The sequence below is a fragment of the Triticum aestivum genome, chromosome 7B (genome assembly GCF_018294505.1).
Source record: "Triticum aestivum cultivar Chinese Spring chromosome 7B, IWGSC CS RefSeq v2.1, whole genome shotgun sequence".
Classification (NCBI taxonomy): domain Eukaryota; kingdom Viridiplantae; phylum Streptophyta; class Magnoliopsida; order Poales; family Poaceae; genus Triticum; species Triticum aestivum.
The window spans coordinates 493,108,283-493,179,615 of NC_057813.1; the positions used below are offsets into that span (position 1 = coordinate 493,108,283).

The window sequence follows — 71,333 nt, forward strand, 5'->3', positions numbered from 1 at the left end:
TTTGTTACAAAATTGCAGAAGTTTGACTGCACGCTTTCATACATCTACGAATGGAGATAATAAAAGATAAAAGATATAGCAAGTATTTAAAGGTTTTGCCCAGAATAAGAAAGAAGCATGTATAAGCATTAATTGCTTAAGATTCAAAATGTCTAAATTCGCAGATCACTTATTTGGAAGAGGTGATCATGCTTATCCAGAAGCCTATAAGAATTCAAAACCAATATTTGACAATAAGAAAAAAAAATCTTAGATCTTGTAAATTTGGTTGAGCTTGATCTTGAAGTTTTATGGACTTACGACAAGCTGTATATATTTTTAATAAAAGTTTATAAACTTCTACATGTGCATGATTTCCACGGTGAGGATCAATTCTCACTTGATAAACATCTACTGTACCTGAACACATACAAATAATTCAAGAATATCCTACAGGAACCTAAGGAAAATTGTGGCATAAAAAGCCCAAGTATGGCACGCTCTGCTACATGTATACGAGCATACATACAACATGGGAGAAAACATGATGCATTTAGACGATATTGGGTGGGAGGGTCTTCACCTGGGGGCGCGTTGGTGCGGCCCGTCCCGACGACGCCGGCCTTGGCGGCGAGCGCCGCAGCCGCGGCCAGCCCGCCGACGGCCGCGGCAGCGGCAGCGACCGCGCCTCCTCCGCCGGCCGGGAGCGCCGCAAGCAGGGACTCCATGGGGGTCGCTCGGGCGCGCGCGGCGTGGGGTGGGAGAGGAGGAAAGGAGACTCGGGCAGTGGCGGTGGCCGTGCGTTCGGCGTGCGCGCCTTGAGTTTTAGTAGGACTGTAGGAGTGAGGCGAAGGGGAAAGCGACAAGGGTCGGGGCAGAGGCATATGGGCGCGGAGCGGAAAAGGGATGCCGGCCGTCGCTCTATTTGTGCCGACGTGGGCGGATGGCACGTGGCCAATTCAGCTGCGACGTCTGGATGCAGTGGTGAGGCGGTCAATGTGGCAAGTTTTTTTTTAGGGAGTTATAATGTGGCGAGTTTTATTAGGCTGGTCACAATGGGTAAGAACATAAGCTAGTAACTTACACACTTTTCTAGATTATGTTACTACCTCAGGCTGCTCATACTGGGAGTAACATAGGTAGTAACTTAGATGCCACATAAGCAAAAATGATAAGGTGGCAAGTAGTTAATGAGGAAAGAGGCAAATAGAGTAACCTCACATAGCGCTTTCCAATGCAAAATGAGTCTACAGAATAATAAATAAAGACATCTATGTTACCACATATATGATACTACCCACTATGAAGGTAGTAACATAGACTAGTAACATATGCATGTTACTAGTCTAAGTTACTCTCCACTATGACCAGCCTCATAGTGGGTAGGAACATCTATGTAGTGTCATACAACAATGTATTTATTAGGTTATAGACTCATTGTTTATTGGAGTGTGTGATGTTCTGGTAACTTAGCTAGTTACCACAAGCACCTCTCTCTTCATTGAATACGTGTCACATAAGCAAATTGTATTGGAGTGTGTGATGTTACTCCTAAGTCCTCCTCACTGTGACCAGCCTTAGCATGGCAAAGAGTAACTTTCCAAGATTTTATTTAGGAAAAAATCCATTCTGTTAGCTAAATCAAACCCTCAACTCCCAATCCTGGTCGTTGGCACACTGACTTCATCATTTCCGGTCCAAATCAAACCCTTGAGTCGTTTGGTGCACCCGAAAAGTGACGATCCTGAAACTACATCTCTCACGTCACTCCTTAGGTGGGCCGGCTAGCCTAAAAAATAGTCACATTTCTAACCGATTTGAACAAATGGGCATGATTTTTAAAAACGTTCGTAAATTAAAAAACTGCTTGGAAATTAAAAAAATTATCAAATACGGAAAATCTTCAGGAGCTTAGAACAATGTCTGTGACCTGAAAAATGGTCGCCAATATGAAAAATGTTCAGAAATAAAATATATTCTCAAATACGAAAAATATTCAGGAGTTTGGCAAAATGTTCGCGAACTGTTTTTTTTATTTGAGAAAATACTCGGAAATAAAAAATATTCTGAAATTTTGAAATTTTTTAGGAGTTTGGAAAAATGTTCGGAAACAAAATATATTCTCAAGTACAAAAAATCTTCGGGAGTTTGAACAAATGATCGTAAACAGATTTTTTTGGCAAATTTGAAAAAAAGCACGGAAATAAAATATATTCTCAAATACGAAAAATCTTCAGGAGTTTGGAAAAATGATCGTGAACTGATTTTTTATTGCAAATTTGAAAAAAGCTCGGAAATAAAATATATTCTCAAATACCAAAAAATCTTCTGGAGTTTGGAAAAAATGATCGTGCACTGATTTATTTATATATTTTTGCAAATTTGAAAAACAAACTCAGAAATAAAATATTCTCAAATTTTGAATTCTTTTCAGGAGTTTGGGAAATGTTCGCAAATCTTAACAAAAATTCAGAAATAAAATACATTCTCAAATACGAAAAATCTTCAGGAGTTTGGAAAAAATGTTCATGAACAGATTTATTTTGGAAGCTTGAAAAGATGCTAGGAAATAAAAAATCAAATATTGAATTTTTTTCAGGAGTTTGCAAAAATGTTTGTAAACTCAAAAATATTGGATTTTGAATTTGAAAAATTGTTCATGAATTTGAAAAAAGATCACAACTCAAAAAATGATAAAAAGTTCACAAACTAAAAAATGTTGGTGAATTTAAAAAGTGTTCATGAATTAAAAAATGTACTGGCGGGAACTAGCAATGTCATTTGCATTCTACAATCCAGACAAATATGTTCTACCCTACAGATAACCATGGAAAACAGGAAAAATAAAACGAACCAAATGAGCACTACGAACGCAGTAACCAACAAATCCAACTACAAGAACTAAACAGAACGAAGAACATGCTTCAGATCTGAAAGGAAGGCACTTACCCAATCAGAGCGTCCATCGTTGGCGTTGTGTTCCCTTGTTGGTCACCGCCGCCACAACCATCGTCGCCCTCCATCCGCAGCAGTTGTGTCCTATCCGCGGCACAGCATCACACAGAGTCAGAACAATGGAATCTCCACCACGGCGGCCATTGATCTGGAGCTTTGCTTGTCGGAGATCGAAGGCTCTAGGGTTAGGGTTCCGCTGCGATTTGGGGGAAGAGAGAGCGTGCGGGTCAAGCGAGAGAATGAGAGAGAGAGAGAGAGAGTGCAGTGAACAGGTAAGTTTGGGCCCACATGTAAGGACGGAGGGGCAAATATGTCAAACTGGCAGCCAGTTAGCAGTCAAACAGCCTTGACTGAACGGAAACGACATGGAGGAGTATTTCTATAAGTGAAACTGGTGATCGAGGAGCAAATTTAAGCACCCTTCGAAATTAAAGGGCAAATCTGAGTAGTGAGAATGAGTTAGGGGCATAGATGTAAATGTCTCATACTATTATCATATGTATATTATACATTTAATAACCAAACACCACAAATCATTTTTTATTTCAGTTCTCATATTATTACTATGCATATTCATATTTCATACAAGCAATTCTCACTGATTATATATTTATATTGTACAATTAATAACCAAACACCACAAATCATTTTTTTAAGTTTTTGTTCTCGTATTATGACTATACATATTCATGTTTCATACAACCAATTCACACTGAATATATTTCAAAACATTCTCACAACAATGTGCGGGGTATCATCTAGTTTGCTATATGGTCGATCATATTTGACGCGCGTGTGCGTCAAGGAGCCACGGCTTCGCTGAAGCGAGTCCACTTGAGCCGGCTAATGCACGAATTTCGTGTGCTGTTTTCCTTCGCTGTGGGTTTCTTTTTTTTCGTAGTTTTTTGCTGCTAGTTTTTCATATTTTTTGAGGTTTCCAGTTGTCTTGTTCCTCTTTTTTTTTCTGTTTTGGTTCCTTTTTCTATCAATTTTCTTTTATGTTCCTTTTTTCTTTTATTCTCTTTGTTGTGATTTATATAAAAACTTCACCGCGTATTACAAAAAAATTCATCGTATTAAGAAAAAAATTCTATCATATATTGTGAAATAGCTCACCTTGCATTATAAAAATGATCATCGTGTTTTACAAAAATGTTCATCGTATATTATGAAATTGTTCAACATATTTTTACAACATGTTCAATGCGTATTCAAAAGTTGTTCAACGCATATCAAATTAGAAAAATGTTCATCGTATATTATAAAATGGTTCATCGTATCACACAAGAAAGTTCGGTGTGCAACCGTGCATTATTGAAAATCTTCAACATCTATTGAGAAAATGTTCAATGGATATTACAAATGTTTGGTGTATATTTCTCAAAAAAAATTCAAAAGAATACTATACTTAAATTACCTCGCCTCTAATCTACCACTAGAAGTTACCAGATTGATCGGTTAGTAGCACTCGTACACGAGAGAGAGGTCTCGTGTTCGATTATTATTATTTTACTTGTCTGGAGCTCGTTTACCTCCTAATGGGCCGGCCCATTCGTTCCGCCTTCTGCGATTGCTCAACCATTTGCCGCCCACGGCCGGCAAATAGGAGCTCTCTTCCTATATGATGTGTGTTGCGTCAAAGTGTCGACCAGGCAGCCGAGATATGGGCCAGACCTTTTGTAGAAGAGAATGAAATACAGGATCAGGTTTTGGGAACCTTTTGGAAAGTTTCCGACCAGTTTTGGAAACTATCAAAAAGGTTCTCGAACTGGGTTTCGTTTTTTGAGTTTTCTTTATTGGCATTTACAATTTTTGTCTTTTTCTTTTTTATTTTCTCTACTTTTTCTTTTATTTTTGATAAAATCAAAAACTAAATATATTCACATTTTCTAAAGAATGACTGGTTTTAAAAAATGTTTCCTTTTATAAAATGTTCTTGTTAAAAACTGAAATTTTTTAAAAAATTGTGTTTTCAGAAAATTCTCGCTATTCCAAATTATATTCGTGCTTTAAATAAATGTTTGTAATTTTAGAAATCACATTTGGAAAAGTTGCTCGTGTTTTCCCAAGAAATCTTCAAAAAAATCAAAAATAATAAGGATTTCAAATTTTGTTCATGTTTTCAAAAAACATTGAAATTTCAAATTTTGTTATTGTTTTTGAAAAAAGTGTTCATAAAATTTTATAAATAATTCAGTATTTTTGGAAAATGATTCGTAATTTTAAAAGGGAATTGTCTTTTCATACTGTATTCAAAATTTCCAAAATTGTTCTCATTTTCCAAAATTGTCTCAAAACTTTTGATAAAAATGTCCGCTGCAGTACTTTTTTGCTGCACTACTATATGGTTGCTGCATCGCCGGGTCGCTACAGGACGGTCTGCGCATGAACAGATTTTTCTTTTTGCAAATTTGAAAAAAGCTCGGAAATAAAATATATTTTCAAATACGAAAAATCTTCAGGAGTTTGGAAAAATGATCGTGAACTGATTTTTTTATTGCAAATTTGAAAAAGAAACTCGGTAATAAAATATATTCTCAAATACCAAAAATCTTCTGGAGTTTGGAAAAAATGATCGTGAACTGATTTATTTATTTATTTATGCAAATTAAAGAAAAATATTCTCAAATTTTTAATTCTTTTCAGGAGTTTGGAAAATGTTCACAAATCTTAAAAAATATTCAGAAATAAAATACATTCTCAAATACGAAAAATCTTCAGGAGTTTGGAAAAAATGTTCACGAACAGATTTTTTTTTGGAAACTTGAAAAGATGCTAGGAAATAAAAAATAAAATATTGAATGTTTTTTCAGGAGTTTACAAAAATGTTCGTAAACTCAAAAATGTTCACAAATTTGAAAAGGATTCATGCATTTGAAAAAAGTTCATGAACTCCAAAAATATTTTGAATTTGAAAAGTTGTTCATGAATTTGAAAAAAGATGACGAACTCAAAAAATGGAAAAATGTTCACGAACTAAAAAAATGTTGACGAATTTAAAAAGTGTTCATGAATTTAAAAAATGTACTAGCGGGAACTAGCATTGTCATTTGCATTCTACAATCCAGACAAATATGTTCCACCCTAGAGATAACCATGGAAAACAGAAGAAAAAAAAGAACCAAATGAGCACCACGAATGCAATAACCAACAAATCCAACTACAAGAACTAAACAGAACGAAGAACATGCTTTAGATATGAAAGTAAGGCACTTACCCAATCGAAGCATCCATCACTGGCGTTGTGTTCCCTTGTTGGTCGCCGCCGCCACAACCACGGCCGCCCTACATTCGTAGTGGTTGTGTCCTATTTGTTGGGGAACGTAGTAATTAAAAAAAAATCTTACGATCACGCAAGATCTATCTAGGAGATGCATCACAACGAGACGGAAGAGTGTGTCCATGTACCCTTGTAGACCGAAAGCGGAAGCATTTAGTAACACGGTTGATGTAGTCAAACGTCTTCACGATCCAACCGATCCAATTACTGAACGTACGGCACCTCCGTGTTCAGCACACGTCCAGCGCGATGACGTCCCTCGAGCTCTTGATCTAGTTGAGGACGAGGGAGAGTTCCATCAGCACGACGGCGTGGCGACGGTGTTGATGATGTTACCGGCACAGGGCTTCGCCTAAGCACTACGACGATATGACCGAGGTGTTAAACTATGGAGGGGGGCACCGCACACGGCTAAGAGAATAACTGCTATGCTTTGGGGTGTCCCCCTGCCCCCGTATATAAAAGAGGGAGGAGGAGGAGGCCGGCCAAGGAAGAAGGCGCGCCAAGGGGGGAGTCTTACTAGGACTCCAAACCTAGTAGGATCCCCCCCCCCCCTTTTCCTAATCCAAGAGGGGGAAGGAGGGAAGGAGAGGGAGAGGGGAAGGAAAGAGGGGGCCGCGCCCCCTCTCCCTAGTCCAATTCATGCTAGAATTGAATTAACCGAAAACTTAGTACATGTGTGAATACATAGACAAAACATATAGTCCTAGTATGCCTCTACTTGACTAGCTCGTTAATTAAATATGGTTATGTTTTCTAACCATAGACATGTGTTGTCATTTGATGAACGGGGTCATATCATTAGGAAAATGATGTGAAGAGAATTCCTTATTTGGCCCTTTCTTAAAATTTGCTTCCCTTTTTGGCCCTCAAAAATATATTTTCCCCTTTTTGACACTCAATTTTCATTTTGTTCCCTTCATGACACTTCCTTCAGTTTTGGCACTTCACAATGTTAAGTCTAACGTGAAAATACCGTTTAACCGCTGGTGTATTATGTGATCAAAATTATTTACAAGTCAAAAGCAGTGGTAATGTGATATGTTCTGTCTTTGACTACATGAGCAAATGAAAAAAAATCTACAATTTTACCACCGCGTAACGGATATGAATTAAATCATGCTCGAGTTCATATATCACATCTTGGGATCCCTCGGCGTGGCCTGCGGCCGCCAAAGACAGAGTCCGTGTTCGGCGCTGCTCCCTGATGTCTCTACGTCAAGAACTCGGCTCCCAGAATACACAGGTTAGCAGCTCGTCTTGTCGCGTCACACACCCACACACACTAAAATACAACAGTAGCTAGCATGCGCACGCTGCGCGAGCGGCAGCACACACACCCAGCGCGAGCTGCAACACACACAAGGACACATCACGCACGCACGACACGCGGCAGCACACAGACTAGCACACATCACACACGCACACGGTAGCACACGCATTGCATACCCTAGCGCTAAAAACATGCACGACGACGAGCATGAAGACCCTTCTCCGCCACTGCGCCACCATGGCCGTCGAGGCCGAGAACGCACGACCCTTCTCCGCTGCGCTACCATGATCGTCTATGGCTGCTGCAGGTCCGTGGCCCTCCTCCATCGCCCCTGCATGGCCGCCCGACGCCGATACCATATGGCCCAAGGCCGCTGCCCCGCCATGACCCTCCTCCACCTTTCCTCCATGGCCGCCCGACGCCACGCTGCACAGGCCGATGTCTGCCGTCAATCCGCAGCAACAACATCGGTCTTGCACTCCAATATATCACACCATCACTCTCTCAGCCTCGCGCCGCCGCCGTTTGCCTCGTACAACTACCACACCGTAGTCGAGAGAGAAGATGCGTTGAAGATTCTTTTTACCAATGAGCTAAAACAGGGGTAAAAACGACCTTTCATGTTGCACTTCACGGTGTTGGTGGTCAAAACTGACAAAAGTGTCATGGAGGGAACAAAACAAAATTTAAGTGTTAAAAAAGGAAAAATATTTTTTTGAGGGCCAAAAAGGGAAGCAAATTTTAAGAAAGGGCCAAATAAGGAATTCTCTCAATGATGTGATGGACATGACCCATCCATTAGCTTAGCATTATGATCATGTTAGTTTCATTGCTATTGCTTTCTTCATGACTTATACAAGTTCCTCAGACTATTAGATTATGCAACTCCCGAATACCGGAGGAACACTTTGTGTGCTACCAAACGTCACAACGTAAAAGGGTAATTTTAAAGGTGCTCTACAGGTGTCTCCGAAGGTGTTTGTTTGGTTGGCGTAGATCAAGATTAGGATTTGTCACTCCGTGTTTCGGAGAGGTATTTCTGGGCCCTCTCGGTAATACTCATCACTATAAGCCTTGCAAGCATTGTGACTAATGAGTTAGTTGCGGGATGAAGTATTACGGAACGAGTAAAGAGACTTGCCGGTAACGAGATTGAGCTAGATATGATGATACCGACGATCGAATCTTGGGCAAGTAACATACTCATGACAAAAGGAACAACGTATGTTATGCGGTTTGACCGATAAAGATCTTCGTAGAATATGTAGGAACCAATATGAGCATCCAGGTTCCGCTATTGGTTATCGACCGGAGACGTGTCTCGGTCATGTCTACATAGTTCTCGAACCCGTAGGGTCCGCACGCTTAACGTTCGATGACGATTGGTATTATGAGTTTATGTGATATGATGTACCGAAGATTGTTCGGAGTCCCGGATGCAATCACGGACATGATGAGGAGTCTAAAAATGGTTGAGACATAAAGATTGATATATCGGACGACTATATTCAGACACCGGAAGTGTTCCGGATAAGTTTCGGATAAAACCGGAGTACCGAGGGTTACCGGAACCCCCCCCCCCCCAGGAAGCTATTGGGCCTCATGGGCCTTAGTGGAGAAGAGAGAGGGCAGACAGGAGGTGGCGCACGGCCCCCCTTGCCCTAGTCCGAATTGGACAAGGGGAAGGGGCGGCGGCCCCCCTCTCCTTCCTTCTCTCCACCTCTTCCTTCCCCCTTCTCTTTGTTGGAATAGGAAGGGGGGGTGGCCAAACCTACTTGGAGTAGGATTGCCCCCCTTGGCGCGCCTCCTCCCCCGGCCGGCCTCCTCCTCCCTCCCTCCTTTATATACGGAGGAGGGGGGCACCCCAAAGACACACAAGTTGATTGTTTAGCCGTGTGCGGTGCCCCCTCCACAGATTTCCACCTCGGTCATATCGTCGTAGTGCTTAGGCAAAGCCCTGCGCCGGTAACTTCATCATCACCGTCACCACGCCATCGTGCTGACAAAACTCTTCCTCGAACTCAGCTGAATCTAGAGTTCATGGGACATCACCGAGCTGAACGTGTGCAGATCGCGGAGGTGCCGTACCTTCGGTGCTAGGATCGGTCGGATCGTGAAGACGTACGACTACATCAACCGCGTTGTCATAACGCTTTCGCCTTCGGTCTACAAGGGTACGTGGACACACTCTCCCCTCTCGTTGCTATGCATCACCTAGATAGATCTTGCGTGATCGTAAGAAATTTTTGAAATTACCGCGTTCCCCAACACATACCTAGTTCAATCTCGTTACCGGCAAGTCTCTTTACTCGTTTTGTAATACTTCATCCCGCAACTAACTCATTAGTCACATTGCTTGCAAGGCTTAGAGTGATGAGCATTACCGAGAGGGCCCAGAGATACCTCTCCGATACACGGAGTGACAAATCCTATTCTTGATCTATGCTAACCCAACAAACACCTTCAGAGACACCTGTAGAGCATCTTTATAGTCACCCAGTTATGTTGTGACGTTTGATAGCACACAAGGTGTTCCTTCGGTATTCGGGAGTTGCATAATATCATAGTCAGAGGAACGTGTATAAGTCATGAAGAAAACCATAGCAATAAAACTTAACGATCATTATGCTAAGCTAACGGATGGGTCTTGTCCATCACATCATTCTCCTAATGATGAGATCTCGTTCATCAAATGAGAACACATGTGTATGGTTAGGAAATATAACCATCTTCGATTAACGAGCTAGTCAAGCAGAGGCATACTAGGGACACTTTGTTTTGTCTATGCATTCACACATGTACTAAGTTTTTGGTTAATACAATTCTAGCATGAATAATAAACATTTATCATGATATAAGGAAATATAAATAACAACTTTATTATTGCCTCTAGTGCATATTTCCTTCACTATCCGCGGCACAACAACACATAGAGTCAGAACAATGGAATCTCCACCGCAGCCGCCATTGATCTGGAGCTTTGCTTGCCGGAGATCGAAGGCGCTAGGGTTAGGGTTCCGCTGCGATTTGGGGGGAGAAAGAGCGTGCGTGTCAAGCGAGAGAATGAGAGAGAAAGTGCAGCGAACAGGTAAGTTTGGGCCCACATGTAAGGACAGAGGGGCAAATATATCAAACTGGCAGCCGGTTAGCAGTCAGACAGCCTTGACTGGACGGAAATGGCATGGAGGGGTATTTCTATAAATGAAATTGGTGATAGAGGGGCAAATTTGAGCACGTTCGAAATTAAGAGCAAATATGAGTAGTGAGAATGAGTAGGGGCATAGATGTAAATGTCCCATACTATTATGATATTTATATTATACAATTAATAACCAAACACCACAAATCATTTTTTATTTTAGTTCTCATATTATTACTATGCATATTCATATTTCATACAAGCAATTTTCACTGAATATATATTTATATTATACAATTAATAACCAAACACCACAAATCATTTTTTTAGTTTTTGTTCTCGTATTATGACTATACATATTCATGTTTCATACAACCAATTCTCACTGAATATATTTCAAAACATTCTTGCAACAATGTGTGGGATATCATCTAGTTTGCTATATGACCGATGTATTTGATGCGCGTGTGCGTCAGGGAGCCACGGCTTCACTGAAGCGAGTCCACTTGAGCCGGCTCATGCACGAATTTCGTGTGCTGCTTTCCTTCGCTGCGGGTTTCTTTTTTCGTTTTCTGTTTTCTAGTTTTTTGCCTCTAGTTTTTCATATTTTGTCAGGTTTTCAGTTGTTTTGTTCCTTTTTTTTCTGTTTTGGTTCCTTTATCTATCATTTTTTATGTTTCTTTTTTATTCTGTTTCTTTTTCTTTTTCAGTTTTCTTCTCTTTGTTGTGACTAGTAAGTTTGCACGTGCAATGCACGTCTAAAAACGAATACTTAAAATGCCAACATAAAGACAATAATATATCAAAAAAATAGCTTGAAATCCGTTGCCACATAAAGACAATAATATATTCATGCACGTGCAAGCGTAAGATTATTTTCGTCTTAGGGCCAGTGCTTTCTATTGGACGAATTCATCCATAAGGCTGAGCATCAATTTATGCCAACAATATGTTTACAACATGGATAAATAAATCTTTGTGAAACACAATTAAGAAAAGGCGATGCGAACTACAAATAGTTCATACCCAGAAAGCTACATGTATTTTATACCCATGAAGAACTATTGTGCAATATGAGCATAACAAATTGTGGACAAATTGACAGGTTCATGCCATAGAAATGGAATTCCAACAATGTGCATGTGTCGCTCCAATTTAATCTTATAAAAAGTTAAGTACCAGAACCAATAAAAACTGAAGTGCTAAATTACCTAGAGTGATGCATAGGCGTACCTTATATTAGATCGTCGCAGAATATAAACAACATATGCCGCAGGAACAAAAAGGAGAAGGAAAATGGGTGTGTTTATTGTACTCGGGAAGAGATGATAGGTAAGAAAAATTGTGCAACGTTTTGAAATTAAGTGGGAAGACTTGGGTAGGAGAAGCACTGACCTGCAGTAAGCGGGTGGCAGACGGCTTCACGGCACCAAACTCGTTCACCGTGCGTTGCCCTGCGTACGTCCACGTCCCTACGGCAGCTCCGGTAGTCCTCGCCAGGCCATGACCTGATCCGTCGAGATGATGCGGGCCGGCAGCGAGATCAACATCTGGTCGGCCTGGCTGCACGTGCGATCACTATGTGTCGGGCGAGGCGAGGAGCGAGCAGGGCGTAGGGTCGGCGACGGTTGCCATGAGGACGCAAGAGGAGTCGACGATCCCGTGGTCAGGGCGCGAGCCGAGCCCCTGGAGCATTGAGCAAAGGAGATGCCTGGGGAAGATGATTACTTCCTCCGGCCGTGCAAGTCAACGGCTGTAAAACAGAAATTTCGGTGAGGTACGGGCGAGGCGAGGAGCGAGGACGGCGACTGGAGGGCAAGTGCATCCCTAGTTCCCGACCTAGGTGGCCATTAAGGCTGGTCACAATGGGCGAGAACATAAGCTAGTAACTTACACACTTTCCTAGACTATGTTACTACCATCATAGTGGGTAGGAACATCTATGTAGTGTCATGCAACGATGTATTTGTTAGGTTATAGACTCATTGTTTCTTGAAGTGTGTGATGTTCCGGTAACTTAGCTAGTTACCACAAACATCTCTCTCTTCATTAAATACGTGCCACATAAGCAAAGTTGTATTGGGATGTGTGATGTTACTGAGTTCCTCCCCACTGTGACCAGCCTAACTGTCCAGCGCTAAAATTACGTCCCTGAAACCAGCCAATCGGCTCCCTCCAAGCCGTAGCAAAAAGATCTCGTTTAATGCCATGTTTAATGCAAAATCGTTAGCCTGCATGCACCGCGCACGTCCCATGCCACCGGATCCTCAGCCCAAGAACTATATTAGCCAATGCAACGGATGACAAGAGCTAGCTGCATGCAGACGCTCCGTATTTCATGCAACAAATTAATTGCACGAGGAGAAGGCTCCGGTTTTCAAGAGATTAAATGTCCACGCGACGTACAAATCAGGAATATCCAGTGGAGCCGGTGGGCGTCTTGTGCTGAGAAGTCGCGGACGCGTGATGGGGCAGTTTTTCCTCTCGCGGCAGAGCGTCGTCCGCTCCAGGTAATTGCTATGCGCACATTTAACTCGGGATTAGTATAATCTAGACGGTCAGATCTAATCAAGTGGGTTGATCTGAGGGTGTTATCTCTGCTGTGTACGTTTTGTGGGGTGTTCCTAAGAAAGAAAATGTTTGCTTGTTTAATAGTAGTATAGATTTATATAAAAAGTTCACCGCATATTACAAAAATTTCATCGTATTAAGAAAAATGTCCATCATATATTATGAAATAGTTCACCTTGCATTATAAAAATGATCATCGTGTTTTACAAAAATGTTCATCGTATATTATGAAATTGTTCAACATAATTTTACTACAGGTTCAACACGTATTCAAAAGTTGTTCAACGCATATATTCAAAATTAGAAAAATGTTCATCGTATATTAAAAAAAGGTTCATCGTATCACACAAGAAAGTTCGGCGTGCAACATTGCATTCTTGAATGGCGTGTTGCAGATGTCTTGCTCCTGGTCATCGAGCCGCTGATTGCACAGATCCCTTGAGGTGCTGCCGCTGTTTGGAGAACGGCCACTGGGCGCGTGGGTGTCACAATGCTTGGCGTCCATTCAGCTCACTTGCATGCCTTCCCATGCCGCCACGATCTCGCCTCGACACCGAGCATTACCGAGCTCCAACTCCTTGTGATGGTCCGTTGGTATCCCAGCTCCCCTCCAAGGTGCTTCACCGCAGGTCCTGGGCATCGGTCGTTTCCGCTCACGCTGAGTCGGCAACCCCATCTGATGTGCTGATCCAGTCCACTCTAGCTGCCCAGGCTGAACTCCTGGTGTGCGTTGGGAGCTTTTTTGAGCGAGCGGAGGCTGCTCTGGGAAAGCTCTCTCTTGTGCCGGTTGTGTTGCAATCCGCTCCTGCACCACATTCTCCTAGTGAGGTTGATGTTGGTGGCTCAGTGGAGAACAGAGTTGGGGAGCTCTATGGTTGTTTCTCCCCTAGAGCTATGGACAACTCATCATCGCCGTCTGCCTTGCCCACTGTGATGTCTACCGTTGAGGGCGGGACCATTCCCGTGGTTGTGCCTCCGGTGCTGTAGGTGATGCCCGAGCTTCAAGTGTTATGCGCGAGCTCTGATTCGCCTTTATCAGTGGAGCATATGATGATGGACACGCAAGCAACCACGTGTGAGGGACATGATTCAACCTTGACATGTGAGTCGAGTGAGGTGAACTCGGCTGCGCACTCACATGTGGCTTCTGCACCCATTCCACCCCCGCCGACGGATAATTCCAATGCTCTCTTTGCAAAAGAGCTTTGTGACTTGCTCGCTAGCGTGGAGACTGTTAGCCCTGGAACTGGAAGGGCGATTGCTTGCCTCCTGACCGGAACGACATACAAGGGAAAATACAAGAAGGCGAGTGATTGCCCTCGGTCTGGTATAGTGAAGGAGAAGCCACCAAGGTGCAAAGGCAAAAAGAGTGGCGCCACACCCGCAGCTGCTTAATGGATGATTCCCGGTACCTCGGCTCATCCTCATGGTTTGGGTCGTCATATGTGGTTTCGGCGTGGTCCACTATCTTTTGTTGGGATGTTTTTGTCGGGTTCAAAATTGTGGTGTACACGCGTGAGGAGTTATTGCGTGTTAGGAAGGTTTGGCGGGTTGCACGAGTGCTTGTGGGGTCATGATTGATGAGTAACCTAATTATGATCGGATTGTATCGGTTTTAGCCTGGTTTTCCGTACATTAACCGGGCAATTCTCTTCTTCTTAATTAATCGACGAGGCAATTCTTTTGCCTCCGTTTTGAAAAAAAAATGTTCAACATATATTGAGAAAATGTTCAATGGATATTACAAATGCTTGGTGTATATTTCTCAAAGAAAAAACAAAGGAATACTATACTTAAATTACGGCGCCTCTAATCTACCACTAGAAGTTACCAGTTTGATCGGTTAGTAGCACTTCACTCTGTGCGTTCGGTTTATTCGGTTTACATGGTTCGGTTTATACGTTTTTTCGGTTTGTACGGTATTAATACTTCGGTAAATATGATATAAAATGAAAATACGGTTCGGTTAAGGTATATACCAAATTATTCCGGTATGGTTTCAGTATCTACCATAATAACCAAAGTTGACGCGAATTTGAAAATGACGTAATAAAATTTACAAATTTATGACTCAAAACACATACTATTTTACACAAATACTATATAACTAGATATATAAGTATATATGCATGAATGGATTCATCCCATGATTGTTATGGGCGTGCTTAGCATTTTTTAAAGAGAAAAATGACTATGTTACAAGAAAACTATACATGCTTGGTAGTGAATTTGACTCATGTACAAGAAAAATGATAACTTGTATGATTGTTTGCCTCAAGAAATATAAATTTATTTTTACTTCGGTTTATTCGGTTAACCGTTCAGTTTTTCGGTATATACCATAAAAACCGAAGTTCAAAACGGTATGAAAAGTTCATACCATACCAAAACCAGAAACCATAAAAATAGTAAAATTGGTTTGGTTCGGTTTATTTTCGGTATGGTTTTTCGGTTCGGTTTCAAAATGCACAGAGTGAGTAGCACTCGTACACGAGAGAGAGGTCTTGTGTGTTCGATTATTCTTATTTTACTTGTGTAGAGCTCGTTTACCTCCCAATGGGCGGGCCCATTCTTTCCGCCTTCTGCGATTGCTCAACCATTTGCCGCCCACGGCCGGCAAATAGGAGCTCTCTTCCTATATGATGTGTGTTGCGTCAAAGTGTCGACCAGGCGGCCGAGATATGGGCCAGCCCTTTTGTAGAAGAGAATGAAATACAGGATCAGGTTTTGGGAACCTTTTGGAAGGTTTCCGACCAGTTTTGGAAACTATCAAAAAGGTTCATGAATTGGGTTTCTTTTTTTGAGTTTTCTTTATTGGCATTTACAATTATTGTCTTTTTCTTTTTTTATTTTCTCTACTTTTTCGTTTATTTTTCGAAAAAATCAAAAATAAAAATATTCACGTTTTCTAAAGAATGTCTGGTTTTGAAAAATGTTTCCTTTTATAAAATGTTCTTGTTAAAAACCGATTTTTTAAAAATGTGTTTTCAGAAAATTCTCGCCATTTGAAATCATATTCGTGCTTTAAATAAATGTTTGTAATTTTAGAAATCACATTTGGAAAAGTTGCTCGTTCTTTCCAAAGAAATCTTCAAAAATTTCAAAAGGAATAAGGATTTCAAATTTTGTTTATGTTTTCAAAAAACATTTAAATTTCAAAAATTGTTATTGTTTTTGGAAAAAGTGTTCATAAAAGTTTTAAAATAATTCAGGTTTTTTGAAAATGATTTGTAATTTTAAAAAAGAATTGTCTTTTCATATTGTATTCAATATTTCGAAAATTGTTCTCATTTTCAAAAATTGTCTCAAAACTTTTAACAAAAATGTCCGCTGCAGTACTGTTTTGCTGCACTACTATATGGTTGCTGCATCGCCGGTCGCTACAGGACGTTCTGCTACAGTACACCTCATTACAGCCTACAAGCGATGGCTCGCTTTGTCACGTTCCAAATGGGTTGGCCCAGTCAGACCGCGCTTGGTGCGAATCGCGACTGTTTGCCCCAGCGAGCGTCCTATAGCAGCCCTCCGACATCATGGGCAAGAAATACCCAAGCATCTATTCTAGACAAGGTTTTTGCCTTGAGGTTTAGCCACTTGTATGAAAATAACCCATGGTGAGTTTTGGACATGGCACGTGCCCTTTTTTTGGTACCTGACTGTGTAGAAATGAGTGGTGTGTTCAGTTTTTTGTTTGAAATTTTTTGAACGTGGTTGCCTCATTGCCGTGTAGCTCTAGCGTTTGCATCCTGGTTTTGGAAGTTGTTCCACCGTGTAGTTTTTGGGTCTTTTAATCTGTCTATGTGCCGCTCTAGGGGTAGGCTGTTTGACCTTGTGGCATTTCACTTTTTCTTCTTTTCTATGTGCCGCTCTAGCTGGCAATGCGGCTTCAAATTTTCTTTTCCCTTTGTATGGGACGCTTTGGCATGCAACGTTTTGTGTATATATGCCCCGGAGAGTGTATGGTCGTCCGAGGTGTGCATGCGTGTACGTGGTCATTTCAGCGCTGCATGCGTACCAGCCGTTGGAGACATGCTGCGTGTCTGGGGAAGCGGTGATTTTGGGTATTCGGTCGTTGGTTCATGCGCAAAAAGACAAACCATATGATTGCAAATTTCTGTGTGGCTGGTTGGACGTCCAATGGGAACTGTTGTAGCCGCTGATCGAGAGATTCGGCTGTCTGTCTAGGCGCAAAAGGACAAGGGGAGATGGTTCAAATTATGTGACTACATGGGAGTCTGTTGCTTGCGTATGGGTTTAGCCAACTGCTGTCGGTCGAAGCGGCATGGGCGGTGGGGTGGTTCGCTTATTAATATGGGCGTGTCTTGGTTTTTGTTTATGTGTATTTATCTAGACTTGCCGTTTCTTGGCATGTCGTGTTTGATTTTGTGTCCTTCTACCCGACCCTTTCTCTGCTATAAATAGGTGTTTTTCCTTGTTGCTTTTCATCTACTTGCTCTGGTGTGTTTGTTCTTTCTTGTTTACGGTTTGAGTCCATGGCTCGACTCTCTTCTTGTCGTAGTGGTCCCTGTCGTCCGGGATGGCCTCCTCGAGTGCGTGGAGCTGCTGCTGGTCGTCGTCCTCCTGCATCGTCTGGTGTTTCTGCTCAGTCTGTGGGTGTGCTGGAGAATTCCATCCCTTCTGTGCTGGTGGTGCGATGCCGTACGTGGCCATTCTGGTGGGTGTTCTAGCCCCGGGTGTGTGGTGGTGTTTTCGGTTCTCAAGAGTTTTGTGCTTGCTACGGGGTAGAGATTGGTGTTGGTCTCATTCCTTAGATCGTTGTTGTTTTGATTGGCTAGGGTCTCCGTCTTTGGTGTCCGAGTCTGTTCTTGGTGGTCATTCCATGCGACGGAGGGAGGAGATTCGGCCGACGTTGTCCGCGACGTATGCCTATGTGTGCTCAGTCAGGTTCTCCGGCGAGGGTGAGGCCGATGCCGCCGCGACGGAGTATAGGAGGTGACCGAACTCCTCCTCGCGGGGCGGGGCAAAGGACTGGACTGGACGTGGGGGGAGCGTAGGACAATCTCGACGGTGGATATCTTCCAAAGCTGTCGCCATGCGTCGTGGTAGGACGCGGCGATTAGGCCCTCTGCATTGGCGTACGCCTTCTGCCGCATAAATGTCAGAGGCCTGGAGGACGCGAATGACGCGTGAGGACGTGTCGTGGGTCTTCATGATCTCGTGTGTGCCGTCAGGGGACGACCGCATCGAGCTCGCCGAGGTGAAGCATCATGAGCGGGTTGTGGCGTGAGCATGGTGCGGGGGCTGCGACTACGACAGGCATGCGGTGAGCCGGCGTTCTACTGGTGCATCCACGACGATGTCACTGTCGGCTTCCAATCCCCGGTCAGCCCAATCGAGTGCCCGTCCAAGAGATCCCCATCCCCGTCACCGTCCTGCCACCGCCATCGCCTCCTCCAAGCCCTGGTCGCCGCCTGGCTTCCTTCTTCCGTCCCAGCCTGATCTGATGTCTCTCTGTTACTAGCTGCTATTAATTAGAAGAAAGTGTACAAAGAAAAGTGTCATTGGACATTGATGGTTGGTTACGTGCGGGGTTTATGCAATGCAGGAGGAATTAGGAGTAGACGACAAGCGAAGGCGACGACTTCAGAGTTCAGAGGAGTAGGTTCCGTGGAAACTTCCCTTCTGTTTTTTGTCCCGTGTTTTGCTGGGTGGGATGTGTTGTGGTAATGATCTATTATGATAGGTGGTGCGTGTGTCTGGCCAGGCAATTCGGTCCTGACGAGTCCACAGATCGGGGCAACATCCCTCTGAAATCCTATTTCGTTTTCTCTTTGTCAATTAGTGTGTGTGGGAGAGACAGTGAGCTAGGATGATGGTTCATATTAATGGTTTTTGGTATACGGAAGTGGTGCATGAAGATGAATTTCAACATTAAGCTACAATTTTTTTCTTGGTTAACAACTACATTTCTAATATCAATGTAGTTTATCTAAACATCTTTAGCAATCAAGATTAGTTGTTGGATGTTCCCTCTAAGATTGGGCTAGAAGGAAGCAGTAATTATATGCCTCTCTCCATGATTCTGTAAATTACTCCATTTCTGGCGGCATTGCAATGTTGGTGGACATGCCTCTCAACAGTTTCTCTTCAAAAGTTTTCCAAGAAACTCTCAAACCTAAATGCTTTCCAGCCTTTTCTATATTTTCTGTAACTAACAGTGCCATTACTTGCATGTTTTATTAATAGCTAGATGCACTTGGTATTAACCATGTTTTATTAGTAGGTAGATGCAACTTGGTATAAGGTAAGTGACAGTGTGGAATGATTTCATATCATGGCAAACTAGCAGTGTTAATAGTTAGGGTAGTGAATTTATTTGATCAACTAGGGTTTCAACATTTTTTGTATGAACAATAATGCTTCATCCAAACCTGTGGACAAAAATGACTTTTGAAGGCATGGGAGCAAGGTATATAATCTGGATAATTTGTTTAAAAATCCGTGTAAGCGTGCACATTTTTAAGCAGAATCATAGCATGGAACCACCACTACTTAGAGAGCATATGCGAATTCACCATTTTTTTTACAAAATTTCTACAATTTGTCAGAGACATGGTCATACGGGAAAGTGTACTACACCTAGCATCATGATGGAGTGAGAAGCCCGCCGAGCTTGCGGGGGAGAGGGGATGTAGGAATATTTTTCCTCCAGACAGATTGTAACATTTGTTTTGAATACAAGAATTGTCAAGGGGTCCTATTCTACTAAAACACTCCAACACTTCTAGCGAGCATCTAGCCCAACAACATAGCCAAGGCAATATTTTAAGCTTTTGCTTCCTTCAACCAATATAAAGGAAATACGAACCAATCTAGCAAGAAAGAAGTACACGTTCAACAGTAGATACATACAAGAAATTGTATGCAATAACAAAACGAAACAAGGACTTGCATGTTTCTTTTCAGGTATATTGTGTCATCTTCTTTTACTACTTAGGCATTATTGCAACATTGAATACAAATTTGTGCACATATATTAGTTCTTTTGTATCCTGGAGCTCTTATTGTTGTTCGACGCATATTTAATTTCATAATATCAATTACCTTTCAGCAATTATTATGAGAAAAAAGGAGAAATAATCATATATATGATAAAGAGGTCTGACTTTTGAACAAACCAAAACATCACTCACCTATCTAGGTCTCTTGCTCTAATTGAGTTTCGCTGTAAACAATATATACAAACAACATATATAAACACAATAAATCGATGGGGCGCGGCGTGCCGCCGCGCGGGCATTGCTAGTAGGAATTAAAATGCACCATTCCTATATCAAATCGTCCCCAATGTTAACTTTGGTCCATGGACTCGAAAACGCGACAAACGGCTCCCCAAACTTGCTCGGCGCGCTCATTTACAAAACAAGCTAGATGCAACTGAGATGTTGGCGCGTCCATGTGCATTTTGTACTAAACTGAGCACTCTAGGCAAGTTCAGAGAGCTGTCAATTGCGCTTTCGAGTTCATGGACCAAAGTGAGCATTGGAGATAAGTTTTTTCTTTAAAAAGGGAGGAAGACCCCCGGCCTTTGTATCTAGACGATGCATGATCATTTTATTAATTATTCACACAAGACCTTATAAAGTCATACAACAGTAAGACTAAGGCCACCGTCTAGGCAACATATGTCGCTACTTCTATCCAGTTGATGAAGAGATGCTGATAGTGTGGGCCTAATACCAAATAGACCTCGCAGCCAAACCTAATATATAAGACCTGAGGTCCCAACCAGGACGCCTGCCGGATATGGGGCGCCTACCGGTCCGGCGCACTCCTCAACCAGGATGCCTGCCAGGTATGAGGCCGCTGCAGCTACCTGCCACCAAACCATCTTCAGAGCTGTATTGCTGCATCTACCTTGTCTGGTCTAGTTGCCGTCGACGCCACCATGATGCCAGATAGCGTCACCCTCCTGCGTGAGTCCATATCCGCACATCGGGCGCCGAGTCTCCAATGCGCCACGCCGCCGTGATCCGCCGTCCTTAGTGGGCAAGATGAAGCACAACTCCTCCTCTTGTCCCCTCCAGTCAGCACTTGCTCCAAAACGATGCCCCAGGGAGGAGAATGACACCGAAAGCGCCGTCATCGTCCAATCCGGTAGACCCAGATCTAGGGTTTCCCCTGGAACCTCCCGATCAGGTTGACGTGACCTGCAACGATGATGCCTCGAAAAAGGAATTGTTGGGGAACGCGGTAATTTCAAAAAAAAAACCTACGATCACGCAAGATCTATCTAGGTGATGCATAGCAACAAGAAGGGAGAGTGTGTCCACGTACCCTCGTAGACCAAAAGCGGAAGCATTTAAGTAACGCGATTGATGTAGTCGAATGTCTTTACGATCCAACCGATCAAGTACCGAACGCACGGCACCTCCGCGATCTGCACATGTTCAGCTCGGTGACGTCCCTCGAACTCTAAATCCAGCTGAGGCCGAAGGAGAGTTCCGTCAGCACGACAGCGTGGTGACGGTGATGATGAAGTTACCGACGCATGGCATCGCCTAAGCACTACGATGATATAACCGAGATGGAAAACTGTGGAGGGGGGCATCGCACACAGCTAAAGATCAACTTGTGTCTTCTTGGGGTGCTCCCCTCCCCCGTATATAAAAGAGGGAGGAAGGAGGCGGCCGACCTAGGGGGCGTGCCAAGCATAGGGAGTCCTACTAGAACTCCCAAGTCCTAGTAGGATTCCCTTTCCTATTCGGAGTAGGAGAGAAGGAAAGAGAGGGAGAGGGAGAAGGAAAGGGGGGCTGCGCCCCCACCCCTTGTCCAATTCGGCTTGGGCAGGGGGGAGGCGCGCGCCACCTCTTGGCCCTTCTCCCCTCTCTCCACTAAAGCCCAATAAGGCCCATTACTTCTTTCGGAAAATTCCCGTAACTCCCCGGTACTCTAAAAAATACCCGAATCACTCGGAACCTGTCCGATGTCCGAATATAGCCTTCCAATATATCGATCTTTACGTCTCGACCATTTTGAGACTCCTCGTCATGTCCGTGGTCTCATACGGGACTCCGAACAACCTTCGATACATCAAATCACATAAACTCATAATACCAATCGTCATCGAACGTTAAGCGTGCGGACCCTACGGGTTCGAGAATTATGTAGAAATGACCAAGACACATCTCCGGTCAATAACCAATAGCGGAACCTGGATGCTCATTTGGTTCCTACATATTCTATGAAGATCTTTATCGGTCAAACCGCATAACAACAAACGTTGTTTCCTTTGTCATCGGTATGTTACTTGCCCGAGATTCGATCGTCGGTATCATCATACCTAGTTCAATCTTGTTACTGGCAAGTCTCTTTACTCGTTCCGTAATGCTTCATCTCGCAACTAACTCATTAGTCACAGCGCTTGCAAGGCTTATAGTGATGAGTATTACCGAGAGGGCCCAGAGATACCTCTCCTAAACACAGAGTGACAAATCCTAATCTCGATCTATGCCAACCCAATAAATACCTTCGGAGACACCTGTAGAGCACCTTTATAATCACCCTTTTACGTTGTGACGTTTGGTAGCACACAAAGTGTTCCTTCGGTATTCGGGAGTTGCATAATCTCATAGTCTGAGGAACTTGTATAAGTCATGAAGAAAGCAGTAGCAATGAAACTAACACGATCATAATGCTAAGCTAACGGATGGGTCATGTCCATCACATCATTCTCCTAATGATGTGATCCCGTTCATCAAATGAAAACACATGTCTATGATTAGGAAACATAACCATCTTTGATTAACGAGCTAGTCAAGTAGAGGCATACTAGGGACAATATGTTTTGTCTATGTATTCACACATGTACTAAGTTTCTGGTTAATGCAATTCTAGCATGAATAATAAACATTTATCATGAAATAAGGAAATAAATAATAATTTTATTATTGTCTCTAGGGCATATTTCCTTCAGGAATGACGTCGGAGATGCCACCATGACCGCGGTCAGGCGCGGTTTTCACCGGAAGCCATGTCGTCCCGATCTCGCGGCTGGCTGAAACCGAACGGAACCTCGCCACAAAGACGTACGCCACCGTCGGTACTCCGGCGGAGATTCGTCATCTCCTCACCAGTCCCTCCACGCGCCGCTGGTCGGCGCGAGGCCACCCCGCGACAGATCCGATCGGGGCGTTGGATCCGCAGCCACCGCCGTTACCATCTCCACACAGACTAGCCAACCCCCCCGGATGGGCACTGCCACCACCACTGTCCATCTTAGGGCCGCCGCTCCGCCGGCTATGGATCTTCGGTCACCGCCGCATGGCATAGGGTCGCCGCCCTAGCCGCTGCCTTCGGACTCCCACAAGAGGTGCCGCCCCTCCGCCTCAGATGGGATCCCGCAGCATCCACCCGCCCAGGTGCCTTCGGCGCCAGGCCCGCCGCCACCGTGGCCCATGCCGATGGCAGCGTGGCAGGAGGAGGCGCAGGGGGTGGCCTGCGGCGCTAGGGTTCATGGGGCCCTGGCGTCACCCAGGGGGAGGCGTCGCGAGGGGTTATGGATGGACGCGGCGGTTTTGAGTTCTCCATTGGAGATAAGTTGATCTGTTGATGTATCAATGGTGCATTTAACTACAGTTTCCGGCAAGCCCATTCATGTCCAACATGGGATTTGTCTCAAAAAAGGGCCTTTGTCATGTTGGTTGGTCCACGAGGATAATTGGCCGAGTTCTTAGAGTAAATTGCATAAAACCACCACTTTGAAGGTTAGGTTTGCTACAATACATCTTTTTGGCAGAAAACATCATGTCTTTAGTAATCTTTTTGCAAAAATTAATGATCGGCGGATTAGAGTCGTCTGAGCGTGTTTATGACAGATGGGTCCCTGTTTTTGCTTATGTGGCATAACTTTTCATGCCAAATGGTTTTTTATCTATATTTACAAACTAGTCCCAACAATTTTTATGGACACCCCTTAATCAAAAAATGAAAACGCAATTAGGCCCCCGTGTGCACAAAACCAGCAGCACAGCGAGAGCAGAACGGGACGCTCGTCGCCGGCGAGAGGGTGGCCATCGGGGTATGGGAACAGAACAGGACGGACGTCCATGAGGGTTAGAGCATCGTTTGGAGCGCAACCACCTCAAGCTCCTCGGCCGGCCAACTGCAGCTCGTCGAGGACGCGGCCTCCACACGAGCTCTTCTTCGCAGGCGGCATGGCAACGCCGGTGCCTCTTCTTCGCGGGCAGGGATGGCCGTCGCGGGCGGCGTGGCCGTCGCAGGCCGGCAGAGATGGTCGCCGCGGCCTGGTGCCGCCCCATGACCGACGGGGATGTGGACGTTGTTGCCCCACGCGCTCACCACGCCGATCTGGCCGAGGCATTCCTGCTGGATCCGGTGCCGGGCGGGGGCGTTGGAGGCCGATTTGACCGGATACGGTCCCGAGCGACGACGGCGCACGGCGGCCAGCGTCCTGCGGAGGGAGCGGCGGCGACGGTCATGGAGGGAGTGGCGGCGGCCCACGTCCTGCATAGGGAGCGGCGGTGGCCATGGAGGGAGCGGCGGCGGCCTACGTCCTGCGGAGGGAGGGGCGGCGGCGGCCCGTGGAGGGAGCGGCGGCGGGCATGCTAGTCGGGTGTGGAGGAAGTATTGGGACTACCCCGTGGGGAGGGTCTGGGCTGCATGGAGGAAGAAAATTGAGGGACTTTTTTGCTTTAAACCCAAACCGTTACGCCACGTAAGCAAAAACAGGGACCCATCTGTCATAAACGCGCTCAAACGACTCTAATCCGTCGATCAGTGGTTTTTGCAAAAAGATTACTAAAGACATTGATGTTTTCTATCAAAAAAATGTTTTGTAGTGGTTTTCATAAATCTAACCTTTAAAATGGTGGTTTTATGCAATTTACTCGAGTTCTTAAGGCCCAACATCATCGTCCTCTCGCAGTGTATTCTTTCTTTCTTTCTTTACCTTCCTTTCAAAACATCAAATCTAGATTGTCTCAAAAATCCGACACTCTTTCGGAAAATATAATAGTAAAACCCAATACTCTTGTTTGCGTCGGAAGAAGGAAATATCACACATGGCCCTTTCTTTTAGGGCAGACACAGACGGCATTTTCAGAAGAAGAAAAAAAATCTAGCAAGGAATTGCCAAAGCGGTCTGAACGCATGCCGTAATAACAGTAAGACTACTGTTCACCTAAAGGTCCATGAAACAGACCACAGGGCTTCTTTGTTTCTTCGAAGCAACACTTTCCCGGAATGGCACACGACGTCTTCTCCTGGTCATCATGGTTCAACCCGCTTGATCTGTGTCGCTAGCGAGAAAGTAAAAGTTTTCCTGCTAAATTCTTCTGAAGTTCTTGCGAATAATCCACGTTCAGACTTCAGACTTCATATCCATTCGCACCGTATCTTAATTATTTTATATGTATAGATGTTTTTCGTCAACTCGTCGAGCAATTTATGCCATACTAGTCCAATCCGTGCTGTAAAATACGAGTAGCTGAAGTGGGAAAGTCTACGTAGTTATTAATCAGAGATGGAACGTCTCTGCCTTCTTTTTTACAGCGTGGAACATTCTACTTCTTTTTACAGCACAGAACGTTCCTACATGGTTCATAGGATAGACATATTATCGTTGGGAGAAAATAGACCGTGTAAAAACGATTATATTATGATTTTTTTGGATTTTCCGTGATTTTTGTTTTGACTTTTGAAAAGTTTTCACAAAGGAAGAGAGAAATATGTTGGAAAATTGGGGTAGTCCGCTGATATGGATGTCTCCATTTTTGCAACAAAAAGAAAAGATATGGATGTCTCCAGGTCTTATTTGTATAGTTGGAGCCTCGTACTAGCAACCGGTGAAAGAAGAAACAAAGCCTCGGTAAGAACCAACCATCTGTTGAGGCCATGAATCTCACATTATTTATCTTGGCCTCCACATCTTCGACTGGGCAATGAGTCTAAACATATCTTTCTTTGGAGAATTTCGGAAATGGGCCTTAAAACACAAAAGACTTAGAGCAACTTCAACGCGCCAATCCAAACGGACGGCGCTTTTGTTCGCTTTTTGTCCGTTTGAGTCGGCCGCCCACTCGGCGTCCGCCCACTTTTTTATTTGGGCCAGTAGTGCGTTCAACACGCCGACTCATATTTACCGATGTGGCCGGCTGGCCGCCCTTTTTCAACAAATATGCCATCATTTTGCATTATTTCACAAGCAAACATACAAAAAATAGCATAGTTTCACAACCAAATAAAGCATAGTTTCAAAACCAAATCAATTAAGCATAGTTTTACAAGCCGAATAAAAATTAAATTGTCTCAGATACATGTGAAAATAAGATACATCTATTGGTTGCCAACATGGGCCCACATATACTCAACCAAATCATTTTGCAGCTGCATATGAATTTCTCAATCACGCATTTCATAATGAAATTGGATGAACTGTTCAAACATTGCTGCTCCTCCATGCTCAGGCACACCATTCTCACCCTGAAACTGAAACCCTTGATTATAGATATGTTCTGGGTGCTCATCTTCTACGATCATATTATGCATGATCACACAAGCTGTCATCACCTCCCACAGCTTCTTGGTGCTCCAAGTCCTAGCAGGATACCGAACGATGCCCCATCGAGATTGCAAAACACCAAAGGCACGCTCGACGTTCTTCCTAGCACTCTCTTGCTCTTGGGGAAATCTTTTCCTCTTCTCTCTGACAGGGTTGGGGATTGTCTTAACAATAGTGGTCCACTGAGGATAGATACCGTCACCTAGGTAGTATCCTTTGTCATAGCTGTGGTCGTTGATGGTAACATTCACCGGCAGGTTGTTGCCTTCGGCAAGCCATGCAAACACCGGTGAGCGTTGAAGCACATTGATATCATTGTGTGATCTGGCCATGTCAAAAAAAGAGTGCCAGATCCAGAGATCGTGTGAGGCCACGGCCTCAAGTATGACAGTGCAAGCCCTAACATGGCCCTTATACTGCCCTTGCTAAGCAGAAGGGCAGTTCTTCCAATACCGGTGCATGCAGTCTATGCTGACAAGCATCCCTGGCCCTGGGAAGCCCCTGCTGGCATTCATCGCCAACAAGCGGGTTGTATCTTAAGGAGTCGGCTCTCTCAAGTACTCAGGGCCAAACACAGCAATGATGACGTGGGAGGTGACGGCATTGGGGGGAGGTGTGTCGGCACCGGGTACTGGCAGAGGCACCGGAAATGGGCGGCGACGCGGTGGAGGCGAGCGAGGGTTTGCTGTCGATATGGGGTGAGAGAGGATGGCAAATGTGCCACCAACTAGCGGGGGGAGTAGGTGAGCGCGCGCGCGTCCATTTTGTGTCCATGCCGACGCAAATGAGGCTCGAAATTGGGCCGAGAATGGGTCGCAGGCAGACAAAAAACGGACGTGCGTTCGTTAGGGTCGCCACGTTGGACCGATTTTTCTGTCCGCGCCGACCCAAACGGACGTGCGCAGACAAAATTGATCGGTGCGTTGAAGTTGCTCTTATTGTGTCAAGTAGCAAAATAGTGTCAAACTTATGATGAAGTATTGTTTCAATGTGAGTGGACCATGACTTGAACTCCCACGTAGAATAAACCTTTCACAACTATTGAAGATAAGCTGCATTGAATTTGTAACTTGGTGTTCATATATTTCAATTAAGCATCTTGGCGAGCATGCAGCTCCTGACGCTAGCATCCGTGCTGGATGAGCGGTTCCTCATCGGCTGGGCGGCATCTACTTCTACACGGTGGACGCCGGGTCAACGACCCCGGAAACGTAATAGGTGCTTTAGGTGGAAGTGTCTGTGGTTAGATCCGCGCGACAGGTCGGCCCCCTAATGGCCATGGTGATAGTCTTAGGTGGGAATTCATCCCAACCATCTGCCAGCACCTCTCAAGCCTGACATGTGGGCATTCTTTAGAATTATGGGATCATATTAAAGAGGTTTGTGAGAATCTTGAGCTCAGTGATCAAAAGGATACTATTAGATGGACCTTTTACTCTGCTAAATTATATTATAGATACCTGTTTGAGGATGGGGTTAAATTTCCTCAAAATATTCTTTGAAAAGTCAAAATGCCTCCTAGGATTAAAGTCTTTATGTGGTTGGTGCTTGGAAAAGGTGTCTTAACTGAAGATAACCTGATGAGGAGAGGCTGGACTGATAGTAAACATTGTCCTTTTTTATGCAAGGTTAAATCTATTGATCATATTTTCATGCAAAGCTTTATCTCTAGAGTGCTTTGGAACATTTAGAAACATGCTTTCAATTGTTGGATTTGTCGGATACTATACAGGCTTTGTTTGATGTTTGGATTACTAAATTTAATAAACCCGAGAAACATCTTATGATGGTTGGGGTGTCTGCGGTCTTTTGGACCATTTGAAAATGTAGGAACAATATAACTTTTTAAATAACAACAAGATTCCTGACCCTTGTGTGCCTGTCAATATGCAGTATCATACAACATCAACTCTTCAGTGGTTATTTATGTGCCAATAGGAATCCTATGCAAATCCCTCACCCCCGCTGTAAATCTAATTTCATCCTTGGAGTTAAGTTTTTCCATATCAATTTCATCCTATCTCATAGGCTCCAAGACAGTGTCTTAAGGAGTCAGGTATTTCCATACCAATTTCATCCTATCTCACAGGCTCCAAGACAGTGTCTTAAGGAGTCAGGTATTTCCATATCAATTTTATCCTATCTCACAGGCTCCAAAACAGTGTCATAAGAAGTCAGGTACCATGTCATTACAAGCCAGATTGTATGAAGGTTGCCCTTAGACTTACTGTGGAATTCCAAAAATCCACCTCAATCACAACAGCAGTGCCCTTCAAAAAAGCTTGAAATTCTTCAAGTACACCAATTTTGCTTTGTCGAGAAATCTCATAAAAAAGCATTATTTCCATGAAACTTGGCTCTTCATGCCGAATTCCAATCAAACATTGCATTAAACCCTCGGGATAATGTTGTCTCACAGCTGGACGGAGCTCACACTAATAATGGTCATAGGGTTGGCATGTTCAGAGGAAAAAAAACTCCTTTGGTGTTCTGAACCAACAGACATCTAGTCATTTAGCCCATATCTATGTACTTAGCCACTAGCTTGGGTTGCTTGAGTACAGTGTGATCCTCAATTCTGTGAGAATCTTTCTTACAAACCATATAATGCACATTGTCTTTGCAATCTTTAATTCCATGTCCATTTTTTGCACTTGCCACAAGTTAACTCTCTAGGACTGCTTTGTGTAAAACTGACTTTGTAAATAACATGATGCGAAGGCTGGCGATTTAAACCCCTTTTGTAAACAAATATTCCACTCAAAAATATAGTGATACTAGGCCATGAAAGATCCTCACATAGAGTGAGAATGACCTTGCTATAGCATCCTCTTATGGGTTGTTTTAGGCAACTACCTTCCAACAAAACACAAAGAGGGAGAAAGAAAAGCACGAGTATGATATGAATACATGTGCAAATTAGATGGTTGAAAATCTTTTTTTTTTGTAAAGTTTAGTGTTTGGTCCATGGGGACAGAGAAACACATGAATCCTGATAAACAATAATTTTAAAACTAAGTCCCCACAATAGATAGAAAAACACATGAATCCTAAGAAACATTGTAGATTGAAATTAAACAACATGAAGAGGAAAAACTAAAATGGTATATGTCTCTAAGGACATTGGGTATGCACTTTTGATATAGGAATTCTGACAAGAGGTCTATGTAGATTGTATATATGTTTTTTCTAAATGTTTCTTTATCTTCTGTTTTTCTCCAATTCTTTGAACCAGATGAATGAATAATGTCACAAAAAAATTCCTACATTTTCCTTCACTTTACTGATGAACAAATAGGCTCTTAGGCCCGCAAACAAAAGGCCATTAAGAGTTAGTGGCAATCTGCTGCATGGTGAGAGTATTTTGTACTCCCTCCGTTCCTAAATATAAGTCTTTCTAGATATTTCAACTAGTGACTACATACAGAATAAAATGAGTGAATCTACACTCTAAAATATGTCTATATACATCTGTATGTGGTAGTCCATTTGAAATCTCTAAAAAGACCTACATTTAGGAACGGAGGGAGTACATCCTTTGTCCATAGTTACATGGCGCACACACATTCTAATGCTCAACTTAGATCATGAAATTATCGAATAAAATATATCGTATGCAACAAAAATTATATCATTGGATTCATTTTTACCAATTTTTTCATTGGTATAATTTTATGGCAAATTGCCATTTTGTTTAGTTGTCTTGCAGATTACTCTATATTATTTGTTTTATTGATAGTGAAAATTAAATCACGAAATATGATGACCATATGCAAACAGGGACGAAGGGAGTATTTGGACCCAACACAAAAAGAAGGGGGAACTGGTATTTTGACGTGAATGCGATTAAGTCCTAGTATTACCCCGATAAAGAAAGGTAGAACTTCCAAATTAGGCAAGCCGTGCTTACTATACAACCTTAGGATAAATCCTCCCATCCCCATGCCTTTGGAAGTTTGACCGAGTCCACGTGGCTTTTGTACTTTTCAAACGACCCGACCCCTCTCACCAACTCCCGGTTGCCACATCGACTCGCTTCTCTCCAGCCTCCACATACATACGCGCGCGCGCCCGCCCGCCATCATGGCGGCGGTAGTACGCGCCGGTCAGAGACAGAGTGCAACGGCCATGGACCTTGGAGCCGGCCGCCTCCTAAGATGAGAGGGACGCCCCCCGCACGGTGGTTTCGGTGTCTATGGACTCCGTCTTCGCGCTCGCTGCGGTGCCCCGGGCTATCGTCCTGGAGCGCGCGGCTGCGCGCGTCCCCGGCTGCCTCTATCTCTGCCTCTGGGCGCCGGTGACCGCCCAGCTCCCATCAAGGTTCGTACGTCCTCTCGTGTCGCGCTGCGGCGCCGTTGTCTCCTCGAGTCTTTCCGTCCTCTGCTCTTTACGGCGTAGTTTGTTGTGGTGCTCGCCAGCCATTTATTCTGCTTGGACGCGTGGATCGACGGCGGCGGCGGTGCTCGCGCACGGGCGAGCTTCGAGGCGTACCGGGGAGCGCTCTGCGCCGTCGTAAGCGGGTACGCATTGCAATGTACTCCCTCCGTTCGGAATTACTTGTCTCCGAAATGGATGTATCTAGAACTAGAATACATCTAGATACATCCATTTTCGCGGCAAATAATTCCGAACGGAGGGAGTACAGCTCAGTGCTCAGGTTCTTTGAGACCCATCATTCTCTCTGACGACGGCTGGTCGAACATGCAGGTGCGTGCCCGGGTGGGCGTACAGGGAGGGCCGCGCCTACATGGAGCTACCGGAGCCGGACCTGACGGCGTCGGCTTCGCTGCAGGTGCAGCAGCAGTTCTACCATGTCAGTCAGCGTCTACGAAACTTCTCTTCGTCTTGCAAACTGTCGATTGCGACAGTTCGGTCTGTGTTTGAACTTTGAAGCTGGTGGCTGACCTTTGCTCGTTTGCTCTTTGTTTGTTCCTGCAGGAAACCGGCGCGAAGGTACGTACATGAACGGCGACGCCTCGTTATTTTTACGCATTGCGTCAATGGCGCGTATTCATGGGCTGAGCCGATGATCGCGGCAGATGGCGGTGTTCATGGGATGCGAGAGCGGCGAGGTCGAGATCGGGCTGTCGACTGCATCGGTGGCAGCGGCGGCCGTGGCGGATCACGTGCACCAGTCGTTCCTGGAGGACCTCCTCCAGCTGCCGCCGGCAGGGCTGTCGTCTTCGTCCTCTCCCGTGCCGTCACTCTCGATCGGGAGCCCGGAGTACTCCTCTCTCATTCGCGCAATGGCGACGCCGGTAGCAGCGCCGGGCGAGCCATCCACGCAGCCACCGATGATGCAGGCGTCGCCGCTGCCCGGCTTGCTCGCTCCGATCGCCGAAGCCAACGACTATGCCTTAATGGTGCAGGCAATGCTCGCGGTCGTCCCCTCCTCCGGTATGTCGACCACCTCCACGCCGCCGCTTCCACCGTGTCCACCCTGGCTGGCCAGCCACCGCTCGCAGCGGTCGTCGCCGCGGCGGACGACGGCGTTCAAGCCGTATCGCGCGGCGCTCCCGCCAAGGGCGCGGCCGCGGCCAGGCGCGCCGGGGCAGAGGATGATCAAGACGTGCATCTCCCTCCTGGCAAGCGTGCACATGGCAATGCGCAACCGGCCGGAGCACGCCACGCGGCACCGCGAGGACAGCAGCGCGCCGTCCACCACCAGCCAGCTGCACCACGTGATCTCGGAGCGGCGCCGGCGCGAGCGGCTCAACGACAGCTTCCAGACCCTCAGAGCTCTGCTCCCTCCCGGCTCCAAGGTACGTACGAGTCCAAACAAAAGATCATCTCGCCATGGGTGCAAGATTCACAAATCACAACATCTCATTGCGATCCTTCATTCGTTCTGCAGAAAGACAAGGCCAACGTCCTCGCGAGCACGACGGAGTACATGGCGAAGCTGGTATCCCAGGTGACCCAGCTCCGAGAGAAGAACCTGCAGCTCGAGGCGCAGCTCGGCCTGAACCAAAGTGCAAGCGATGATAACGCCTCGGGGAAGACAGTCGAGGTCGAGGTGACCACCGGGGCGTCGACGTCGACATCGACGGCGCCGAGTCAGCAGCCGCGGGAGGTGGGCGTGCGGGTGACGGTGCGGGCGGAGTGCGACATGTCGGAGGTGCTGGCCTCGCTGCTCGCTCGGCTCAAGGGCACAGGGAGTTTCGCGGTGGTGTCCGTGGAGGCGAGACAGCAGAGCAGCGCGCTTGCACGGGCCAGCCTGACGTTGCGGATGACGGTAAGAGCTTGTACTGCTTCGTTTTCCTCGATCCCATTTGATGAACTCGGCAAAAAAATTAGATGAACTCGGCAAAACCATATGGTCGCATGTTTGCACTAGTGGGTTCAACTAACACTTTAGTTACTCCGATTTCAAATCCAGAGGTTAATCATACTCTGGCAACTTTACTTAAGGGCAGGTTGGTTTTTTTGGGGTTGATAGTGAAAAACTCGACCCATAAATCACACTTATCAAATAGGACGTCTTGGGTTTTGCATAGCCTATAGTGAGCAACTTTGGCTTCTTTTTAAAAAAACTCAAGACAAATATAGTGATATACAGTTTTTAGCTAACAAACTATTTTTGGAATGGAGCTATAACATAAACCATGTATTCTTAAAGATGGGGTATAACAAACCATGTGAAGTGACACACTTCTCGACGGGTGGTTTATGTTGTACTCCACCAAATTTAATCTAGCATTACAGGATTATATTGTTAAGTTCCTATTCAAAAGAAGTCTAGGATGGTATAATTATTTGAAACATACTCCCTTTGGTTTAAAAGGACCCAACTCAAAAATCTCTCCAACTAAGACAGACGATGAGTGGTGGATTGAATTTCATAGTTAGCAAAAAACATTCAATTTGCACGCTTGTTTTGAAAAAAATCGCATTTACTTGCACATTAATTTACATTAACTGCAATGCAAGTGTGCGTGCTAGAATTTTACATGCACCTGTGAGTTTCCTTTTAATCCTTGATCAATTTAATGTGCCACCAAATCTAAAGGAGAGCAAAAATATGGCTAACAAATCTGAAAAGCCGAAAAAATGAATTATGCCGGGGGTACACCACATTTTATTATTCAAATCCTTGGTCAAAGTCAAATTTCAGAAGACACACGGAGGGAGTATTATTCTCTATTTTCCGGTTTATAAGGCCCACATGTATTCCTAGATTGATTGTTTGACCCATGTGATACAAATTGTATATTACAAAAGCTATTTCATACTCCCTCCGTTCCTAAATATAAGTCTTTGTAGAGATTTCACTATAAACCACATACGAATGTATATAAATGCATTTTAAGTGTAGATTCATCCATTTTACTCCGTATGTAGTCCATCTAGTGGAATCTCTACAAAGACTTATATTTAGGAACGGAGGGAGTACAAAACATAACATTTGAATTTTCTAATGGCATTTAACTATTATGATATGTAACTTGTATTATGCTACTGAAATTATGGATCTAGAAAATGTGTGGCGAAAGAACTCTTCTAGTCTCGAGCTCAAATGAGCTCAGGTGAACAGTAAAATCCAAAATTGTTGAAAACATATCAAAAATATCTAAAAATAATAACGACAAACATTGTCAAAAGTTTTCAACGCTTGCAAAGTTTCATCCTAAAATGCCATTTGTAGAAGCCATGGAAATAAAAAAGAAAACATCATTCCAAAATGCTGTTGAAAATGATATTTTTGGAGCAATGGTTTTGTTTTTTTGGCCACAACTTCTACAAATGTCATATCATGATGAAATTTTTAAAGCGTTGAAAACTTTTGTTAATGTTTGTCACTCTAAAAAAATTCGGATGTCATATCATGATGAAATTTTGAAAGCACTGAAAACTTTGTTAATGTTTGTCACTAAAATTTTTCAGAAATTTTTATTTTTTTCAACGTATTTCGATTTTACTGTTCACCCGAGCTCATATGAGCTTGGGCTAAGAAGCTCCATGTCGGCTTTACAAACCGAAAAGGAGATAGTAATATTTAATTTGGTGTGGAGTTGACTAGCTTTATTGCTCGAGAGGAAGGGAAAATTTAACGTGATTGACCTCAGCGAGACGATGCAAGGAATGGCACTGATAAACCAGTGATTCTCCAATCGGATTCCTCATGTGCTCTAGCCACTCTTTTGGGTGACACTTTATCTAGGTCGGTCTATGCTCATTTAGATGCCGAGATTAAGGCACTTCTGGTTGATAGGGAGTTTGTTCCTGTGAAAATTAGTAGAGATCAAAACAGAGTAGCACATCTTTTGACACATTATAACCGTACCGAGTGTTGTACTGCAGTATGGTTGAGTTCGAGTCCTCCATGTTGTGAGGAGCAACTGACTCAAGATTGTAACCCTGCTTTTGGAAGATTCGAAGAATCTGGACTAGCCGGTGACTACGCTGATGAAAGCTGTACTAGGTCAAGCTAGTTTTCCTGAGAACCGGACATGGGTCAAACTGGCATTAAGTTAATCAGGACGTTTGAATTGGTTTTAGGAGACATAACTCGCTTTTGACCAATTAAGCAAGTATATATAGTTGAATATACTCATACTTGAATGGCACACGTTTCCAAGCTGTTAAGGTCCCATTGCCATGTGGCCACGAATATGACCAAGAAGTTGGATATGTGACCAAGCAAAGCCGTAGAGCCATCGTCCCTCCTTCCTTGAGGCATTCTCTTGTCAACCAGAAGTCGCTTCTCAGTGCTACAAGTAAAATGCCTTTTCAAACTGCGCTGCAGATTGCTAACCACTAACCACTGCCTTTGTTTTAGCCGTATGCGGTGCATGCTTATTTCGGTTAGAAGAAGAAGAAGAAGACGCGTGCTTGATGCAGTCTCATCCGTACAACATCCGTCCTGATTAATTTCTTGACGTTCTTCCCGACACTGACAACGACCAAGTAGGAGTACTTACTATAGACACAACATAGCGATGTAGCAGGCGTTGCAACGACTTGGCATGAGTACTGGATCGTAGTGTAATTTAAACTGGATAATGACGCGGTCAGGGTACTTACTGATGAAGCTTAACAAAATGTCCGCTGCAGGAGGCTGGCGACGTCGTCGACGCGACATGGCTCGAGGAAGCTCTGACGAAGGTTGTCGAGGACGCGGTGATGAAGACGCGCCGCCGGTGCCACCCCCAAGGTCGCCGTAGGTAGGACGTCAGTCAGTATTGACCGTGTCAGGGAGCCCGAGAAGGAGGCAGGAAAATGACTCTGTCTGGTGGCAATGGCGCCCTGTCTGTTTTTTCTTTCTATCGTCTTTTATCCATGTATATTGTTGAGCTTTGGTAGTGTTTGGGTCTAGATTGAAGGCCCCTATTTAGTGTAACGTAGTCTTCAGCTTGATGATAGTTGGTTACTTGTCGTCTATACAAGGCCTAATGTTGCAGTTTTGACATGAGATGGATCGGTTTTCTGAAATTCTCCTTTTTTGCTGGCACCAAAGCTGGGTCAACCTCCTGAACAGTATATGAGCAAGGAAAGGTCTAGGGCTCTAGGCACCGAGGAATTTTATTGGAAAGGAATAGTCTGGCATCAAATTCAAGCACTGGATGATGAAGCTCGGTGGCTCAGTGCCAACGACCAAGATGGTCTCCTGGCAGCTTCAACTATCCGTGTCTTTCCGCCGAGAGCTGTCATCAAAAGAGAAGGAACCAAGTTCCAAGTAGCAGGAATTACAAAACAGATAATAACTGTAAACCATCCAACAAGCCGGCGATGAAAGCCGTCTTGCCAGGAAAGCCGGCGCGACAAAAACATCATACCGTATCTCTTCTTGATAACCTTCAAGATCTATACAGTGCAAACTCTTTAAGCAGTATTTATTGGCTTCCCACGAGAAAATAGGAGTAACTGAAACCCGTACAGTATAGTTTGATGATGGGGATCAACGGGGATCTCCAGGTGTTGTCTCTCTTGTCATCATGGCGCTCTCGGCTTCCCCATTGCGTAATCTTCTGGGAAACAAAGGCCTTATGACAGTATGTACAAGGTGACAAGACTTTTCATGATCCATACATGCTGATATGATAGAACGGCAAACCTCTTCTTACAGACTATACATCCAGTGGATGTGCCCTTCAGGTTGAACACTTGTGGGCGGCAGAGGCTCCTCGTTTATTCTGGCTGGCTACCTAGCTGTATCAAGTCCTTCTGTGAGAGATTGGTAATCGAATCTGCGATCACACGTGCGCTCGACTTCATGTAGCCTCCTGAGAAGGCGGTGGGGCATGAGCAAATCGGTATGTGATTTGCAGGAGAGGAACAAAAAACACAGAATGCAGGAGAAGCCGCTCACCTGATGTCATCATGACAAGTGGAATGTTCTGATCTTTTGCAAATCTGAACACCTTCTCATCTCTGATCACCACACCTTCAGGGCTTATCTAGAATTTGGGGAGAAAGCATGCAGCAGCAGTATAACAGTGGTAACAATAATTAGTGCAGGGAACAGAAGCAAAATAAAGGCAATAATATGCTCTTCATAAGTATTTATTGTTTATTATACTTCTACGCCCAATCATTTTCCAGTTTACTGTTGTGGCATTATGGGCAGAAAAATCTAGCTTAGGTAGAGAATTATTGAACTATACCAAGTCATGTTAATAGGCGTTCATGATTAAGTTCTGTAATCTTTGGGATGATACCACTAGAAAATTATGCAGGTTGCAGCTACATTCTGCACAGGGAGTTACTTATGGATCTGATCTTTGTCAAAATATTGAGTTGATCAGAGAAGTACCTTCAAGTTGCCCAATGGATCACCATCCAGGATGTCTGTCCCAGCATTATAAATAATAAGCTGGGCCTGGAATCTAGTTTGGGCGACCTGCAAACAACATGCCCCAAAAGGAACTCTAAATAGCGTTTGGTAAAAATAATTATATTTAAATTGTGAACAACAAGAATGAATAGTTAAAGGGAAAGTGCCAACTGCTTTGAACTCATCATATATTATTTTCCATTTCAAACCTCCTTTTCAGTTGAACATAGATGCAAATAACTTCATTCAATACTATCGATGCTTTTACATCACATTCTAAAATAGTATATTAAAAGTCACCTCTATGTCCAGTTTAGTATAAGCTTCAGAACATAAATCATGTGATATACTCCCTCCATAACAAACTGTAAGACATTTTGGTATGGAGGTAGTATCATAGAGTACTCTAGTATCATATATGGCACGTAACATAACGTCTTTCACCTATTTGTCCCTAAGAATTGCAGTGCATAGGACAACTTCATTTATAAATGCAATTATTAGCGAGCACCCCATCTATAACAGTGTGAAGGTACCTTCAAAGCCTTGTCAAGCTGATCCAAGTAATCATCTGTTTCTGTCCCACTCTGAAAATGCACAATGGAGTACTCAACTCATATTTGAATTAAATGAAGAAAAATATGATCAACAGCTTGTAAAGTCCAACTTACAACTAACTCGATTTTCTGATCAATATATCGCTTAGCAGCATGATCCTAAAATAAAGTCACATCAGTTCACATAGAACATAAGAAATATTACTAGTACGAAGTAAAACGAAAATGATAATACACAATGACTGAAGTTAAAGCTGGTGACAATAACAACAGACTAATCTTCAAACAGTGGGTGTCATAGATATCATAGCAACACTAAAAATTAATTTAAGTACACAGCTGCGATTACTGTTCTTTTAGTTCTGGTAAATGCCTATTTTGCACCATCTGAACTGGATGGTATCTTCCAGAACATGATGTAGAATATGCATTTATGGGATAGGGAAGAAAACTTATGCTCAACACCAGGACGCAGACAAAAAATTTCTTGATAAATAACCTCTACACCATAAGCAATCCTTAACCACATATTGCATAAGGGTAGTCAGAGCATAACCACCAGCAGCAAAAAATTGACGTTCCGCAGGTGTGACAAGAATTCTAGATTGTGGTTCTTACAAACGGATAAATTCCAGCATTGTACATGTCCAAAATGTAAACCCTTCCTGCAAGTGAAAATTGGCATCACTGTGTCATCGTAGTGAAAACAAAATGCATACAAGAACAAAATATATGACATACCATCATTAGCAAAATCCTTCTCATGACCATTTCCTTGGTGAGCATCCAGATCTATGATCATTACTCTGCAAGTATTTAAAAGGGAATAGGTGCTTATGAAGCTAAAATAGTTAGTAAGCAATGTACACATTTGTTTGCATCCTTGCATTCACTGCTCACACATGTACTAGGTAACCAGCCAAGCAGCATAGGGTGCTTGGTAAGATGCGAACAAGCATAGCAAAATCCCTAGGGAATAAAGCAAGATTGGCATGACAGAGGATGCTTACCAACACAGATATTTGACAGAATATATTTGCAGCCGTCAGGCAAGCACATACATTGTATAAGCCAAACAGATAGTCTGCAGAGATTAAGGAACATAGTTTCTACAGTTACAGTCCAGCCAGTATAGGCTTCTCACCTTGAAATATCCAGACGGACAAACGCAAACTGAATGCAGAGCGAAATATCAGCGTATGCACAAAATCCTCCCCCTTCCTCCGCCGAACAATGGTGAAACCCTCCACCGACATTAATTGCCCATCCTCTCTCAAGCGCAAGTTTAGCTGATAAAATGGACCCACCCACCTATGAAAAAAAGAACTAGCTTACAGAGTTTCCCTGGCAGTGGCACCCAAATTATGCACCTGGTACTTTTCAGTGCAGACGGGAGCACCTAATCACGAGAGATCACCTGTTTCCGGAAGGGGTACAGTAGCCTTTGCTGTACGAGCCAATTAGGCATGAGAGTTAGTGGAGGAACCTGAGATAAAACATCTCGTTTAGCAAACCGCGCCATCGTAATTTGCTACTCCCTCCGTTCACAAATATAATATGTTCTACTCCCTCCGTCCGGAAATACTTGTCATCAAAATGAATAAAAGAGGATGTATCTAGATGTATTTTAGTTCTAGATGTATTTTTTTTTCTGAATCGGATGTATATAGACACGCCTTTAGCGTGTTTGTTCACTCATTTCAGTACGTATGTAGTCTTGTGAACGGAGGGAGTATCAATGAGGCCACCAATTAAACTTCCCCTGAGAAACTAGTACCTCTACAATGGCTGCAACCCTGAAGCTGCTCTTGAGGCTGTTCAAGTATGCCTCCGTGTGAACCTGGCCAAGCAGAGCCATGGAACAAACTTAAAGGGTATCAGACAGTATGAACCAAGTGAAAACAGATTGTTTCCTACCACCAGCAGATCTTCCCTGGAAGCCTCCAATGGCTCCACCACTCGGTTCTTCTCCAGGTGGCCTTCTTTGGTGAGGAACCTGCATATGCGGCCCCATTTGGAGGAATCAAACGGGTGCCTGCACATCACAGGACGCGCGTAAGCCGTGGTCCGATGCACGTCTATGTGGCTAGGCAAACGGTGGAGAAGAGGCGGGAGGCAGAGCAGCTCACATCTTCTCGATGCCGAGGAAGGCGATGTCGTACGCCGTCGAGTAGACCACCGGAGCCTGCCAGGCAATCGCAGCCACGGATTAAGCGGGTGATCGGGGGTGACCGGAGGAGCATCTCATCTCCCCGCCGGATGACTGACCTTGGAGCCCGGCACGTCGAAGTAGAGCTTGCTGGAGATGATACGGTTGCGGCGGAGGGCGTCCGCCGGCGCGGCCCCCGGCACGGAGGCGGCGGCGGACGACGAGGACATCCCGGCCGCCGGCCTGGGCGAGAGGGCTCGGGCGGGGATGGAGAGGGGGGCGGGGATGGTCGCCTCGGTCTCGCGGGCTCGCTCTGGGCTGGGAGTTTGCGTTGTGTTGCCGCTTATTACCTCCCGCGGGGCAGAGGCGCCATGGCGATGGGGCTCGGGAGAATCAGAATCATTCGGTGGCGGGGGCGGTGCTGTACTTTTTGCGAGAGAGTGCTTCTGAAGTTGGACATTTGCATCGCTAGCCCTCCTTCCCTTGCTGCAGGGAATCTCTGGAGTTTGGAGCACACGTATAGAATTTACGCGGAAGAACGGTGGTTGAATGTAAAATATCCACCGCCGTCGAGGGGGGATTCGCTCTCGCTCTCCTCCGCCGCTGCCGCCGCTTCCATGGCGATCTCGAGGCCCCGGAGCCGCGCCGTCCCCTTCATCCCGCTCCTGCTCCTCGTCCTCCTCGTCCCGTTAATCTACTCCGGTACGGCCCTGAGACGCCTTCCACCCCTCGATTCCAGCACACACACACTGCGCGGTCTGCCCTGCTGACGATCCAATCTGGTGTCGCTTCTTGCAGTTTCCAGGCTACGCTTGAGCTGGGCGCAGGAGAGGGAGTTGGGCATGCCTCCTCCTGCTCTGCCGAAGCGCCCCGATCGCCTCGTGCTCGGCCCGGCCGCCGGCCAGGGCCGCCCCGACCGCCTCCAGTGCCAAGGTTTCTCCTCCTCTTAGTTCCGATTTCTCGCATTGTGACTTGTGATTCTCATATGGACTGTAAGCTCTAACTGCATTGTACCAGTTTGAAGCGACTCCAAGGTTTCTCCTCAAAGGAGATTAGGGAACAAGAATACTGTTATCAATGCTTTGTAAAGATTGTACATGCTGTTCTGAATGTAAAATTGACCAGGGTCTAGGATGTTCTCTATGTGCTTTTTTTTACAGCATGTTCTCTATATGCTTAGTAGTGCCAGTTAGGCTGCAGGATACCACATAAGATAATTCGTACTTCTATAGCGTGAACGGGATCCACATCTGCTGTGTATCCACTAACTACATTTTACCATTTTCTTCAGGACTTAAAGCTGTGAATAAGATAAGTCTATCAAGTGAACCTGGAGAACATGTTTCTTTTGTTACAGTGTTCACAACCTACAGTTCTGACCCAGCTGGGGCTGGCAAACGGTCATCTGATGTTGTAACTGTTGGAAAGCATTTTTATAGCAAGGAGGAAAGGTCCATGGCCATTCTTAATACTTTCATCAGCTTCATACAGGTAGATCTTCCTTTTCCTCTTGTTTGTGCTGGCCACTAACTACTAACTATTAATATAATCAAATATTGTATTATCAAAGTTTGGAATGATTCAAATCACTGTCAGCTAAGAGAATACTGAGAGATAGTTCAATGGTAGTAAAGATAGATAAGAAATTACAGTGAAGACTGTAAAATAGAACATTGATACCACTGTTATTCCCCTCCCCCTTTTTCCACATAGTACTTTTGTTAGCCTTCTGGCATATAATTTGAATCCTTAAAAATTAGAAGGAACACATGATCTTCCTTCATTGACGATTGTGAGGATGTTTGTTTAACGTCTGATCTTATTTCTAGAACTCTGTAGGTGTCAATGCCAAGAAGCGATGTGATAATATTGACTGGTCCTAAATCAAAATTGTCAATAAATCAAGGGAAGGCCTCAATACTGCCAATTGAGGGAAATTATTCTCGAGGCAACCTGATGCTTCAGAGGATCAAGTCCTACATTGTAAGTTTGTATGCTTCATGCAAACATCTTCCTGCATATGCTTTTCCTTTAGTACTACTTGTGTGATCTAGAAATATTACTGTGTTCAACCATCTATGTGCGTTATTTTTTCCAGAAAACTGATATGTTTGTGTTTCTGGTCCATATATAGGACTTTCTAGAGCTAAAACTTGAGGAGGTTGACTGTGTGAACTGTGCTCGTCATTTTGTTTTCACTGATTCTGATATGGCAGTGGTTGAGGATATTGGACATATCTTCACGAGCTATCCTAATTGGCACCTTGCTCTTACATTTCGTAATAACAAAGGCCAACCCTTGAACTCTGGATTTATAGCGGTGAGAGGGACCAGAGATGGCATCTCTAAGTAAGTGAACATCTATGTAACAGATCTTAGGATGAAAACTTGGCATTGCCTTAAATAATTCCTTCATTTGCTTTTAGGGCTATCGAATTCTTCAATGAAGTTCTTAAAGCATACAATCTAAAGTATATGAAGGCGTCCCGCATGCTTGGTGATCAATTAGCACTGGCATGGGTTGTGAAGTCTTATCTATCATCAGCCTTTGGAAAATTTTCTAGGCATGAAACATTTACTGGTGAAGTCAATGGAGCATCTGTTCTGTTTTTGCCTTGTGAAGTTTATAATTGGACTCCACCTGAGGGTGCTGGACAATTTCATGGTATGCCCTTGGATGTTAAGGTACATATTTTTTCCTATTCTAATGCATGTCCTCCTCATGATAGAATTTTAGTTTTGTTTAACCACTAGTTGCACAGTCATGCTATTTTGTAATCAGTACACTGCTTTTTATTGTTGCCACTTGCCACTTGTCAAGTGTTACACTTGCTGATATTTTGGAGCATGTTGTTATATGCGGTATCTTTTTCATTAAATATGATAGCATGCCAAATCTGATATAATGTTCTTAGGTTGTTCATTTCAAAGGTTCAAGAAAGCGTTTGATGCTTGAGGCATGGGATTTCTACAATTCAACCTCTCAATTATCTGATATGTTGTGCCTAATCCTGAAGAGTGGCAGAACAAAATATGACTTCTGAACCTTTTGTTCCACGATGAAGTGACATCTGGTAGTCTCTCTCTCCTTACAGACATCACAGGCTGGTTCGGCATTTTGTGCTTTATTTTCCTTAATCTTAGTTCATTTAACACAATTAATATTAGTCTTTGTTGCTGTATGTGTAATGCTTTATGTATGGCTTATAACGTGTTTACTGGTTTCTACAAAGTGTGCTTTGCTCTAAAACAAGCTTGTCTTCTTTTCGCAGTTGATCCTCATTGAGCTCCAGATATGTATCTATTTGTTGGCACAGGCTCCAACTCTGCAGTTGTGAGCGATTGCAAGAATTCAAGCGCCACATAGCGCAAATAGAGTCATCAGGAACTCAGGTTATGCACAAGGAAAACAGGGTGATCCAGATTGTGCTGAGGGTAGCTCGGGAATATGAGATTGGTGCCACGACTCCCGTGGAAGGTGGACCCATTCATACACGATATTAGCTAGGAGTAGCAGGGTGATCATGTAGGAAATCACCAGTTGTTTTGGTGATGGTTCTTGGTAGCTTTGTCACCCTTCATCACTATTCATGCTGTAACAGTTTCTTGGTTGTGGCTGATGAGGTTACTCGGAATTTTTCGCTTTCAATACAGGCTACGTGCTGTAATAGTTTTCCAAAGAATTTTCAACCAACGAAGCTAGTAATACATTGCAAGAAAGAATAATATAATTGATTTAACCAAAGAATGTGATGACACACTGTAGCTTCGATAAGATCATGCTAACTCCCATGGTAGTAAGACCATACGAAGTTACCAACTCCTTTTCGATGTAATAATGGACATCACTACCTATGACAAGACCATGCGAACTCCTATACTGATACTCATCACTGCATTACTAGGTAGCTATGGTAAGATCATGCTATGTCCCGAAACTCGATGAAGGCGACGACGACGGTGGTGTCGTCCTTCTTCCCTCTGAATTTATTCCGTCCGTGTTCCCGGGCGGCGATGCTGAACGGCGTGTCCTGGGTACGCCTTGCCGCGGCGTAAGCTTGGCTGGCGATGATGTCGGCCATGTTTTTGGGCGTGAAGCTGAGCGCCAGGCCCGACTGCACGATCTTCTCCAGCATCACGTCGAACACGTTGTCGAAGAGCCCGTCGGACGCGACCACCACCACGTCGCCTTCCTCCACGGCGATCTCGCCCACCGCCGCGTCGCTGACCTTGTTGCTCTCCTCGGAGTCGGAGCTGAGCTGGAACGGGCAGTTGAAATAGGATTGCTGCGGCTGCGACCGGTGCAGGATCCGGCCGTCGCGGAACACGGCGAAGCCGCTGTCGCCGACGTACGCCCACCTGAGGGCCCTGCCGGCGAGCGACACGATGACGGCCGTGGACGCAGCCGGCGTGCCAGATGCGACCGTCTGCTGGTACGCCTTCTCCAGCAGCGCGTAGGGGCAGATGCCGCCGGGCGGCGGCGGCGCGGCGGCGGAGGACGCCACGACCTCCGACAGGGCGCTCGCCATGAGCCCGCGCGAGAACGCGGCGGCGTCCACGCCCTCCAAGCGGCATCCCCCGACGCCGTCCGCGACGCCGATGACGCCGGCCACGGCGTGGAAGAAGTGCGCGTCCTCGTCGTGCTCCGGCAGGTAGCACGACGCGGCTCTCATCCTCAGCGCCGCGCCCGTGGGGGGGTTACTCCGCCGCGCGCGCGGCTGCAGCTGCCGCGCCAGGTAGGCGGCGTACCTCGCGACGTCCTCGCGGCCGGCGGCGGCGGAGGGCGGCAGGCTCCCGAGGCGGATGCCCACGGCGATCCGGAGGGCCGCGGGGGTCCGACTGCTGATCTCGCTTAGGGTTTGGCGGATCTGCGGCGGCGCCTCCATTGGCCTCGGTCGAAGTCCTCGATCGATCGGGCTCTTTGGACTTGGATTTCTCCGGCGATCGATCGATCGAGTTGGCGATCTTGGCTTATTTAGTACTACTCGCGATCGATGGCGCGAGGGTTATTGGCTGATTACGCGTTCCGGTTCCAGATCGGGCGCGCGAGCTCTGGCGTTTCTTGGCCGGCGCGCCAGCACTTGCTGCTCCTCTTTGTATTCGAATTCGCGCCGGGGCGGGAGTTGTGGACTTTGCTTTGCCTTCGAGCTGTCGCGCGCAGGCAGAAGTAAATCGTATAGGACTCGGTGCCGATACGGTGTAGGAGTATCGTATACCGTATGATTTTTTTAGGGGATCGTATACCGTATGATGAAGTTCCCTGGCTGGCTCGATACGGTATACGGGTCAATGTTCGGCCTTGTCGGTCCAATCACAAAACTTGTTTCGATTAGAGAACGAGGGTCAATGTTCGGCGTTCTTAGGCTGTTACCAGTGTTGCAGCAGAGACAGACACCCCCGTGGATCGTCTTGGGCGACTTCAATATGTATCGCTTTGCGCATAAGAAATCCCATGGCCACATTAACTCGAACCTCATGGAGATGTTCAATGCTTGGATCATAAAGCATGGGCTGGATGATATCCAGATTGACAATAGGATGTTTACCTCGTCAAATAAGAGATCCTCCCCCACTCTAGTTCGGCTAGATCGTGTCCTGGTGAATGCCGCCTGTAACTTGAGCATTTTGCAGACATCTGCTTCTTGTGTGTCTGCCACTACTTCTGACCACACATCCATCCTAGTGCAGTTTCGTGCAGACATGATCAGAAGCAGGTTGTTCAGGAGGGAGAACCACCCGCTTCAGATGGAGGAGGCCAAAGACATTATCCAAGATTGTTGGTCCCGAGGCACTAGAGCATTTCAATCTTCTGCGCCGCTCATCAACTTTAAGATGAGAAGGGTTAGAGCCGCTCTAAGGCACTAGTGTTGGCGTCAGTCTAGCCTTAAAGTGCTTATTGAGAATAATAAACATGTCGTCAGCTTCGTGAATTATGTTGAAGAAAGGAGACTTTTGCCAACGCTGGAAGTAGTTCTTCGCGAGTTCGCTTCGGCCAGGGCTGAGCAGCTGATACTATGGCAAACTGCTTTGTGGCGTCGATGGGCCAAATTGCGTTGGTGTGTTTGGGGATGAAAACAACCAGTTCTTTCATGCGACTGCCAATTATCAGGCATGTTGTAACAAAGTCAAGGTTCTTGTGCAAGATGGTGTGTAGTACTATCAGAATTGTCAAACGCTCAATTTGGCAACTACATACTTCACTGATATTTTGGGCCAGCCTGCTCTCTCCATGCCAACGGTTCAGCTTAGTGCTTTGTACAGTCCTGCTGATCTCTCTGAGCTGGCCAATGGTTTTTCCTGGGCTGAGATTGTCCGTGCTATTGATATGTCACCAAATAATAGAAGTCCCGGTTCGGATGGGTTTACTAATGAGTTCTACAAGGCCTTTAAGCATTTGATAAAAGATGACCTCCTCAAGTTCTTCGAGGACTTCCATGATCGCGTTGCTTTGGATGGTATCAATATTGCTTTCATCACATTGCTCCCTAAGAAAGATACACCTTTGGAGTTGCGGGATTATAGGTCCATCTCATTGGTACATAGTGCACCTAAGTTGGTGTCCAAGGTTTTGGCAAACAGGCTTCAAGGGTGTTGAGGGAGTTCCAGACTAGGGGGTGTCCGGATAGCCGAACTATCATCATCGGCCGGACTCCAAGACTATGAAGATACAAGATTGAAGACTTCGTCCCGTGTCCGGATGAGACTTTCCTTGGCGTGGAAGGCAAGCTTGGCAATACGGATATGTAGATCTCCTACCTTTGTAACCGACTCTGCGTAACCCTAGCCCTCTCCGGTGTCTATATAAACCGGATGGCTTTAGTCCATAGGACGAACAACAATCATACCATAGGCTAGCTTCTAGGGTTTAGCCTCCTTGATCTCGTGGTAGATCTACTCTTGTAACCCACATCATCAATATTAATCAAGCAGGACGTAGAGTTTTACCTCCATCAAGAGGGCCCGAACCTGGGTAAAAACGTCGTGTCCCTCGTTTCCTGTTACCATCCACCTAGACGCACAGTTCGGGACCCACTACCCGAGATCCTCCGGTTTTGACACCGACATTGGTGCTTTCATTGAGAGTTCCTCTGTGTCGTCACCGATAGGCTCGATGGCTTCTTCGATCATCAACGACGATGCAGTCCAGGGTGAGACCTTCCTCCCCAGACAGATCCTCGTATTCGGCGGCTTCGCACTGCGGGCCAATTCGCTTGGCCAGCTGGAGCAGATCGAAGGCTACGCCCCTGGCCGTCAGGTCAGATTTGGAAGTTTGAACTTCACGGCTGACATCCGCGGGGACTTGATCCTCGACGGATTCGAGCCACAGCCGAGCATGCTGTACTGTCACGATGGGCATGATTTAGCTCTGCAGCCGGACAGTACCCTGGAGGCCGCACTCGAACCCGCTCCGATCTTCGACTTGGAGCCGGCTGCGCAGACCAAGGACGGATGGCTAGACACCGCCTCTGGGGCTGCAACCTCTACGGCGATAGAGCCGAACACCGATCTTGTCCCCCATGAAGCCCGTGACTCCGAGGTGCCGGACTCTGGACCTCCCGCACCCCCTCCAGTTGAATCCGACTGGGCGCCAATCATGGAGTTCACCGCGGCGGACATCTTTCAACACAAACCTTTTGGCGACATCTTAAGTTCGCTAAAGTACCTCTCGTTATCAGGAGAGGCCTGGCCGGACTGCGGCCAGGACGGTTGGGATGCGGACGACGAAGAAATTCAGAGCCCACCCACCACCCACTTGGTAGCCACTGTCGACGATCTAACCGACATGCTAGATTACGACTCTGAGGACATCGACGGTATGGACGACGATGCCGGAGACGACCAAGAACCAGCGCCCACCGGGCACTGGAAAGCCACCTCTTCATACGACATATACATGGTGGATATCTCAAAGGATGGGAACGGCGAAGGAATAGCGGAGGATGACCCCTCCAAGAAACAGCCCAAGCGCCGGCGTCAGCGGCGCCGCTCTAAATCCCGCCATAGCAAGAATGAGGATTCCGGCACCGGAGACAATAATACACCGGATAGCGCCGAAGACAACCCACTCCAGCAAGATCCAGCACAGGAGGAGGGGGACACCAGCCCTCATGAGAGGGCGGCCGAAGAAGAGGTAGAGGACTATATGCCTCCCTCCGGAGACGAGGCAAGCCTCGACGACGACGAATTCGTCGTGCCTGAGGATCCCGTCGACCAGGAGCGTTTCAAACGCAGGCTTATGGCCACGGCAAACAGCCTCAAGAAAAAGCAGCAGCAGCTTAGAGCTGATCAAGATCTGCTAGCCGACAGATAGACCGAAGTCCTCGCGGCCGAAGAGCATGAACTCGAACGCCCCTCCAAAAGCTACCCCAAACGTAAGCTGCTCCCCCGATTAGAGGTGGAGGCACATGATCCCGCTTCACCAGGAGACAATACGGCTGATCGACCACCCCGTGGTCGCGACAGAGAGGCCTCAAGGCCCTTCAATAGACCCGTACCCCGGCATCGCTCGAAAAGCACAAGGCCACAGGGGAACACTCCGGACCTGCGCGACATATTGGAGGATAAGGCAAGACAATCAAGATCAATCTATGGATCACGTGGGCGCCCCACGATACGTGACGATCACCATCACCCTAGACACAGTAACTCCGACCGGGCCGAACACAACAGACAAAGCTCTTTTGAGGTCCGTCGCGATATCGCCCAGTACAGAGGCGCTGCACACCCACTGTGCTTCACAGATGAGGTGATGGATCATCAAATCCTAGAAGGGTTTAAACCCGTCAATATTGAATCTTATGATAGCACAACAGACCCCGCGGTTTGGATCGAGGACTATCTCCTCCACATCCACATGGCCCACGGAGACGATCTCCACGCCATCAAATATCTCGCACTCAAACTTAAAGGACCAGCCCGGCACTGGCTTAACAGCTTGCCAGCAGAGTCAATCGGGAGTTGGGAGGACCTGGAAGCCGCATTCCTCGATAACTTCCAAGGCACGTACGTGCGACCACCAGATGCAGATGACCTAAGCCACATAATTCAGCAGCCAGACGAATCGGCCAGACAATTCTGGACATGGTTCTTAACCAAGAAAAACCAAATCGTCGATTGTCCGGATGCCGAGGCCCTCGCGGCCTTCAAGCATAACATCCGTGACGAGTGGCTTGCCCGGCACCTGGGACAGGAAAAGCCGAAATCCATGGCAGCCCTTACATCACTCATGCCCCGCTTCTGTGCGGGCGAGGACAGCTAGCTAGCACGCAGCAACAACCTCAAAAAAAATTCTGGCAGTCCGGATATCAAGGACCGTAGTGGCAGGTCGCGTCGCAACAAAAACAAACGCCGCATTAACGGCGATAATAGTGAGGATACGACAGTCAATGCCGGATTCAGAGGCTCTAAACCCGGTCAACGGAAAAAGCCATTCAAAAGAACAACTCAGGGTCCGTCCAATTTGGGCCGAATTCTCGGCCGCTTGTGCCAGATACATGGCACCCCTGAAAAGCTAGCTAACCACACCAATAGGGACTGTTGGGTGTTCAAGCAGGCAGGCAAGTTAATTGCCAAAAACAGCGACAAAGGGCTACATAGCGACGACGAGGAAGAGACCCGACCGCCGAACAATAGAGGACAGAAGGGTTTCCCCCCACAGGTGCGGACGGTGAACATGATATATGCCACGCACATACCCAAAAGGGAGCGGAAGCGTGCACTCAGGGATGTATACGCGATGGAGCCAGTTGCCCCGAAGTTCAATCCATGGTCCTCTTGCCCGATCACCTTTGACCAAAGGGACCACCCCACCAGCATTCACCATGGTGGGTTCGCCGCATTGGTTCTAGACCCAATCGTCGATGGATTTCATCTCACCAGAGTCCTGATGGACGGCGGTAGCAGCCTAAACCTGCTTTATCAGGACACGATGCGCAAAATGGGCATAGACCCCTCAAGGATTAAACCTACCAAGATGACCTTTAAAGGCGTCATACCAGGTGTAGAAGCCAATTGTACAGGCTCAGTTACACTGGAAGTGGTCTTCGGATCCCCGGATAACTTCCGAAGCGAGGAGTTAATCTTCGACATAGTCCCGTTCCGCAGCGGCTATCATGCCTTGCTCGGACGTACCGCGTTCACAAAATTCAACGCGGTGCCGCACTATGCATACCTCAAGCTCAAGATGCCATGCCCTAGAGGAGTCATCACGGTCAACGGAAACACTGAACGCTCCCTCCGAACGGAGGAACATACAGCGGCTCTCGCGGCAGAAGTAGAAAGCAGCCTTTTAAGGCAATTCTCGAGTCCGGCTGCTAAGCGGCCGGACACAGCTAAGCGTGCCCGGAGTAACCTACAACACGACCACCTGGCACGTTCCGAGCACGCGTAGCAGTGCGGCCCCAACCCCAGCCCCTGTAAAACATTAAGACAGACCCTTCGCGTACTCCATTACGCTCTGAAGATACCATGGGCATGGGGCAAGGGGCTCGACCACGATAAGCCCAGACTGCGGCTCAACCGCACCAGGGGCTCTTAAGTGTGTCATTTCTTTTTCTTTTCCTTTTATTTTTTACCTACAGGACTCCGTTCGTCAGAGGCCCTATCCGGCAGCAGACACGCCGAACCCACGATGTAGCAGCCACGGAAGGAGAAAGGCTACAACGAAAATCCAGGTGGTCTCCATCATGAGCATTAAATTTGTTTTATGCATTATTCCGTAGCCTACCCCTGGAGGGGGACATGTTAAACAGTCCCATCCCTTTCTTACCGCACCACTTGTATCGTCCTGCACTTACAGCAGTTTTTATTGAATAAAGCAATGCAGCGCATTTTTGCTTCTAATTGCATTTCTTTCTTACACATATGTTCATCTATGACATGTTGCATCCGTACGTTTTGGTACGGCCAAATATACCAGGGGCTTATGTTTCCCGCGTTACGGTGTGATAAGTCCGAACACTTTCACAAGTGCGGCACCCCGAACTTATAGCATTATATGCATCGGCTCCGAATTGTTGGGGAACGTTGTAGAAAATTAAAATTTTTCCTACGGTTTCACCAAGATCCATCTATGAGTTCATCTAAGAAACGAGTCATGGGAGAGAGATTGCATCTACATACCACTTTGTAGATCGCGCGGAAGCGTTCAAAAGAACGGGGTTGAAGTATTCATTCTCGTCGTGATCCTATCACCGGAGATCCTAGCGCCGAACGGACGGCACCTCCGCGTTCAACACACGTACGGTCAGCGTGACGTCTCCTCCGTCTTGATCCAGCAAGGGGGAAGGAGAGGTTGATGATGATAGCTCTAGCAGCAGCACAACGGCGTGGTGGTGGTGGAACAGCAGCACTCCGGCAGGGCTTCGCCAAGCGCGTGACGGAGGAGGAAGAGGTGTAGCAGGGGGAGGGAGGCGCCAGAACTTCAGGGTGCGGCTGCCCCCCTCCCCCTCCCTTTATATAGGCCCCCAAGGGGGGGCGCCGGCCCTGGGAGATCCAATCTCCCAAGGGGGCGGCGGCCAAGGGGGTGGAGTACCCCCCCAAGGCAAGTGGGGCGCCCCCCCCACCCTAGGGTTTCAACCCTAGGCGTAGGGGGTGGGCCAAGGGGAGCGCACCAGCCCACTATGGGCTGGTTCCCCTCCCCACTTCGGCCCTTGGGGCCCTCCGGGATGGGTGGCCCCACCCGATGGACCCCCGGGACCCTTCCGGTGGTCCCGGTACAATACCGGGTGACCCCGAAACTTTCCCGATGGCCGAAATACCACTTCCTATATAGTTTTCTTTACCTCCGGACCATTTCGGAACTCCTCATGACGTCCGGAATCTCATCCGGGACTCCGAACAACATTCGGTATGCTGCATACTCATATTCATACAACCCTAGCGTCACCAAATCTTAAGTGTGTAGACCCTACGGGTTCGGGAGACACGTAGACATGACCGAGACGGCTCTCGGGCAATAACCAACAGCGGGATCTGGATACCCATGTTGGTTCCCACATGCTCCTCGATGATCTCATCGGATGAACCACGATGTCGAGGATTCGAATAACCCCGTATACAATTCCCTTTGTCAATCGGTACGTTACATGCCCGAGACTCGATCGTCGGTATCCCAATACCTCGTTCAGTCTCGTTACCGGTAAGTCACTTTACTCGTACCGTAATGCATGATACCGTGACCAAACACTTGGTCACTTTGAGCTCATTATGATGATGCATTACCGAGTGGGCCCAGAGATACCTCTCCGTCATACGGAGTGACAAATCCCAGTCTCGATCTGTGTCAACCCAACAGACACTTTCGGAGATACCTGTAGTGCACCTTTATAGTCACCCAGTTACGTTGTGACGTTTGGTACACCCAAAGCACTCTTACGGTATCCGGGAGTTACACGATCTCATGGTCTAAGGAAGAGATACTTGACATTGAAAAAGCTCTAGCAAAACGAACTACACGATCTTGTGCTATGCTTAGGATTGGGTCTTGTCCATCACATCATTCTCCTAATGATGTGATCCCGTTGTCAATGACATCTAATGTCCATAGTCAGGAAACCATGACTATCTGTTGACCAACGAGCTGGTCAACTAGAGGCTCACTAGGGACATGTTATGGTCTATGTATTCACACGTGTATTACGATTTCCGGATAATACAGTTATAGCATGAATAAAAGACAATTATCATGAATAAGGAAATATAATAATAACCCTTTTATTATTGCCTCTAGGGCATATTTCCAACAGTCTCCCACTTGCACTAGAGTCAATAATATTGTGATGAATCGGACACCCATAGAGTTCTGGTGTTGATCATGTTTTGCTCGCGAGAGAGGTTTAGTCAACGGATCTGTGACATTCAGATCCGTATGTACTTTGCAAATATCTATGTCTCCATCTTGAACATTTTCACGGATGGAGTTGAAGCGACGCTTGATGTGCCTGGTCTTCTTGTGAAACCTGGGCTCCTTGGCAAGGGCAATAGCTCCAGTGTTGTCACAGAAGAGTTTGATCGGCCCCGACGCATTGGGTATGACTCCTGGGTCGGTGATGAACTCCTTCACTCATATTGCTTCATGCGCTGCCTCCGAGGCTGCCATGTACCCCGCTTCACATGTAGATCCCGCCACGACGCTCTGCTTGCAGCTGCACCAGCTTACTGCTCCACCATTCAACATATACACGTATCCGGTTTGTGACTTAGAGTCATCCAGATCTGTGTCGAAGCTAGCATCGACGTAACCCTTTACGACGAGCTCTTCGTCACCTCCATAAATGAGAAACATGTCCTTCGTCCTTTTCAGGTACTTCAGGATATTCTTGACCGCTGTCTAGTGTTCGTTGCCGGGATTACTTTGGTATCTTCCTACCAAACTTACGGCAAGGTTTACATCAGGTCTGGTACACAACATGGCATACATAATAGATCCTATGGTTGAAGCATAGGGGATGACACTCATCTCTTCTTTATCTTTTGCCGTGGTCGGGCATTGAGCCGAGCTCAATCTCACACCTTGCAATACAGGCAAGAACCCCTTCTTTGACTGATCCATTTTGAACTTCTTCAAAATCTTATCAAGGTATGTGCTTTGTGAAAGACCTATGAGGCGTCTCGATCTATCTCTATAGATCTTGATGCCTAATATATAAGCAGCTTCTCCAAGGTCCTTCATTGAAAAACACTTATTCAAGTAGGCCTTAATGCTGTCCAAGAATTCTATATCATTTCCCATCAAAAGTATGTCATCTACATATAATATGAGCAATGCTACAGAGCTCCCACTCACTTTCTTGTAAACACAGGCTTCTCCATAAGTCTGCGAAAACCCAAACGCTTTGATCATCTCATCAAAGCGAATGTTCCAACTCCGAGATGCTTGCACCAGCCCATAAATGGATCGCTGGAGCTTGCATACTTTGTTAGCATTCTTAGGATCGACAAAACCCTCCGGCTGCATCATATACAATTCTTCCTTAAGATGCCCGTTAAGGAATGCCGTTTTGATGTCCATCTGCCATATCTCATAATCATAGTATGCGGCAATTGCTAACATGATTCGGACGGACTTAAGCTTCACTACGGGAGAGAAAGTCTCATCATAGTCAATCCCTTGAACTTGCCGATAACCCTTAGCGACAAGTCGAGCTTCATAGATGGTGACATTTCCATCCGCGTCTGTCTTCTTCTTAAAGATCCATTTGTTTTCTATCGCTCACCGATCATCGGGCAAGTCAGTCAAAGTCCATACTTTGTTTTCATACATGGATTCTATCTCGGATTTCATGGCTTCTAGCCATTTGTTGGAATCTGGGCCCGCCATTGCTTCTTCATAGTTCGAAGGTTCACCGTTGTCCAACAACATGATTTCCAGGACAGGGTTGCCGTACCACTCTGGTGCGGAACGTGTCCTTGTGGACCTACGAAGTTCAGTAGCAACTTGATCCGAAGTACCTTGATCATCATCATTGTTTTCCTCTTCAGTTGGTGTAGGCATCACAAGAATATTTTACTGAGCTGCACTACTATCCCGTTCAAGAGGTAGTACTTCATCGAGTTCTACTTTCCTCCCACTTACTTCTTTCGAGAGAAACTCTTTTTCCAGAAAGGATCCGTTCTTGGCAACAAAGATCTTGCCTTCGGATCTTAAGTAGAAGGTATACCCAATGGTTTCTTTAGGGTATCCTATGAAGACGCATTTTTCCGACTTGGGTTCGAGCTTTTCAGGTTGAAGTTTCTTGACATAAGCATCGCATCCCCAAACTTTTGGAAACGACAACTTAGGTTTCTTCCCAAACCATAATTCATACGGTGTCGTCTCAATGGATTTAGACGGTGCCCTATTTAAAGTGAATGTAGCTGTCTCTAGAGTGTATCCCCAAAATGATAGCGGTAAATCGGTAAGAGACATCATAGATCGCACCATATCCAATAGAGTGCGATTACGACATTCGGACACATTGTTACGCTGAGGTGTTCCAGGCGGCGTGAGTTGTGAAACGATTCCACATTTTCTTAAGTGTGTACCAAATTCGTGACTTAAATATTCTCCTCCACGATCCGATCGTAAGAATTTTATCTTTCGGTCACGTTGATTCTCTACTTCATTCTGAAATTCCTTGAACTTTTCAAAGGTCTCAGACTTGTGTTTCATCAAGTAGACATACCCATATCTACTCAAGTCATCAGTGAGAGTGAGAACATAACGATATCCTCCGCGAGCCTCAACGCTCATTGGGCCGCACACTCGGTATGTATGATTTCCAACAAGTTGGTTGCTCGCTCCATTGTTCCAGAGAACGGGGTCTTGGTCATTTTGCCCATGAGGCATGGTTCCCATGTGTCAAATGATTCATAATCGAGAGACTCTAAAAGTCCATCAGCATGGAGCTTCTTCATGTGCTTGACACCAATGTGACCAAGGCGGCAGTGCCACAAGTATGTGGGACTATCATTATCAACTTTACATCTTTTGGTATTCACGCTATGAATATGTGTAACATTACGTTCGAGATTCATTAAGAACAAACCATTGACCATTGGGGCATGACCATAAAACATATCTCTCATATAAATAGAACAACCATTATTCTCGGATTTAAATGAGTAGCCATCTCGTATCAAACGAGATCCAGATACAATGTTCATGCTCAAACTTGGCACTAAATAACAATTATTAAGGTTTAAAACTAATCCCGTAGGTAAATGTAGAGGTAGCGTGCCGACGGCGATCACATCGACCTTGGAACCATTCCCGACGCGCATCGTCACCTCGTCCTTCGCCAGTCTCCGCTTATTCCGCAGCTCCTGCTGTGAGTTACAAATGTGAGCAACGGCACCGGTATCAAATACCCAGGAGTTACTACGAGTACTGGTAAGGTACACATCAATTACATGTATACCAAATATACCTTTAGTGTGGCCGGCCTTCTTGTCTGCTAAGTATTTGGGGCAGTTCCGCTTCCAGTGACCCTTCCCCTTGCAATAAAAGCACTCAGTTTCAGGCTTGGGTCCATTCTTTGACTTCTTCCCGGCAACTGGCTTACCGGGCGCGGCAACATCTTTGCCGTCTTTCTTGAAGTTCTTCTTACCCTTGCCCTTCTTGAACTTAGTGGTCTTATTGACCATCAACACTTGATGTTCTTTCTTGATTTCAACCTCTGCTGACTTCAGCATTGAAAATACTTCAGGAATGGTCTTCACCATCCCCTGCATATTGTAGTTCATCACAAAGCTCTTGTAGCTTGGTGGGAGCGACTGAAGGATTCTGTCAATGACCGCCTCATCCGGGAGGTTAATGTCCAGCTGGGACAGGCGGTTGTGCAACCCATACATTTTGAGTATATGCTCACTGACAGAACTATTTTCCTCCATCTTACAACTATACAACTTGTCGTAGACTTTATATCTCTCGACCCGGGCATGAGCTTGGAAAACTAGTTTCAGCTCCTCGAACATCTCATATGCTCCGTGTTGCTCAAAACGCTTTTGGAGCCCCGGTTCTAAGCTGTAAAGCATGCCGCACTGAACGAGGGAGTAATCATCAGCGCGAGACTGCCAAGCATTCATAATGTCTTGGTTCTCTGGGACGGGTGCGTCACCTAGCGGTCCTTCTAGGACATATTGTTTCCTGGCAGCTATGAGGATGATCCTCAGGTTCCGGACCCAGTCCGTATAGTTGCTGCCATCATCTTTCAGCTTGGTTTTCTCTAGGAACGCGTTGAAGTTCATGTTGACATGAGCGTTGGCCATTTGATCTACAAGACATATTTTGCAAAAGTTTTAGACTAAGTTCATGATAATTAAGTTCATCTAATCAAATTATTTAATGAACTCCCACTCAGATTAGACATCCCTCTAGTCATCTAAGTGTTACACGATCCGAGTCGACTAGGCCGTGTCCGATCATCACGTGAGACGAACTAGTCATCATCGGTGAACATCTCCATGTTGATCGTATCTTCTATACGACTCATGTTCGACCTTTCGGTCTCTTGTGTTCCGAGGCCATGTCTGTACATGCTAGGCTCGTCAAGTTAACCCTAAGTGTTCTGCATGTGTAAATCTGTCTTACACCCGTTGTATGTGAACGTAAGGATCTATCACACCCGATCATCACGTGGTGCTTCGAAACGACGAACTTTAGCAACGGTGCACAGTTAGGGGGAACACTTTCTTGAAATTATTATAAGGGATCATCTTATTTACTACCGCCGTTCTAAGTAAACAAGATGCATAAAACATAATAAACATCACATGCAATTATATAGTAGTGACATGATATGGCCAATATCATACAACTCCTTCGATCTCCATCTTCGGGGCTCCATGATCATCTTTGTCACCGGCATGACACCATGATCTCCATCATCATGATCTCCATCATTGTGTCTTCATGAAGTTGTCACGCCAACGACTACTTCTACTTCTATGGCTAACGCGTTTAGCAATAAAGTAAAGTAATTTACATGGCGTTCTTCAATGACACGCAGGTCATACAAAAAATAAAGACAACTCCTATGGCTCCTGCCGGTTGTCATACTCATCGACATGCAAGTCGTGATTCCTATTACAAGAACATGATCTCATACATCACAATATGTCATTCATCATTCATCACAACTTCTGGCCATATCACATCACATGACAATTGCTGCAAAAACAAGTTAGACGTCCTCTAATTGTTGTTGCATCTTTTACGTGGCTGCAATTGGGTTCTAGCAAGAACGTTTTCTTACCTACGAATAACCACAACGTGATCTTGTCAACTTCTATTTACCCTTCATAAGGACCCTTTTCATCGAATCCGCTCCAACTAAAGTGGGAGAGACAGACACCCGCCAGCCACCTTATGCAACTAGTGCATGTCAGTCGGTGGAACCGGTCTCACGTAAGCGTACGTGTAAGGTTGGTCCGGGCCGCTTCATCCCACAATACCGCTGAAGCAAGATAAGACTAGTAGCGGCAAGCAAGTTGATAAGATCTACGCCCACAACAAAATTGTGTTCTACTCGTGCAATAGAGAACTATGCATAGACCTAGCTCATGATGCCACTGTTGGGGAACGTTGCAGAAAATTAAAATTTTTCCTACGGTTTCACCAAGATCCATCTATGAGTTCATCTAAGGAACGAGTCATGGGAGAGAGATTGCATCTACATACCACTTTGTAGATCGCGCGGAAGCGTTCAAAAGAACGGGGTTGAAGTAGTCGTTCTCGTCGTGATCCTATCACCAGAGATCCTAGCGCCGAACGGACGGCACCTCCGCGTTCAACACACATACGGTCAGCGTGACGTCTCCTCCGTCTTGATACAGCAAGGGGGAAGGAGAGGTTGATGATGATATCTCCAGCAGCAGCACAACGGCGTGGTGGTGGTGGAACAGCAGCACTCCGGCAGGGCTTCGCCAGGCGCGTGACGGAGGAGGAAGAGGTGTAGCAGGGGGATGGAGGCGCCAGAACTTCAGGGTGCGGCTGCCCCCTCCCCTCCCTTTATATAGGCCCCCAGGGGGGGGCACCGGCCCTGGGAGATCCAATCTCCCAAGGGGGCGGCGGCCAAGGGGGTGGAGTACCCCCCAAGGCAAGTGGGGCGCCCCCCCCACCCTAGGGTTTCAACCCTAGGCGCAGGGGGTGGGCCAAGGGGGGCGCACCATCCCACTATGGGCTGGTTCCCCTCCCCACTTTGGCCCTTGGGGCCCTCCGGGATGGGTGGCCCCACCCGGTGGACCCCCGGGACCCTTCCGGTGGTCCCGGTACAATACCGGGTGACCCCGAAACTTTCCCGATGGCCGAAATACCACTTCCTATATAGTTTTCTTTACCTCCGGACCATTCCGGAACTCCTCATGACGTCCGGGATCTCATCCGGGACTCCGAACAACATTCGGTATGCTGCATACTCATATTCATACAACCCTAGCGTCACCAAACCTTAAGTGTGTAGACCCTACGGGTTCGGGAGACACGTAGACATGACCGAGATGGCTCTCGGGCAATAACCAACAGCGGGATCTGGATACCCATGTTGGTTCCCACATGCTCCTCAATGATATCATCGGATGAACCACGATGTCGAGGATTCGAACAACCCCGTATACAATTCCCTTTGTCAATCGGTACGTTACATGCCCGAGACTCGATCGTCGGTATCCCAATACCTCGTTCAGTCTCGTTACCGGCAAGTCACTTTACTCGTACCGTAATGCATGATCCCGTGACCAAACACTTGGTCACTTTGAGCTCATTATGATGATGCATTACCGAGTGGGCCCAGAGATACCTCTCCGTCATACGGAGTGACAAATCCCAGTCTCGATCCGTGTCAACCCAACAGACACTTTTGGAGATACCTGTAGTGCACCTTTATAGTCACCCAGTTACGTTGTGACGTTTGGTACACCCAAAGCACTCTTACGGTATCTGGGAGTTACACGATCTCATGGTCTAAGGAAGAGATACTTGACAGTGAAAAAGCTCTAGCAAAACGAACTACACGATCTTGTGCTATGCTTAGGATTGGGTCTTGTCCATCACATCATTCTCCTAATGATGTGATCCCGTTGTCAATGACATCTAATGTCCATAGTCAGGAAACCATGACTATCTGTTGAACAACGAGCTAGTCAACTAGAGGCTCACTAGGGACATGTTATGGTCTATGTATTCACACGTGTAGTACGATTTCCAGAGAATACAGTTATAGCATGAATAGAAGACAATTATCATGAATAAGGAAATATAATAATAACCCTTTTATTATTGCCTCTAGGGCATATTTCCAACACAAATCATGTTCTTGGGTCAATAGTTGGGTTTGCCCGGCTCCCATGTTTTGGTACCTTACGTTCCGTTTTATCGACTAAGGTAGCACTGGGAGAACCACTACGATTGTGCCCCAGTTGAGCTGGGTTAACGCCTCAGTGGAGAAAGCTAAAACTGGCCGTCATGATGAGGCGAGAGCTGGTCGCTGTTCGAGAGGTTCTTTGCGAGTCCCTAAAGACTTATGCCGCTTCGAGCGAGGAGCCGGATTCTGTCCGGCCAAGGCATGGATAGCGCCCCAAATTCGGCCTTCTGAAAACTAGGGGCTTCGCCGAAATTTAAAATTATAGAATTCTATGGCTAAGTGAGAGTGTTCAAGCATTATAAGTTCGGTTGCCTTGTTCGTTGTGTTGAGCGCCTCCCTCGATGGACCCAAATATGAAGAGTGCCCAAATTTATCCCGAACACCCCAGCACTCGTGGCATGGGGGCTGAAGCCGATGACTTGCCATCTCTCAGATTTGATAAACAGCCGCACAGAAGGTAATATTTTAAATTAACAAGTGTTTCTTCACGCATATGAACTTAGTTTTCAGCGCACAGGATAACAAAACGCGAGTCTACTCAAAAAATTCTTCTTTGGAGCACTCACCCGCAATAATGCGGGCGCCCTTCAGCACACTCCTATAATACATCTCGGGCGTGCGATGCTCCTTGCCCTCTGGTGGGGGGTCCATCACAAGCTTCTGGGCATCCATCTTGCCCCAGTGCACCTTTGCGCGGGCAAGGGCCCGACGCGCACCCTCGATACAGGCGGAGTGCTTGATAACTTCAACCCACGGGCACGCATCCACCAGCCGCCGCACCAGGCTGAAGTAGCTCCCAGGCATAGCCTCCTTAGGCCACAGCCGAACTATGAGGCCCTTCATGGCCTGTTCGGCCGCCTGGTGGAGCTCAACCAGCTGCTTCAGCTGGTCGCTAAGGGGCACCAGATGTCCGGCCTCAGCATACTGAGACCAGAAGACCTTCTCCGTTGAGCTCCCCTCCTCGGCCCGGTAGAATGCGGCAGCATTGGACACGCCGCGGGGAAGATCTGCGAACGCTCCTGGTGAGCTCCGAATTCGGGTAAGCGACAGGTAACTAACACTCACATGCTTACTTTGCATGAAAAATGCCTTACCCGCTGCTATTTTCTTCACTGCCTCTATCTCCTGGAGGGCCTTGTAGGCTTCGGCCTTAGCGGCTTTGGCACTCTCAAGAGCCGTTGCAAGCTCAGACTCTCGAGTCTTCGAGTCACGCTCCAGGCTCTCGTGTTTCTTCACGAGATCCTGGAGCTCTTGCTGTACCTCTGCCACCCGCGCCTCCTGTTTCTCTCGCTCGGTGCGCTCCGCAGCCGCATTGCGTTCGGCCGCGGCCACCGCCTCCTTCAGGGTCGCCACCTCGTTAGTGGCCCCTGCAATACCCCAGTTATCCTTGTCATTTTTCTTGCAACCAAATCCTTTTCTGTAAGGTACAATTTTCATAAGGTATTACTCACCTTCTTTTTCCTTGAGCTGCTTCTTGGCATGGCCGAGCTCGTTCTCGGACCGCTCGAGGTTTTCCTTCAAAGTATTGACCTCTGCAGTCAGTGCGGCAGAGGTCAGCAGCACAGCCTGCAATCCCATATTGACATATTTTCATGACTCCTGTGTTTATCTTTCTAAAGATCCTCAGTCCGGCTTTTCTTTCCGAACACCGAACCGAGCATCAGGGGCTACTGTCTATGCGGTACCATTTTACATATATTGAAATTCTTACCTCAAAGCCTGTTAGAAGGCTGCTGCAGGCTTCGGTCAGCCTGCTCTTGGCGAGCTGAACCTTCTGAATCACCGCACTCATAACAGTGCAGTGTTCCTCTTCGATGGAGGCGCCGTTGAGCGCCTCCAGCAAATTATCCGGCACCTCTGGTTGGACGGAGGCAGCCGGCGTCGCGGTCTTGCCCTTCTTACGAAGGGGTCGCCCGCCGGACTCCGGAGCCACTATGGGTTCTGGGGCTGAGTCCGGTGCAAAGTCCGGGAGGTTGTCCTGCGACACCTCCGGGGCCCTCTCCTCCTGGTGGGTCCCTTCCTGGGATCCCACCTCGGCATCATCCGCATCACGGGGGGTGGAGGCAGTCGGAAGAGAATCCATATACGACGCCCTAAGGACCTGCTCGACGAAGCAGGGAGATCATCCTTAGGCGGACTGCAGGGTTGTATGCGGCATTAGAAAGACATAATGTGGCGGAAAACGAAAACCTTGAAGTTATTCGGGAGTCCGGATACTTACGATCTCGCCAGAGGCTTGGCCCTTGGAGGCCAGTCCTCGTCGTCGTCACTGGCGTTGGCGGAACAGCCCGGGGGAAGAGTTTTTCCCCTCTTGGACCCTTCGGCCTCCCTTTGTTGGGGAGGCCTTCCTTTTCTTCCCTCCCCCCGCTGGGGGAGAGGCTTTCTTCTTCTCCTCCTCGCCTTGGTGGGAGGAGTCGGCCTCGGATTCATCATCTGATAGCACCTGAAAACGGGAACTCTTCCGAGTCCCCGTGGCCTTCTTCTTGGCCTTCTTCTCCGGCACCACGTGGGGTGCCGGAGCCAGCAGCCCCGTTAGGCGGGTGTCAGCTGGGTCCTCTGGCAATGGGGCCGGACAGATAGCCTGTGCAGCCTTCTTCAGCCAGTCCTGTCAAAGGAAAGGGAGTTTAGATCCCGCATAGAGTCAAACTATGAATAACAAGCGTCCCGTAAAGGACAATATCACTTACCTCGTCAGCTGGACGCTGCGAGCTGAATCCGCGATCTTCGGTAGCGGATGCGGGAGCCTCGGCACCCTTGAACAGCACCTTCCAGACCTCTTCGTACGTAGTGTCAAAGAGCCCATTCAAAGTCTGGTGCTGCGCTGGATCGAACTCCCACATATTGAAGCCCCGTCGTTGGCACGGGAGAATCTGGCGGATGAGCATGACCTGGACTACGTTGACAAGCTTGAGCTTCTTGTCCACCAGCTTTTGGACGCAGGCTTGGAGTCTGGTCAGCTCCTCCGAATCGCCCCAAATCCGGCCGCTCTCTTTCCAGGAGGTGAGCCGTGTGGGGATGCCGGATCTGAATTCAGGGGCCACTGCCCATTCGGGATCATGCGGCTCGGTGATGTAGAACCACCCTGATTGCCACCCCTTGATGGTTTCCACAAAGGTGCCCTCCAGCCACGTAACGTGGGACATCCTGCCCACCATGGCGCCTCCGCACTCCGCTTGGCTGCCCTTCACAACCTTCGGCTTGACACTGAAGGTCTTGAGCCACAAGCCGAAGTGGGGCTGGATGCAGAGGAAGGCCTCGCACACGACGATAAACGCCGAGATGTTGAGAATGAAATTCGGGGCCAGATCATGGAAATCTAGGCCGTAGTAGAACATGAGCCCCCGTACAAAGGGATGAAGTGGGAAGCCCAGTCCGCGGAGGAAATGGGGAAGGAATACTACCCTCTCATGGAGCCTGGGGGTGGGGATGAGCTCTCCCTCGTCGGGGAGCCGATGCGCGATGTCGCTGGACAAGTATCCGGCGCTGCGCAGCTTCTAGATATGCCCCTCCATGACGGAGGAGGCCATCCACTTGCCTCCCGCTCCGGACATATTTGGAGAAGGTTGAGGTGAGATGTGCGGGCTTGGGCGCTAGAGCTCGAGTTCGCAGAGATGGATAAGCCAAGGAGGAAGAAGGCGCGGGTAAAAGGTTGGATCTTTATCCCCTTATATGGGCGGACGGAAACATGCGTACCCACCGGCCTGATAAAACTCGCTTATCTCCCAAGCGCCGCAATCAATGGCGCGGTTGGGTTACCCACGTCCGTATTGATGGGAATCCCGGGATAAGGGGAACACGATCTTTGCTTCCACAAGACGTGCCAAGGAAACCGCTTCGCTAAACGCGCTGAGGTGGAACAATAAAAACAATTTGAGTAAAGGCTTGGAAGTGGTGTGACGTCACGCCACAGAATACGTCAGCAGATTGATCTTGTGTAATATTATTCTCTCTACGGTGGTACGTGGAATTTATTTTTGCAGAGCCGGACACTATCCTAGTGTTCACAATCTTCTATAAATTATTCAGAGGAGGAACCCGCCTCGCAATGCCGAAGACAACATGCGCACCGGACTCGTCGTCATTGAAGCCTGGTTTAGGGGCTACTGAGGGAGTTCCAGACTAGGGGGTGTCCGGATAGCCGAACTATCATCATCGGCCGGACTCCAAGACTATGAAGATACAAGATTGAAGACTTCGTCCCGTGTCCGGATGGGACTTTCCTTGGCGTGGAAGGCAAGCTTGGCGATACAGATATGTAGATCTCTTACCTTTGTAACCGACTCTGCATAACCCTAGCCCTCTCTGGTGTCTATATAAACCGGATGGCTTTAGTCCATAGGACGAACAACAATCATACCATAGGCTAGCTTCTAGGGTTTAGCCTCCTTGATCTCATGGTAGATCTACTCTTTTAACCCACATCATCAATATTAATCAAGCAGGACGTAGGGTTTTACCTCCATCAAGAGGGCCCGAACCTGGGTAAAAACATCGTGTCCCTCGTCTCCTGTTACCATCCGCCTAGACGCACAGTTCGGGACCCCCTACCCGAGATCCGCCGGTTTTGACACCGACAGGCGTACCCCAGATTTAGTGCACTCCTTGCAGTCCAGGTTCTTGAAAGGGCGCTCCATTGTAGAAAATTTCGCCTTGGCCGCTGAAATGATACAAACAACACATAAGAGGAGGCTGCCGGTCATTGCTTTAAAGCTGGACTTTCGCAAAGCTTTTGATTCTATCAGTTGGGCTTGCCTTACTCAGGTTTTGGGAGCCAGGGGTTTTCCTTCACGATGGATACAGTGGATTCATACACTTCTCTCCATAGGACGCTCAAGGGTGTTGATCAATGGGGAGCTGGGCCACCACATCATGGCTAAGAGAGGTTTTCGGTAGGGGGATTCTTTGTCGCCATACCTCTTCATCCTCGTTGCATATGTGCTCCAAAGCTTATATATGCTGCATGCATTTCCATAATGGCACCCTGTTACATCCTCTCGGGTCCAATGACTTCTTCCTGGTCCTGCAATACGCGGACGTCACTCTAATCATCTTCCGGGGCGAGGTACAACAGGTCAACGTGATCAAGAACATCCTGACTGCCTTCTCGGAGTTCTCAGGGATGACCATTAATTTTCACAAAAGCACTTTGGTGCCTGCATGTGTGGATGCAGAGGTGGCAACAACGATTGCCCACACACTTGGCCGCTCTGTCTCCTCCTTCCCGTGCACGTACCTGGGGATGCCACTATCCTTGCATAAGATCAAACATGACATGTTGCTCCCGGTCATCCACAAGGTTGATCGCCGTCTCTTTGGTTGGCTGGCCACTTTTGTGACGCCTGGATAATTAAGCTACAGTAATCTCCTGCTAATGATGCCAGGTCATCATTCTTACTATTGCTAATCCTCATTTGATCCGAAGCATAATTCAAATTCAATTCAAATTAAAGTCCAAAATTCAAGTTTGTCAAACATGCAAAATAAAATGTTCAAAGTGTGGCAAATAATCCCTTGATATTTGTCATGTTGGAACCAACCTCTTTTGAATTCTCAAAATGCCCCTGAGAATTAATTTTTGGTCCAGCAGTAAATTAAATGGCCTTTGCAAAATAAATAAATATTTATTTAACTCCAATTGCCTCCAAACTTTATGTGCCACTCCAAAATATTGCGTTGGAATATCGTGCCAAATTTCAAGCTCAACTAGATTCATTTGCTTTGGCAACTAAATAGGAATCAATATCTAAAATTTGGAAAATAGTTTTAAAAATGTAATAAAAGAGAAAGCCCCCCGACTCCCCCGGGCCTCGGCCACCTGGCCGGCCCAGCCCACCAACCCCAGGGTCGTCCCTTCCCACTGTTCCCCCGACCGGGGTCGGAACAGGGCGTAGCCCCGCCAAACCCACTCGGCGGCACCGGCAAGGGGATAAGGATCCCTCGCCTCCTCGGTCCTTCCCCCTCCCCACTCTCTCCAAAAATATCTCCACCCACTCCCCACTTGCCCCTCTTCTCCCCTTCTCCACCTCTCCCTTTCCATCGATCTAGAGAGGAGGCCGCCGCGGTCGCCGTCGCGCCCGCTTCGATCCCGCGCCCAGCAGCCACCCCGCGCCTCTCCACCATGCCCACCGGCTTCGTCCTGCTCCCCTATGTAGCCTGCACCATCGGGCTCGAGCCGGGCGCCTCTCCTTCGAGCGGGGCGAGGTCGTCTTCAACCTCGAGTCGCCGCAGCTTCCATCGTTGTTCCGGCCACCTCGAGCCTCCCCCGAGCCCGCTTTAGCACATCTGTAGGAGCCCGGTGAGCACCACGTCCGGTCCCTCTCTTGCTGCCCTCCTCGTAAGCCGTAGCTCGCGCCCGAAGCCCGTCGCCGTGCTCCTGGAACGCCAGGGAGGCGCGTGCCCCCCCTAGTTCAACTCTGATGAGCCCCTGGGCTCGATCCCGGGGCCTCCATGCTCCTGTCGCTAGCATCGCACCTCGCAGCTCCGCAGCATCGATGCTCGCCGGTCGTCCCCTTTGCCCCACTACTGCTAGTGCCTGCAGCTCATTCCACCTGCGTGACCCCGCGTTTCCCTCCCTGCAGCCACGACCTGCCCCGTGCATCACCGCTGCGGCGTCGCTCGCCCCCGCTCCCCGTCGCGCTCTCGCCGAACGGCCTCACGCCCACGCCCGTAGACCCGAGCTCCTTCGCCGTCGGCTGCAGCCCGCTGCTCGCCTTGGGCCATTTTGCTCGACGCCGGCGCCTCAACAGATTGCCTCCGCCCCCCATCCGATGCGCCACTTTGCGGGCTCTCCAACGCGCTCGCCGGCGCCCCCAATGACCGTCGGAGTTGGCCGGCCGGCGCCCTCCGCCGGCGCCCTCTGTTGCCCCTCGAGTGCGGGCGCCAGCAACTGCCCGCCCAATAGCCTAGTGCCTGCTATGGCCTATGGGCCTTTGACAGATGGGGCCCACGCCCCAGTAGTAAAAAAAAGAGAGAAGAGAAAATAAAATTAAAATTAGTTAAAAACAATTAATTAATGAATTAATGAGTTAATTAACTTAATTAATCCAGACAGTTAACCTGCTAATTGCATGTTAGTTAAACTGTGGCAATGACGAACGGGATCCATGCGTCAGTTTGACTAGTCAACGGTCAACTTTGACCGCTGATGTCATGCTGCCATCATGATGTCACAGTAATTCTTTTTCGATTTAGCTAAATAATAATAATCCCAGAAAATGTTTAATTCTTTGTAAAATCATATAAAATAATCCGTAACTCGGATGAAAATACTTTGTACATGAAAGTTACTCAGAATTTTGAGACGAATCTGGATACGCCCTCCGTTCATCTATCACACGTCCCTAGCATAGCAAACGTTGAACTTTTCCCTCCGGTTCATCTGTCTGACAGATGACCGGAACCGGGAAAACTTTCCCGGATGTCTCACCCTTTGCCAGTATCGCCTAGCGCTCCGTTAGAACACCTCTAGCTTCGCTTTTTGTCATGTTATGCATATGTTTGCGTGTATTTACTGTTTCTTCCCCCTCTTCTCTCCGGTAGACCCTGAGACCGCTGTTGATGCCACTGTGATCGACTACGTCGACGACCACCCTCCTTCTTGTTTGAGCAACCAGGCAAGCCCCCCCTTTGATCATCCTGATATCGCCCATTCTATACTCTCATGCTTGCATTAGATTTTGCTACTGTTATTGTTTGCTCCTATTCTGATGCATAGCCTGCTTTTGTACCTACTTATTGTTACCTACCTGCTTAAACTAAACTACTTAGTATAGGTTGGTTAGTGATCCATCAGTGACCCCACCTTGTCCTTGTTGCCCCTGCTTCATCATCGACGCCTCGATCGACGTGATCAACGACCAGAGCCCGACACCTCACATCACATCACGCCCCCTTTAGTTGCTCGACTCTGTAGAGCTACTATCGAGTGCCGACGGTGATCCCTCATAATGCACTCCTGATGATAATTGTGTAGTGTAGCTATTCGGTCGTGGTTATCGAGGGTGATTTCCTCTTTTACCATTCCCGATACGGCTCTGTCGTTCAACACCTCAAGTGTGAACCTCGAGGGTGATCCCTCTTACATTCACCTTGATGATTACATTGAGTGGAATCCACCGGGGGTGATTCCTCGGGTTTTCCCCTTGATGTTTGGACACAAGGTTACCTTGACTTTACTTGAGACCTTAGTGAAAGTCGGGCGGGCCCGGAGAGCACCCGCAAGATAATGACGTGGCACGACCGGGCATTCTAGCCCTTGTCGTAAGTCCACGAGACGGGGCGACGGGGTCACTTTTGATCATGAGTCTCTACTTGTCTCCGCAAGCTAATAATACACTATGGTTTGGGTATTTATTCTGAGTTGGCCTCTGGCCTTTACGCACTAACCACCACGCGAGAATAGATATGGACCTCGACGCCGTGGTACCAGCCGAAGCTTTGTCAGACGTCCAGTTCAGCAGTGCGGCATGGCTGGGCCGTCACCATCCATGTAGAGGTGGAGCCTGGACCCTCCCTGCACGCAACGACTCGGAGTGCAACGGGCGATGGGCCCAGACCCCGGAGTGCTTAGGAGGTAGACCGGCGGGGACCTCTCTGCTGAGCCTAGGTCGGGCTGCGACGTGTTGATCTTCCGAGGGCGGGCATTGACCCCAGAAAGGTGTGTCTGACTAGAGTGATCGAGCGTGTTGGGTAATGTGGTGCACCCCTGAAGGGAAGATTATCTATTAATAGTCGTGTCCACGGTAACAGACGTTCAGACTTCTATCCTGATCTTATACAACTACAAATGGATACTTGAGATATGTGGCTCTGGGATTGCTTTCTCGCAGGGAGTCGAGGAAGGATCTCTGGGCATTAATGTTACAACATGCTTGTTAAATATAAACTGATATCCTTTACTCTTCTACATGCTGCAAGATGCTCAGAGCTGCGTGAAGATGCTAGTCTTTGATAGGCTAGGCTTTCCCCCTCTATTCTGGCATTCTGCAGTTCAGTCCACAGATACAACCCTTCCATTTGATACAAATGCATACTTAGTATAGATCTGATGCTTGCGAGTACTTTGGATGAGTACTCATGGTTGCTTTGCTACCCCCTTTCCCCCCTTCTTTCTTCTTTCCGGTTGATGCAACCAGATGGTAGATCCTTGGAGCCAGATGCCACCGCCGATGGATGCTACTACATGAAGATCGCCGATGACCAGTAGTAGTTAGGAGGTCCTAGGCAAGAGGCCTTGCCTATTCGATCGTGTTGCTTTTGTGCTAGCCTTCTTAAGGCAGTCTTGTTTAACTTATGTTAGTACTCAGATATTGTTGCTTCCGCTGACTCTTGTGTATCGAGCTTGTATTCGAGCCCTCGAGGCCCCTGGCTTGTAATATGAAGCTTGCATTATTTTATTTTGTGTCTAGAGTTGTGTTGTGATATCTTCCCGTGAGTCCCTGATCTTGATCGTACACATTTGCGTGTATGATTAGTGTACGGTCGAAATGGGGGCGTCACAACTTTTATCTTCTGGGGACGGAGATTGACACTTATCAACTCAGTACTAGCAGGCGTATGCTATTTTATGTCTTGCTTCCCATGGCCCAAGGAATCCCTTAGCAAGCTGGATGGTCTCTATTGTTGGGGAACGTAGTAATTTCAAAAAATTTCCTACGCATACGCAAGATCATGGTGATGCATAGCAACGAGAGGGGAGAGTATTGTCCATGTACCCTCGTAGACCGAAAGCGGAAGCATTATGAGTACGCCAAGGAGGGGGGAGTCCTCCTCCTAGTAGGAGTAGGACTCCCCTTTCCTAGTCCAACTAGGAAGGGGGAAGGGGGAAGGAAAGAGGGGGAGAGGGAGAGGGAAAGAGGGGCCGCGCCCCCCTTCCCTAGTCCAATTCGGACTCCCCATTGGAAGGGGCGCGCCACCTCCTAGGCTGCTGTCCTCTCTCTCTCCCCTCAGGCCCACTAAGGCCCAATACTTCCCCCGGGGGTTCCGGTAACCCCTCCGGCACTCCGGTTTTCTCCGAAATCACCCGGAACACTTCCGGTGTTCGAATATAGTCATGCAATATATCAATCTTTATGTCTCGACCATTTCGAGACTCCTCGTCATGTCCGTGATCACATCCGGGACTCCGAACAACTTTCGGTACATCAAAACATATAAACTCATAATGAAACTCTCATCATAACTTTAAGCGTGCGGACCCTACGGGTTCGAGAACTATGTAGACATGACCTAGAACTGTTTCCGGTCAATAACCAATAGCGGAACCTGGATGTTCATGTTGGCTCCTACATATTCTACGAAGATCTTTATCGGTCAAACCGCATAACAACATACGTTGTTCCCTTTGTCATCGGTATGTTACTTGCCCGAGATTCGATCGTCGGTATCTCAATACCTAGTTCAATATCGTTACCGGCAACTCTCTTTACTCGTTCCGTAATACATCATCTCACAACTAACTCATTAGTTGCAATGCTTGCAAGGCTTAAGTGATGTGCATTACCGAGAGGGCCCAGAGATACCTCTCCGACAATCGGAGTGACAAATCCTAATCTCGAAATACGCCATCCCAACAAGTACCTTTGGAGACACCTGTAGAGCACCTTTATAATCACCCAATTACGTTGTGACGTTTGGTAGCACACAAAGTGTTCCTCCAGTAAACAGGAGTTGCATAATCTCATAGTCATAGGAACATGTATAAGTCATGAAGAAAGCAATAGCAGAATACTAAACGATCAAGTGCTAAGCTAACGGAATGGGTCAAGTCAATCACATCATTCTCCTAATGATGTGATCCCGTTAATCAAATGTCAACACATGTCTATGGTCAGGAAACTTAACCATCTTTGATCAACGAGCTAGTCAAGTAGAGGCATACCAGTGACACTCTATTTGTCTATGTATTCACACAAGATTATGTTTCCGGTTAATACAATTCTAGCATGAATAATAAACATTTATCATGATATAAGGAAATAAATAATAACTTTATTATTACCTCTAGGGCATATTTCCTTCAGCCTCCCACTTGCACTAGAGTCAATAATCTAGATTACACAATAATGATTCTAACACCCATGGAGTCTTGGTGTTGATCATGTTTTGCTCGTGGAAGAGGCTTAGTCAACGGGTCTGCAACATTCAGATCCGTATGTATCTTGCAAATTTCTATGTCTCCCACCTGGACTAGATCCCGGATGGAATTGAAGCGTCTCTTGATGTGCTTGGTTCTCTTGTGAAATCTGGATTCCTTCGCTAAGGCAATTGCTCC

At 46.8% G+C, this 71,333-nt stretch overlaps 3 protein-coding genes, 1 long non-coding RNA gene and 1 pseudogene across 13 annotated transcripts in view; 3 read left to right on the plus strand and 2 right to left on the minus strand.

Moving 5' to 3' along the window:
* The window catches only part of LOC123161689 (ent-kaurene oxidase 2), a 5,228-nt gene extending 4,383 nt beyond the window's left edge, over positions 1–845 (minus strand). The window contains exon 1 of the mRNA XM_044579499.1: positions 563–845. Within this exon, the coding sequence (XP_044435434.1) occupies positions 563–707 (145 nt within the window). The 5' untranslated portion in view covers positions 708–845. The remainder of the gene's footprint in view (positions 1–562) is intronic.
* Positions 846–17,663: 16,818 nt separating this feature from the next.
* LOC123160432 (uncharacterized) lies at positions 17,664–18,996 on the plus strand. The gene is made up of 2 exons (XR_006480202.1): positions 17,664–17,872; positions 17,994–18,996. It is a non-coding gene; the product is annotated as an uncharacterized lncRNA (long non-coding RNA).
* An 11,845-nt stretch (positions 18,997–30,841) lies between these two features.
* LOC123156140 (putative transcription factor bHLH041) lies at positions 30,842–36,111 on the plus strand (annotated as a pseudogene).
* A 111-nt stretch (positions 36,112–36,222) lies between these two features.
* Positions 36,223–40,638, minus strand: LOC123156138 (histone deacetylase 2). 9 transcript variants are annotated; one of them, XM_044574312.1, is made up of 15 exons: positions 40,340–40,638; positions 40,201–40,256; positions 39,989–40,106; positions 39,849–39,911; positions 39,489–39,557; positions 39,216–39,382; positions 38,813–38,877; positions 38,690–38,736; positions 38,186–38,230; positions 38,051–38,101; positions 37,494–37,580; positions 37,050–37,137; positions 36,805–36,963; positions 36,517–36,708; positions 36,223–36,384 (listed from the first exon to the last, which is right to left on the minus strand). In XM_044574312.1, exons 1-13 carry the CDS (start codon positions 40,448–40,450, stop codon positions 36,869–36,871), a joined length of 1,062 nt encoding a protein of 353 aa, XP_044430247.1. In that variant the 5' UTR covers positions 40,451–40,638; the 3' UTR covers positions 36,223–36,384; positions 36,517–36,708; positions 36,805–36,868. The 9 variants fall into 9 exon arrangements, with proteins under 9 accessions (XP_044430247.1, XP_044430246.1, XP_044430244.1 ...); XM_044574311.1 differs by having other exon boundaries at positions 36,517–36,705; positions 36,795–36,963; XM_044574309.1 differs by having other exon boundaries at positions 36,795–36,963; positions 40,340–40,637.
* Positions 40,592–43,869, plus strand: LOC123156137 (uncharacterized). Of its 2 annotated transcripts, none has more exons than XR_006477857.1 (8): positions 40,592–40,922; positions 41,019–41,153; positions 41,512–41,711; positions 42,060–42,203; positions 42,355–42,569; positions 42,647–42,885; positions 43,136–43,294; positions 43,493–43,869. XR_006477857.1 is itself a non-coding variant. In XM_044574304.1 (8 exons), the coding sequence occupies exons 1-7, from the start codon at positions 40,592–40,594 to the stop codon at positions 43,262–43,264; spliced, it is 1,413 nt and encodes a 470-aa protein (XP_044430239.1). In that variant the 3' UTR covers positions 43,265–43,294; positions 43,493–43,869. The 2 variants fall into 2 exon arrangements, 1 of the variants encoding a protein (XP_044430239.1); XM_044574304.1 differs by having other exon boundaries at positions 42,647–42,905.
* The last annotated feature ends 27,464 nt before the right edge of the window (positions 43,870–71,333 follow it).

Coding starts and splice junctions, on each gene's coding strand:
- LOC123156138 (XM_044574310.1), bottom strand. CDS start 40,450: ATGTCCTCGTCGTCCGCCGCCGCCTCCGTGCCGGGGGCCGCGCCGGCG. Junction 39,912..39,988: donor CCAGGGAAGATCTGCTGGTG/GTAGGAAACAAT, acceptor CTGCTTGGCCAG/GTTCACACGGAGGCATACTT. Junction 38,231..38,689: donor ATGCTGGAATTTATCCGTTT/GTAAGAACCACA, acceptor ACTTTATTTTAG/GATCATGCTGCTAAGCGATA.
- LOC123156137 (XM_044574304.1), top strand. CDS start 40,592: ATGGCGATGGGGCTCGGGAGAATCAGAATCATTCGGTGGCGGGGGCGG. Junction 40,923..41,018: donor CGTCCCGTTAATCTACTCCG/GTACGGCCCTGA, acceptor CGCTTCTTGCAG/TTTCCAGGCTACGCTTGAGC. Junction 42,570..42,646: donor ACCAGAGATGGCATCTCTAA/GTAAGTGAACAT, acceptor ATTTGCTTTTAG/GGCTATCGAATTCTTCAATG.